Raw genomic sequence first — 72,089 nt, forward strand, 5'->3', positions numbered from 1 at the left:
GTGAAAATCAATAAGATTTCGCAGGTATAAGGATTAATTTTGTATAATAATATGGGTTCCAAAGACTCATCATCAAAATTAATTCTCTTTTTATAATCAATAAAATATTTAAGTCTCATGAGAGATTTCAAGAATCTCCATAGAGAATTAAATTAAGTGTATTATTGTATAAGATAATAAATCCTCATAAGTTTTGTGATTCTCAATTTATATGGTAAATAAATAAATAAATTTTTTAAATAAAATTATAAATTTTTTTATATAATAAAATTAATTAATGAAATTAATATATTAAATCTTTTGGTCATATGAGATTTTTGAATGTCTATAGACCTCTAGAATAATCATCTGACCGTAAAAGTTAATAAGACTTTTCAAGTATAGCAATTAAAATTTCTATGTTTAAAAATAAAAATTGTACAATTACACATTAAAATATCTTTAAAATATATATTATTTAACCCTTTATTGTGTGAGGATTTTAAATTTTCGCAGATATTTAAGATAATCGTATTACCATAAAAATTAATAAGGCTTTACAGGTATGATAATTAAGAGTCTTTTTAAAAAAAAAGGATATAGGTACATACATGCTTAAAAAATTATTATTAATACTTAAAAATATACATAAGAATATAAATAAATAAATTAAGTTGTTAAATTCTTTTATCATGTGAGATTTTGAAATCTCTGCAGATATATAAAATAATTGTATTACTGTATGAGCCATCAAAGCTCTGCAGGTATTGCGATTAAATTCCCGTCATAAAATATAAAATAAAAATAAAAAATAATTTTTAAACTCTTTTCTTTTCTTTATTCCAAAAATTTAAAAATTGAAAAAATAGTTAAAATTAAATTACTTTTTGTAATTTAAAACACACATATCAAAATTTTAAAAAATTATTTTATTTGCAAAATGGTGAATTATTTCTAATTAATTTCTCTTCAAAAAAATATTTTCACTAGTCTTTAGCCCGAACTACATGGATTTTGATCCCCATCACAGGGTACATAGGCCTCAGAGCCGGATTTTGAGTCAAGTCCTTCCTCGTAAATAAATAAATATTTCTCACTTAATTCTTATCATTTTTATATCAAACACATGAATATAAAAGGGATAATATTTTAAAACCATATTTATATAGCACAACAAACTTCAGATAACTGTTCTTACGAACGGGTGTTATGGGGTGTCTAACAACTTTCCCACACTCAATCAACTCCCGAAACTATTTTCTGTTTTCGCAAACCACCCTTATTCTCCTTTAAACGGTTTTTCAAGATTTTCCTCAAAATTTTGGTAGTGACTCCTATTTCTTCAGTCTTCTTTCCAAAGGCCGGAATCTCCGCTCTCATGCCGTCCGCATCGCATTTTCAGGTGGGACAATGCTAGTGATAGTTGGGGTGACTTTTTAAAAATTGTTTTTGTCATTTTAGGGTTGATTTAGTCATTTCACATAAAAAGTTAATTTTATCTAAGAACCAATGGATTGCAATGCAATTTTAAAATCTATTGATTTTTTAATGATATAAATTTTTTTCAACGTCCTTTGATAGATATTTTCCCCACATTATATGCATTGTTTTTTCATATCTTTCTCTCGTGCGAACTTCCAAAGTTGAGATTCCACCGGCTATAGCATTTATTACAATTATCAATTTAATTTCTTATATATGGTCTGCTATGCACTCTCTTGTATTTAAATCTAAGTCTGAATTTTAAGATGTGCCAATTTTGGGATGCATCACAAACTCAATTTTCCTTGTTTGTGTTCTTAATCCCTACTAAATACATACTCATTATTCTCTATCTTGATGCTTCTTTCCCTATGTGACCTAATCTGTTCAATCTTAGAAGATCGATTATTCCCCCTACATTAAAAAAAAAAAAAATCAGCGAAACAATTTACTTATTGAGACCTGTTTTTGTGTTGATTCAAGTGATTTCTTTGTATACTTCATGTAGGGTAGTAGAAAATTACAAAAAATCTACTAGAAAGTTTTAATCAGTATTTATAAATGAAAAATTGCTAATTACGTACGAGATACTTGAAAACTCTTTGAATGAGATATTCTTTTTCCTTTTCTTGCTAGATCATATCATCATACCAATATTACAGTTAGATTATATGTATAGAATAATCAGTATTGAGAAAACTACATGTAGAGATGATCAATTTTCAAAGTTGTTAGCTATAAATGTTGACCATAAATTGTAATTTTGTGCTTGGTTTGAACACACCGCATGAAAAAACAAAGAAGGCTTAGGTATATGCGTTGCATAATGAATTCTTCTACATTGAAGATTCAAGGCTCAAACAATTTATAACGTACATAAATAGTGGCTAAGAACAACTCACAAACCAAAGACAAACCTCCAAATCTATCAAACCAAGATAGTTAATATAATAATTTTACAATTATTGACTGTCACTCTACTTCTTGAATTATTTCTAAACCTTGCATCAGACTTCTTGTAGGCACACTAGCTCTTTTCCTTATTGAAGTACCTTCAGAATCAAAAGGATTTGGAGGTACTGGTAGTTTATCTCCTTGTCCTTCTAACATTTGAACCACTACTTGCATTGATGGTCGATCCATAGCATGCCACTGGATGCACCACAATCCCACTATTCCCAATTTTTTTGCAATTTTAGCATCCCCTTCTTCCTCAATATGAATTCTCATATCTTCCCTTTCTTCTAAAATATTATAGATCCATTCCGGATAGTAAATTTGGGTAGCGTTTTCTTTTGTATCACGAGTAATCCTTCTCCCTCCTATTACTTCAAGGAGCAACATTCCAAAACTATAGACATCTGCTTTGTGAGACACATTTCCAAAATTTCGAGAAAAGACTTCTGGCGCAATGTAACCCAAAGTTCCTCTAGCATTAGTCATTGACACTATGCTTTGATCCTTGGAGCACAATTTGGCCAACCCAAAGTCACATATTTTTGGAGTGAAGTCATTGTCAATTAAGACATTGTGAGGTTTGATATCAAAATGAAGTATGCGTTGCTCGCACCCTTGATGAAGATACTCAATGCCTTTGGCTATACCTAAAACAATTTCTTGTAGCCTTTTCCAACCAAGGAAGTTTTGGCTATTGTCAGGTGAATTTATGAAATTTTGTAATGAACCCTTCGGTAGGTATTCGTAAACAAGTGCTCTTCTAAAGCCATCTGCACAGAAGCCTACTAAGCGAATAATGTTAACATGATGGACTTTGCCCATTGTTCCGACTTCAGTTATGAACTCTTCACCATTTCCTTCAGAATTAGCAAGGATTTTTACTGCAACTTCGAATTGGGATGAAATGTTTCCTTTGAACACAGTACCAAAAGATCCTTCCCCCAACTTGTCTTCAAATTGATTGGTAATCCTCTTAATTTCAGCATAAGAATATCTAGTGGGATTGAGAGCTGTGTAATCTTTCAAAAACTTTTCAATTATTGCTTGGCTTTCTTTCTGTGATTTGTAAGAGTTGTAAATGTAATCAATTGCAAACAAAGCTACCACTAAAAGAAGTAAGCCCAAGACTGATCCTGCATATATGCATATATGAGTAACTCGAATTTAGTTTCAAAATCTATAATTAGCATTTAGAAGAAAATAACAAGGTTATCTTGAAGTTAACCTGTAATTACAAATTTGTTTGATTGACCTGCAAAGGAAATTAACATGATTGGTCAGCTTAGCATGTTCACATTAATATTTAACACAATTGAGTCATCAGATGAAGAACTCTGATGATTTGTACGAGACAATAAATGCATACGTTAATGCGATTTTGTATGCTCAATAGAAATTGTATTCATGGATGCAGCTATGGCCAGTTTAGCTGAATGATATACAAGGGATCCATATTACCTGTGTGACGAACCTCGAAACATGCAGTCTCATAACTGGTATTCATGTTCTTAAATCCACATCGATATCTGGTTCCTTTTGACTCGCAATGGCTACACTTTGGATGAGACCACATCAAATTAAGAGTGGCATCATTATGAAAAATATCATATGGGATGCTTGAAATGTTGAATGTTTTCCTGCAAAATAACAAGGGGAGGTCTGCAATCTCGTCATCAGAATCAACGGCATATACTTGATAGGTTGAGCTGCTCAGGCACATTGAAATTAGTTGTCCATCTTTTGGTATTGAGCAGTTGAAAAAGGTGTAATTATAAAGATAGTGGGTTGTGAAATGGAAAGGGGAAGAAAGTAGAGTAAGGTTACGAACATGCCTGAAAAGGCACTCAGAAGGATCATATAACTCGATGGTTTGGGATCTGTAATCAATGTTTTTTACATTGAGCTTGAGTGGCCCAGGGAGCTCAAGAACAGAGTGATTGGTTGAGGAACATTCCAAAGCAAACCCCGGATACCCACACTGTTCCGGCTGACGACCTTTTATTCGGAAAGGAAACCGAACAGGCAGGGTTCCACATGTTGTTTCAGGTCCTGGACAGCTCTTCCAGCTTCCGATAGCCTGTGAAAGCCCAAGAATTAGCAACAAGCAAACAGAGAAGGAGAAGTTTGCAGTTGAAGTTTCCATGTCCTGGCTTCCCCCAAAGGAGCAAGATGAGATGATAAGTTCCTATTATCATCTCAAATAGGAACCTCTAGGAGACTTTTCCATGCATGATGTACGTGCTTGCGTCAATGAACAAACACCTTTTGAATTGTCAACAGTGATGTCAAGCTGTCAGGTGTCAACGTCAGAACAATTTCTAGGCAACTTCTGCGTTGCAAGAAATATATGGTTTTGGGACTTTTCGAGTCATTCGGGATTTGGGATCGCTAAAATTTCTATTCGTTTTGACATCTTCATGATAAGAAACATGTGTTTCTCATCAGCACATTTACTGGTGGCGCTGCTTCTGATGGTGGCGTTCTACAAAAATTGCAAGGCGTCAGATGGATACAAGAATTGTTCTGGGTTATGCGGACATCACACCGTGAGCAGCCCTTTCCGTCTGAGAGACTTTGCAGAGCAGTGTGGTGATCATAGGTATGAGCTATCTTGTGAGCACAACCAATTGGTGCTGTACTCGCAATCTGGTAGATACAGTGTCTTGTCCATTAACTATGAGAACTATACAATCCGAGTGAGGGATGCTGAAGTTGTGGAGTTGAATTACTCTTCCCTGCCCCGAGATTCTTTAACAGACTACAACTTTAGCTATCGGGATCCATATGCCCTTACCATTGAAACAAATTATGAAGATGGATCTGGGGCTTATAATCGATTGACAAAGATTATGATATACGTGCGGTGTAAAAGCCCTGTGGATGCCTCAGTGTTTGTGGACACAGCCCCTTGCTTCAAAAATTCCAGCAGGTCAGTAGCTGCTGCGTCGTCGTATGTGTATGCGAGCGTAATTGGCAGAGAAACTGCAGGGGAATGGGGGTTAGGGGACGATTGTGGTATAGAGATAATGTATATGACATCGTGGCCTGCTCCAAAGAACCAGTCCTGGTCCTGCGAAGACATCCACAATATGCTTGTTTACGGCTTTGAGCTTTCTTGGCTGAACAGTGACTGCCTCAAAGTTGGAGGTTATGCATATCTCGATGAAAGTAAGCAACGCCATTGCGCTGGCTCAAGTAAGTTCCTCAATTCTGGCTGTCAATAACGATGATTCATCTGGAGCTTATTTGGGCATTTTTCATTCTTAATTCTGGCAAATTCTAAATCCATACAGTCATCCCTTTTATTTGGAATTGATCCAAATCTATCATGCTTTGAACATAGGAACCAATTGGTTGCATTTTTTAAAAAATTATTAAAGGATTTTTATAATTTTTGGATAAAACAAGGATTTTTATAATTGAAAATCCTGATTATTTTACATTAATTTTCTTAGGCAAGTATATGAGTTAAAGTTAATTGGTTGCCCAAGAAATAATTTCTATATAAATAGTAAAAATGAAAAATTGTGCCTAGAATGTTGGGCAAAAATTATGTATTTCCCCGTACAATTTTGTCATTGTCCCCTTCCTAATGTTTTCCCCAGATGCCATTAATATTTTGAAATTTGAGTTTTGAAGAAACTTTTAATTAAAATCATACTCATTTGTTAACTTGTTCTTAAACATTTTTGTAAAAGAAATAAGTATAACAATATATATTTAAGTTTTCTCAAATTATTTTATATTTATTTTAATCATAACTTCTACTTATTATAAAAACATTATTTGATAATGAATAAGAATAACTTTTACTTAAATTTTTTTTGTATATCTTTTTTTTTGACCAAATTTTTTTTTGTATATCTTGAAAATTAAATGTTAATAATTTTATTATAGAAAAAGATCATAGAAAATTATGTTCAATCAATAACTGAGACAAATATGATCTTAAAATGTAAAAATATTTTATCATCTCTAATATATATTTATAAGTATACCAACAAAACATTATTTATTTGATATTATTATGTTTATTTAGTTTTCTTAAAATTATACTCCCTTGTTAAAAAATATAAGATATTTTTTATAAGGTGAGATATTACAAAAGAAAAGACACCTTGGTTATTTTAAAATGTAATTAACAAGATTTTTCTAAAAATAATCTTAAATAAGGAGTGCAATTAAAAAGATTTTTTAACTGAAACAACTTATTAAATAAAGGTAAATATGGAAAGAATATAATTTTAAAGATAATTGACTAACTTGTTGAAGGTATAATCCTGTTAAAATGTCTCATAATATTGGAGAGAATAATGCATTTTTATTTTTTATTTTTAAAATTTTTATTATATTACCCTAAAGTATTTGAACTAATATTATGAATAATAATTAATAATTACATGTCTATGGAGCCCTTTTTTATTCTGACACTTGAATTGGACATTCTATTCTGTGTTTCCATGTGGTTAAATGGGGGGAGAAAGTACTGAAATGAAAATGAAGATTGTTGGTTAGGAAAATATTACTGATATGTTGCAACTTTAATTTTTTATTTAAAATTTCGTACTTTTTTTTTTCAGGATACATTTTTCATATTTTTAATAAAAAAAGGTTAAAAATTAATAAAATAAAAATTGGGACAGGAGAAGGTTAAGGAAAAAGGGAATGCTGGTGCGGATGAGGCTATCGGTTTTCTTTGTTGCGCCCTGTAGAGCTAAAGCCGAAGTTTAATTTTGTCCCCAAAAAAATTGAAATTACTTATTTTTTAGTGAAGAAATGACTGAATGGTTTTGTTTTATGTTTTTAAAAATTATTTTTTATTTTTTAAAATAAAAAATTTTAAACTTATTTGGACATATGTTTTTTATTTAACTGTTTTTAAAACTGTTTTCATTTTTTATTTTTAAAAATAAAAAAATAGAAACAACTTTAGATTGTTTTCATTTTATTTTTCTTATTTTTAAAATACTCTATGTTTAATTATTAAAAATTATAGTTCCTTTAATCAATTTTTATTATTAATTATCACTATTAAGTTCTTGTAATCAGCACTATCAATTTTTTTAATTTTAAAACTATTTTTAATCGATGTAAATAAATGAATTTTTATTTTATTTTGTTTGGAAAAATAATTTTAAAAACTGTATTATAAAATAATTCTTAAAAATAAAAAATGAGAATAGAAACTAAATGATAATAACATTATTAGGTCTTTAATCATCATTCAGGCTCAACCTTAGATATGAAAGATGATGAAAGATGATACTCTCTTTATTAAAAAATATAAGGCATTTTTAACCAAATTTTACTCTAATAAAGTAGTTATCTACTTTTAAACTAACTATATCTTTTTATATTTATCCTTATTAAACACCTAATAATAAATACAAAGTCACTATTAATAGGGGTACTTTAAAAAAAAGGAAATTAATATACTTTGAAAGACTAAAAATATTTTATATTTTTTAATATCTAACTCTTTAAAAATATTTTATATTTTTAAACGGAGGGAGTATGATTTTTAAGAGTTTGTTTTGTTTCCGCTGTTGGACCTTTGTTTATGTATGTTTTTCAGTTTTCACTAAAAAAACACTATTAACTAGAAAATATAAGTTGGCAAGAAAATTAATTAGAAAATATGAAAATATATATACTATTCTTCTCAATTTTTATATGTTATAGTATATTATATCTATATACAAATAATTGCAGTTTTCTGAACTAGTCCTGCTCGAGTTTATTGGGCTAACTGGACTAATGTACAACCCCTTCTAACATAAATAATTCATTTCTCAATTATCCATCTTGGTTTTACGTCCGTCTCAAATTATAATATATTTTTAAAGAAATTTTTTTATTTTAAAATATAAAATATTTTGAATAGATTAAAATTTTATTAAATACACTAATTTAAATATTATCATTTCTCTCTATATAATTAATTTTTATGTCTTTTTTTTAATATATTAAATGATGGGTATTTTTTAAAATTTATATTTTTTATTTTGAAAAGATAAAATTGTTAAGTGTATTTAATAAAATTTATTGGTATGTAAAATTTTATCTAAAAGTGTTTTATAATTTAAGGTAGAGGAAGTAATAAATTTACAAATTAAGAGATGACAATAATAATTCGACCTTAATTAATGTTTTAGTCATACATTTTGGTTCTATACTTTTTTAAAAAAAATTAAACATGTGTTTATAACATAAAATTATTAAATGTGTCTTGAAAGTTTGAATTTTTTTTTTAATTACAAAGTCTTTCTATGCCTCTCACTCTCACTCTCACCTCATGAATTTGAATTCAAAGACTATACCTAATATAAGTATTGAATGTTTGTACTATCTGAATCATTAGAATCAAAATCAACAGTTTAGATAAACTCACTCACTCACTCATAATTTTAAATAAAATATAAATTTATAATTATTGATCGAAATTTTAAGATTAAGATAATACAAACATGCTATATTTGTAGTAAGTACGGTCACTCACGTCACAATGTCTCTTCATCGGTTTCCTTAATTAGTACAGTCAAACTATAGGATGTGCAACTCATGATATTAATAGCTTGAACTCTTACAAAATAAAATCTTTCTGGATTTATATTGACATTGAAAACAATTACAAAGAAATGGGCTTTTCAGTTGTTTTCTCTTTTCATTTAATTTGATTTATACTCTCCAAGTTACAACATGATTTACTAATAAAAAAGTTACAATATCATTTTTTAATATTTAAAGTGTGTTTTAAATCATCATTTTTATCACATCATGGATAAAACAAATCACCTTATATATCCACCACAGTATATTAGTGAAATAGACCATGCATATTGTTATTAATGCAGTTGCTTATCTGGTGCAGGTATAAATTATATCATTTTTGAAGATATCCTGTTCTTCCTCCAATGTAAGTAATCTCAGGGCAACTTCTAAGTTTTTGGTTGTAGGACGCATAATATAAAATACGCTTGCAAAATTACTGTATGAAGAATTAAAAGAAATAGTATGTGATAAAAGAGATAGAAAGGGAGTTAGCACGCGTATTGCCCATTTAAATTAAAATTGTTTACACATCCACAAGAAATTAAAAAAAAAAAAAGTTTCACTATTCATAAATCCTCAGTTAGATGATATCTCAGGATTTATACAGTGTATGCGGGCACGTGCCATCCATGTAGGTAGATATTGTTATATATTGAGTTAATTTTGTTTAATTTGTTTAACCCACAAATTTAAAGAGGAAAACTATTTAAATCCTACTCTCCCCATCCCAAATTACAAAACAATCTTGGAAAAAAAAAATTTATTCTAAAATATAAAACAATTTAAAAAAATAAGGTTTTATTAATGATTTTTTTTAATATTATACCCCAAGTAGGAAAAGAATTGAAATAATATTATAAAGTAATAATTAAATGTGTAAGGTTATTTTTGAAAGTTTATAGTTTTTTTTCTTTAAAGTAAGTTTGTATAGTGTTATTATTGCATTTTACTGGTATGTGTAATCTTACATTAAATTGTCTTATAATTTAGAACAGTGAGAATATATTAGAAAATTGCTTTAATGTGATATTAAAAAAAATTCAAGAAAAAAAAAGTTTTGTACTTGTAACTTAGAGATTCGATTCTTACTACTTTAATTTGCTTCACAATTTTTTTTTTCTTTTCCCTAGTAAAATGCTTTCATCAATAGAAAAATTACATCTAATAATTTGTTTAAAATTTATTTTAAAAGGATTTAAAAATCATAATTATTTTCAATGATTAAATTTATTATGAAAACTTAAATAATTACTACTATCAACTTTTAAGAAAATTATATTCTTTAATTTTAGTTTAATTACTCTTGTCTGCAATATTCTTAAACTTTTATAATAATTTTCTTAATATATATTAAATCCAGTTAACTTGATAATGACTTTTATATATGAAAAAACTTGTAATCTTTATACTTTCTCCTTTTGTAAACTATATCAGTTTTCATTTTCTCTGTTTTGCAGTCTTTATTGAGAACCTCCTCCCCATTATATTAGGTAATCTCTTGACTTCAACATACTCTCCAGCTTGTTTTTAAGAGCTATGAGTGGACAGTGCAATGCCTGGCCAAGCCATAGATCATGCAATGCTACTTCGAGTTATGGAGCACGTTCTAATTATTTGTGTTGTCTCACAAATTAAGTTTCATCAACGGTTTTTCATACAGCCGGTAAATGCGTTTTCGGGGCTCCATTTGTCATTGTTCTTCTGATCTACAAATGGCGGGGAAGACATCTATCCATGTATGACAACATTGAAGATTTTTTGCAAAGCGACAACAACATCATGCCTATAAGATATTCCTACAGAGATATCAAGAAGATGACCAAAGGGTTTAAAATAAGATTAGGGAAGGGAGGCTTTGGCTCTGTCTTCAAAGGACAACTTCGAAGTGGTCGTGATGTAGCTGTCAAGATATTGGATAAAGCTAACACTGATGGTCAGGAATTCATCAATGAAGTTTCTACACTTGGTAGAATCCACCATGTTAACGTGGTGCAACTCATCGGTTATTGTGTGGAACGCTCAAAGCGTGCTCTTATATATGAGTTCATGCAAAATGGATCTCTTGAAAAATACATTTTCTCTAAACTTGATGAGAATGATCAATCCTTGAATGTTCATCAATTGTATGCCATTTCTCTAGGAGTAGCTCGTGGTATTGAATATCTTCACAAAGGATGTGCTATGCAAATCCTGCATTTTGATATAAAGCCACATAACATTCTTCTTGATGATAACTTCATCCCAAAGGTTTCTGATTTTGGGCTTGCTAAGCTCTATCCTACAAATAATAGCATTGTGTCTCTTACAGCAGCAAGGGGAACTATAGGATACATGGCTCCTGAGCTTTTCTACAGAAATGTTGGTGGGGTCTCTTATAAAGCTGATATCTATAGTTTTGGGATGCTATTAATGGAAATGACTGGTAGAAGGAAAAATTTAAATGTCTTAGTTGAGCATTCAAGTCAGTTTTACTTTCCCTTTTGGGTTTATGATCAATTAAATGAAGGAAATGAAATTAGCATAGCAGATGCAACAGGGGAAGAAATGAAATTGGCAAGGAAAATGCTAATTGTGGGGTTGTGGTGCATTCAAACAAAGCCTAACGATCGTCCTTCAATGAATAAAGTTGTTGAGATGCTTGAGGCAGAGGAGCAAGACTTAGAATTGCCTCAAAAGCCTTATCTGTATCCAAGTGACTTACCAGCAGCAAATCATGATAGTGATCATTCAACTTCAACAAGGCCATCCAAGTCAAGCAATCGGCCTTCAATGAACGAAATTGTGGAAATGCTTGAAGGAGAAGAGCAAGAGTTAGAATTGTCTCAATATTCTCAAGATTTTCAAACAATTGATGCTAGTGATCATATATGTTCAACGTCTCCATCCTCTAATCCATCAGTGAGTAAGCCAAAAGAAACAACCTCATTTTTAACTAAAGAAGATGAGAGATCAATATAGCATTGTAAATAGACTAGTGATCTTGATATATATTGATTTTATTATGAGAGACTTTTAGATATGAATAAGAAGTGGGGGATGTATCAAAATGAGAATGCGATGCTAGGCTTTCATTTTTTATGTCATGAGATATATTATTATTAAGGAAGAAGTATTATTTGTCTTTCTGGATAACTATGTTTTTCCCCCCCGGGAAAGTAGATATATACCAAAAATATTTTACCTGCTACTTGGTACTTGGACTAGAACATTCATCAGAAGAGACATGTCCATTTTGCCTGGCAAAAGTATGGAAATCATTTCTTTTTATTATGTCCTTTGGTGATGTCAAGTATGATTTGTTAATCTCGGTGACACATGTGATCCAAATACTTTAAAGCTTTTTATATAATGGATTATATTGTTGATCTTTGAGATATTTGGTAACTGTGTCTGTCAAAATCAGTATCTATTGTTTGTAAATAAGACATGCACTTCATATAAGAAGCAAAAGAATTAGAACAATAAGCTACTATTGATAGAAAGATATTAGATCTATGTAGCATGACTTTGGATGCGACTGTTCCTAATATTACATTTTTATTTTATTTTATTTTTGGGCAATTTTAGCATCGTTAAATTTTCTTCCTCAAATTTGAATCATTACATCTTCTCTAGCATTCTCCTCTTACAATGCAGCATCATGCCAAGACTATGGATGTCTTCTTATTAGTAAGATACATTAGGAATTCTTAGATTGAAGCATTTTGATGCAATGTAGCTCTTGGTCGCTTTGACACTTGTCAACTTTATTGTCTAGTCAGTCTGAGACAAATTTAATTTAATTTGGATTGACCTTAGTAACATTTTTGGAGCTCAAATGTGATATAGTTAAACATAATAACGTTTGAGGTCAAAATGATAATGCCTAGTTCATTCCCTTGATGAAAATAATATTCAATTCGTTTAGCTTTCTTCTGAAGAAGCATTTTGTGGATTTTTCAATCTGAAAATTTTTGTTTACTATGTGATGAATTCATGAAATCTTGGGTTAGCCTATTAAAGGGATTGGTGAAAGTGTCCTCTATTTCTGTATGTGCAATTACTGTCTTTGTTGAGATAATTCGCTCGCATATGATATTTAATAATTTTATTGATGTGTATAATTTTGTTAAAAAATGTCCACGACGGAAAAAGTAATATATTAGAAAAACTAACATGTAGTTGATTTTTCTTCTTTTTTAGTAGTTGATAAAAACAAATGGGCTACGCATTTTCCTCTTGTTGTTTTGGAAGCCCAAATCCCACGTGGCCGCTTGTCTCTTGCTTCATGACGAATATTAAGCCCTACAGAAAATAAACTTATCAAGGGTTAAAATGAAGCGAAATACTGCATCCTTTTTCCATCCTTTTTTGAGAAACCTATAAATCATATATTATCTATTTTGATTATGAAAATATACATAAACTCTTTTAATTAAAATATATTAAAAACAATATTTTTTATTTGTATTTAAGGCAAAAATTATAAGTTTAATTTATTTTGAATTTATAGTATAAATTGTTCCTCCTCTTTATTCCATAATCCATACCCAGTATGTTGCCAAAAAATAATACAAACCCAGTAAGCCAGTACCATGTGAAACCTGAAAGTTATAGGGAGAATTTTAGATAAGGATTAAGGATGTGACTTAGTTATTAATAGGTTCTAAAATATTTAAAATTTTAGTTTAGTCCTGGGAGATAAAAGTAAAAATAATTTTAACAATAAAAAAATTAAAATATCCTTCACTTATTATATAAATCATTGGTTATTACTTTTTTTTAATTTCATTTGTTAATTTACAAATATCACTTATAAAGTACATCAATTTGTCAAATAAGCAGTAACATTAGTTATTAATTTACTAATTTTACTTATTAATTTACATTATAAATTATAAAACCTGTCAATAATTTGCAGTTGATGCTAGTAAATTATAAGACTTATCAGTAATTCGCAGCTGGTGTTAGTAAATTAATAAGTAAAATTAGTAATTTAATAATTGATGTTACTATTTATAATTGAACAACTTATGTCAAGTCTTATATAATTATTAACATATCAATTTATGTAATTTGTAATTCATATTAATAAATTAATAAATGAAGTAAGAAAATTAACAACCAGTCATTCCACATAAAAAATAAAAGGTATTTTAGTCTTTTCACAAGTGAAAGTATTTTCATTTTATTTTCTTGAACTGAATTAAAGTTTTAGATTTTTTTTTTCTTTGGACCCACTAGTCCTTATTTAAAATTCCCCCTAAATTATATTATATAACTAATAAATAAGTTATAATAATATTGTATTTCATGTTCAATGTTGTCTTTCGAAATAATGGCGTCTAATAAGAAAACACCCCGTGTGTAATCTATTTTTTTAGTTCAAATAACGTAATTGTAACCTATTTTTAGTGACATTATTTATTTTAAATTTAATTTAACTTGATCAAAAATAGATGTGAACAGCTTGTAAAAAAATCCAGAAAGACAAAAAATGGAAGCAGCCAGGGGCGAAGAGATTTGGAGTGGTGGCGTGGAATGATGAGAATGATGGTTGGGGTCATAGCCTCCACCAAAGAATAGAAGGCCCACAATTTCCAAGCTTGAGATGTCTCTGTTTTCTTCTTCAACGCCCTTACGCCTCATTCCCTTCTTCTTCATATCTCTCTCTCGTCCCATTATATTTCTTCTTTTCCTCCGCCCAGCCTCACACGATCTTTCTTCTTCGTACCTTCTCTTTAATCTCGTTCACTGTCTCCCTGATTTCTCGCCGCGCTTCATTGGAGCACAACAAAGAGGTGATCAGCATTTAAAGCACTGAAACTTCAATTTCTTGTAAGTGATCTCAATGAATGTATGAATGAACGAATTTATCGACTTGTTAGGTGAGAAAAAGTTGAGGTTATAATCGCTTTGTGAGTTTCATTGGAATTCCTGGTCATGGAATTGCAATTGGTTGAAAAGGGTTTTGATTATGCCCGTAAAAGAAAAAAGTGGCTCTTTCTGCTTGCTGCTGTTGGATTCACTGGATACGGTGCTTTCAAAATTTATCACTTGCCTTCAGTCACTCGCAAGAGGAAGAGACTTTTAAAGCTTTTGGGAGCATTGATATCCGTTTCTGAAGCAGTCTCCGAATCTGCAGAAGCTGTCGGGCTCGTCTCCAGAGATATGAAAGAGTTTTTGCAGTCTAATTCCGATCAATTGCCTAATAGCTTGAAGCAAATTTCCAAAATAACTCGGTCTCGTGAGTTTTCAGATTCTTTGATCAACGTTACACAGTCATTAACTCTTGGTGTTTTGAAAAGTTATCAATCTTTGAATAACGCCGATCATAATCAAACCAGCGATAGTTCAAGTCTTGTGGATAGGTTGGTGGATAAACTGTTTGCCCCGGCTGGGTCAGGCTTTGTTTCTGTAGTTGTTGGAAGCTTTGCTCGGAACCTAGTCCTCGGTTTCTATTCAAATGGGAATCCAAGTGGAGAATCAAATTCAAGTTCAAGCAATACGGTTAGTGTCAGACACCTTAGCTCCTCCAATATGGAATCTGAATCTATGCCGGGATGGATGGATGCGGTTTGCTGTGATCAGTGCAGAGACCTAATCGGGAATTGCGTCCAACTATTTGTGAGTACAGCAGTTACAGTTTATCTTGACAAGACTATGCATATCAACACATATGATGATTTCTTCTCTGGCTTAACTAACCCAAAGCATGAGAGTAAAGTGAGAGACATGGTAGTGTCTGTTTGTAATAATGCCATAGAGACACTCGTCAAGACATCTCACCAGGTGCTAACAAGTTCAGACCCAAATGTCAATTCAAGTTCAACTACTTCTTTGCCGATTGAAGAAGGTTCGAGTCCAGCTAGAAATGAGAATTTGGATGAAGAATCATCATCTGATGAATTAAAAGCAGAAGTTTCAGAAGAAGAAAAAGAGAGTGGATGGATGGGCAAGGTATCATCTACATTGGCAGTTCCCAGCAATAGGAGGCTTATTCTTGATGTGACTGGGAAGGTGACATTTGAGACGGTTAGATCTTTCATGGAGTTTGTGTTAGAGATGTTCTGTGCTTGTGTCAAAAGATTTGCAGACGTTGTGCATGAAACAATAGTAGAGATTGTGAGATATGTAGCAGCCAAATCTGCAGTTATAATTACAATATGTCTGTCTTTGTGCCTGCACATAATGGGTGGCGCTTGGGCTTTGGTTCCTGCTTAAGTATTCATTCATGTGGATTCTAATGGAAATCTGGACTCTGCTGATGCATGGAAGATGCTGCAACATACATGATTTCTTTGTATGTCAAAGAAATAATTGTCAATTTTATTTCAGGGAAAGATTTCACAATGAAGATAAATGTGAAGAGTCCTGTAAATTGTATCGACAATCTTTCCTCTGCATCCGAGAGACTAGTCAACTTTTCCATAACTTCATTATCGAAAAGTTGTCATCTATTCATCCTGCAGTCTTACTTGTTTGATGGTGTAATGACTAGTACCCGTTCTTGAATCTGTAAATACATAATTCCTTATATATAATTCATTAAGTCTTACTTTTTTAAAGGTGTAATGACTTGAGCTAATTCTTAAATTGTAATCTTGCTGTAAATATATCATTCCATATGATATATTTTGATAAAGCTGAAGGTTTGGAAAAGATTTACAAACCATTTCCTAAGGCCTATAGCATAATCTATGAGAATGGAAATGGTGTAGGGAAGAGTAATTAAGTGGACAAAAGAATTATCCTTCACTGGATAAGAGAATTACCCAAAGGTTCTTATCCATAGGAGTTGGGATTTGGTGCAGCTAAGGGTAGGGGCATTGATTTTGTAATTGTTTGGGGTTTCAAATTCTTCAATTCAGTTAAGAGCTTAGCGTGGAGGAAGATCAACTTCTTCATCATTTTCTTTTTATGTTTCTGTGCATTAGCAGGTGAATTGCGTTCTAGGTGGTTGTTTTGTGATGTATATTTTGTATGATCCTTGTATCTTGTAACTGTTTTCAGTTTAGTGTATGGGTATAAGAGGAAGATGGAATTAGCTTGAATCATTATTTCCCTTGTAATCTAACTTTATTACTCAGCAATGGTATTTTCAGTCTCGTTTGAGCTGTAGAAGTCATTTCTCCGTACAAGGCATGTGCATCTTCACGTCCTGTTTGAACTGCGTTTATACTACATGGACAACTAACAGTGTGCGTCAAGACGAAGCTAGTGGACTGCTGATTGTGTGATAAAACTCTTCTTGGTGCTTAGTGGCAGCCACTCTTTTGGATCATTTCTTTCACTTCTGAAATGAAAATGAACTTTGACAATAACGCGCGGATCAATACCAATGAAGCTTGCATAGAGTAGCTAATAAATACGAATTTTACATTAAATATCTGTATATTTATTTTGATTAACTTTGCAAAGTCAAACAATTAGGGGAATACAAAGGTTACTCAAATCAGCAAAGAGAAAGAATGGAAAAAGGTAGAGGCGGGGGAAAGATTCTTGATGATTAGCAACTGGAAACTGAAGGTGTTTCTTATAACAACCATGCCCAGCCGATGCACTTGCTATTTCGAGTAGAACCAAAATAAAAATGTTGTCTATCACCTGTCAACTTTAGTCCAATAGAAATGCCAAATTATGACAAGACTTAATGTGATGGAGAGCTAAGTTGAGCTTGAGTCCTTCTCCTTTGCTGATGCTTCTTCCTGAAGCTTCTTTTTCCAATACTCATCAAGTGGAGGGCCAAATATTGCCTTCCCAGAAACCACACCGATCCTGCAACGGCCACACAAAAACAACCAAAGGACGATGAGATCTTTGAATATAAGCATATAACTTGACTTAACATTTCAGCAAATTGAAATTCTTAGAGCAGATTAGGCTCATTCGAAGTGTAATATCAAGAACAAATGAAATGAAAAAAAAAAATGAGTCAATAGAATCAAATATCCGAACAGGACATCACAAGGTAGTAGACAGGAGCCAACAGGAAAACTTTTCTTTTAATGGCAACTACAATTATCATTCACAAGAAATAAAAATACAAAGGCTCAAAATAGGAGTTCTCCAACCTGTCATCATCCACTATCTCCCTATAGCAAGTTAGTAATGGATCAAAAGTACAAAAATTACCATCAATAGTCCTAGCTACCCATGCCAGCATATCGACATCAGAGTTGTTTTCCCAACACATGAATGTAATTTGGACATCCCAATTCCTGTCAATAATCGTTCTAGTTTCCTCCCTTACATCGTAACAGGAGTGATTGCTATTAAATTCCCTAGTAGTCATGTTGATAGCTTGGGCGCAAATTGCAATTACTTTCTTCATTCCTCAGTTCCACCAAAGCTCTAGTCCTCATTTGACAATTGACATTTCAGAACTCCGTTTTCCTTCCGCTGGAGTATATGATTAAATGACCCTAAACGACTTCTCCAATATATCTTTTATATTTTGTGTAATTTAGCTATACTAAATAAACTATGAGGAATAGATTTAAATCCTCTAAAGTTGATATTCATAAATATCTGTAAAGTTTTCCTTTTTCGATATTTTCACTCATTTTATTATTTTTTATAAAATATAAAATCTTCTCTCTCTTCCTTAAAAGGTAAACTTCATGAAATTCACGGATTCTCAACTTTAAAGGATTCATTTCCATGAGGAATTGAGTATTACTAGCTTTAAGAAGTTTCTGCCGACAATGGATAGAAGGAATGGGCGAGCATCATGAGATGAGGATAATTATTGAATTGTGAAAGGGAGCCAAGCATGGGTTTGAGACCTCTAATGCCCCACCCCTCTAATGCCTCTTGTAGCACTCCACCTTCCAACTTTACTTTACTTTTCTTTTTTCTTTTGATCTTTTATATAAAATGAGAGACATTCTAATATTTTGCAGTGATGAAATAGTGTACTTTTGTATTTTTTTATGATTTTTCAAAGTAAATAAACCTAAACTACAATTTTTATGCATTTTTCTTTGAGAAAATATAATAAATATAAAACTGCACCATTTTGTAACTACAAAATACCAAAATGTCTATCATGTTATCTAGAAGGCATTGATCAAAAGAAAAAAAGCAAAAATAAACAGTTAAGAGGTTGGGACATTACAAAGGCATAGAAAAAGTGAAGCATTAGTGGCTCTAAACCCGTCCAGCATCTTGAAACCTAAAGTTCATTAGTTTGCCTATCTCATTCAGTATTGCTAGTTTTATGTTAAGCATTGCTAGCAGCATATTGACCACAAAGTTTCAACAAAGTAAATCCCAGCTTAAGTTACACTACACAACATGAAGTAACAGAGCGCTTCTTGGAAGAAGTAATTACGTTCAAATTCATCATTCTAATGCATCCACATCTAGTATTACAAATAATCATCCTTCCGTGAAGATGGATTTGATATAAAGTGCAATTCTCGTGAGAACCTTCAACGAACAGAAATTCATCAAAGGAAATATGTTTTATCATATATTTTATCATATAATATAATGTCAGTAAGTTTCTCAATGGACGATAATTAAGGTACTTTCTCAAGCAACCAGAATCAATTCAGGGAAACTCTGCACAAAGACAGATGAACATGAATGAAGAAATCAAGTGCAGAAACGTTGGACCAAGCAATGTCATGAAATATGAACGCAAGGTCCAAGACATCATTTGCGCTTACTGAATACGAATAATATGATTTTGAACTGTGCTTCCACTAGTGAATTAGTTACTTATTCAACAGACCTGGTATTAGGATAATTAATACGACGAGAGGGCCGAAGGTGGTTAAAATCCAGAAATCAAAAGTTAAGAGAGAACCAATTAGGCACAGACAACTTACACAACAGCTCCAATCACCATCGGAAAAGAAAGAAACCTACTTCGACCGAACATAATCAAAATTTACGGCGTGCTTGACTTGAAATCGTCCTCAACCTCGAAGATTCAAGGTTTCAGCTATCATCTCTCTTCGCCATCAAAAGAGAGAGCGAGGTCGACCGATGCAGAGAACAAGACTGAGGCACTGATCAAGATGGGCCAGATATCAAAAGGCCCAAAACAATATAATCTGTTAAAGGTCTAGATCCGTACTCTTAAAAACATTAATTTTTTATCCCAAGATTAAAAATTTAAGAAAACATTAATTTAGTCTTATAATTTTAATTCAGTTATAATTTAATTTTTAAATTTTAATTTATTATAATTAAGTTCTTAGAATTCTAATCCAATTATAATTAAGTCTTCAGATGTTAACTCTTATAATTTTAATTATTTAAAATATTTACTCCTAGGAATGCAATTACTAACTGAGATTTTATTATCGATAAATAGGGCCGCAGAACATATAAATAGAAAGTGAAATGAAAAAAACAAGCACTCATAACATGTATGAAGCGAAACATAATGAAGTTGAGGTATATTGATTAATAAACATAAAGCAAGATGCAAATAATTAAATATATTGATTTAGGGCCGTTTGTTTTAATTTATTTTATTAAAAAATTATTTTTTTAAAAAAATTATTCTTTGAGTTTTTATTATGTTTGTTTAAGCTTTTAGAAATAATCATAATTTGAAAATAAATATATTTCCAATTATTTTAAGAAGCTACTTTGAATAGCTTCTGAAAATAATCTAATGAGGTAAATGAGAAAGAATATTTAAAAAAGGAAGGATACGCAAAAATATCATAAAATTTTAAAATAATATAAATATATTTTTTTGTAAAACAAAAATTGAAGAAGATATTATATAATTTAAAAATAACTAACTAATAATAATTTTTTATTATTGTAATTAAATATAAAATAATGTTTGCTTCTTATAAAATCTCTACAAAATAAATCTATTTTAATAAATTTTTAAACTAATTAAAAATTATTTATTTTTATATCTTAAACAAACGGGTTCTTAATCATCTCATGAAGTAATTTCTTATGTATTATATGAAATTTACAATTACACGTTGTCATAAACATTTTAAAGATATTTCATATTTTTTGGGCCAACAAAGATAGTTCATATTTGAAATATTGAAATTAATTGATGACATAATGACGTCATTGATTATATTTATAAAGTCCCTATGCTTCAAAATGATTTTTACTTGGAACTTGGGATTTTTGCCCCAAAAGATGATAATTTCATTACGAAAAATATAAAAACCAAAACAAACCCCAGCAATAAAGGTCCTGCGATGAAAAGGCCGACAACTAATAATGGCCCAAAAAACGCCTACCAAACCCAGACAACAAGATTATGGAAAATAGCCTAAACTACTTTTATAAGTTCAATGAAAGGTTGAAAGCAAAACTATTTTTATACTATTTTTTCACTCATTAATGAAAAATAATATTCCTAAGGAGTATCAAAAATAACTAAAGATGTTTAAAAGAAAATATTTTAATCAAATACTACTATATTTTGTTGTAATATAAAACATTTAATAACTTTCATCTGTTGGTCAAATTTTAAAGTGATAATCATCTTGAAATGAAGGATTGATTTAAAACTGGAAATGTTGTCCTATCAACTAATTACATTTTATATAACCCAAAACTATCTATTCTCGATTTTTCTTAATAACATAGTTCACTATAACTAGCCCATGAAACCTAATTTAGCTTAATTTTGTTCTCCAAGTTTTAGCCTTCGGGACAAAAAGGAAAAAAAAGGCAGAGAAGAAGGAGAGATCATGACGGGGCAAGCTGAAATTATTTTTTCTTTTTCTTTTTTTCTTTTCCCTTTCTTTTGGTCATTCCAACCCATTTACAAAGAGTCCTGTACAGATCAAACCAAAAGGGTTGGGCCTTAGTTGCCGACTTTGAGTATTATACGCACGCATGGAATTCAGAAGACCACAAACCCCTTTCTGTCTATAAACCCCCTGCTGTCCATAATAGAGGGCATTATTAATTGAGTTAAAAGGTAAAAATATTTTAAAATTTTTTTGCTTGAAATTATTGATATCTTCAACTTTTGTTTGCAGCAATATCATTCCACCATTAAATATGAAAACGTTGACAATTAAAAATGATGTATGACTATGGACGTTTTACCATTTTGACCTCCCTTTCTCCTATGGTTTCATTCGCCATTGAATGGAAGAACATGATCAAACGAATGTATCAAGCCCCTGCCCCTTAGACGAAAGCATCAACTCAAGTTGGGGGAAGTGCCAACCATTTCAAAGAAGCTTCCACTTGCATAGGAAGGAACAATAAAATTAGAGTCAGACATACATTGAACTAAGTGAGAGGTGCCACTCAATCCCTAATTTTCCAACACGAGCAGGTAAGATGAAATGCCAAACTCCCTTTGAGAAACAATGGAAGAGCCTCCAAAAATTTGAACCTAATTCAAGAAAACAAGAAGATCTTAAGTAAAAGAAGACAACCCAAAAAAAGGATTAGTCAAAGCAAGAGGCTTGACTATAGACATGGAGCGAATTGCGATTTCATAAACATTTGTGCTTGAGCCCAATGACATGCAATCTAGGATTGTCTCTTGCTCATGTCAAACCCCATGGCATTTTGATGGCCACCCATCTCTTGGATTGAGCGGCTAAACTCCTATGAACTCACTAACTACTAACCTATATAATAATAGCTGAATCCTAACTCAATGGGCAGCAGATAGAAATAACAGTGAATAAGTAAAAAAAAAAAAAATCATGATTAAAGTGAAAGCGAATTTTCACTAAGTGAGGAGGAGATATCTTGCAAGACTCAACAAGGAAGAAAGCATGGATAGCAGCTTGGAGAGGTAGAAATTGCAGGTAGGAGAAAGATAAAGATTTGGAGGTTCTAGTTCATCCTAGACTTGCCCCCTCCTTAGCGGCGAGAACGTCATCATCAAATTCTTCTGCCACCATGCCAAGTTCATCTCCACTTGATTCATCACCGAAGGAAAAGTCAAAAGTCAAAAAATTTCTATCTCTAATCTAATGTTAGACACACCAAGAAGTCGGAATGCCAGGTTCATTGGATCCTAGATTTCTCTCTCGAACGAGAGCAGGTTGCGAAAACTATATCCCCATCCTCTCGCTTCTAATCACATTTAGATATCTGAGCACCTCTTCATTTGTCCATTCATGGAAGCCTAATAATGCTAGATTTGAAAACGAAGGCCCAAGTAGAGAGCATCCCTAATAGGACTTACTAGACAAAGAAGATTCACAGGCTCTGCTCCAAGAATCATAACGTTGATGATATGCTTTGCCTTCTCCACCATCTCACCATCTGGGGGTATCGCCCCAGCTCCCTCAATCTTCATAGCATCATCCAAGCGATATGCGATTCCCATCGCTTTGTCAAAGAAGAAGAAGGAGAAAAAGGAAGAGAGAAGGAAGAAAAGGAAGGCGAAGGAGGTCAAACAATGGAAAAGAAAAGATTGGTAAAAAATGCCCTTAATCAAAACTCATTTTTAACAGGTAACGTTTTTATATTTAGTAGTAGGGTCGTATCGCACCTTGTTGAAAGTTTCATGATGACATTGTTTTAATTAAAAATTTAGGATATTAGGCTCCCTTGTCAAAATAATTCTCAGATATTTTTGCGCTTTAACTATTATTAATTACTCTTTCTGTTTTTATTTATAAATTATTTTAAATATATTTTATTAAAATTAAATTTGTGTAAAAGTTTAAGGAAAAGTATAACTTTGGGTCCCTACACTTTGCTTGTATTTTACTATAGGTTCTTACATTTTTTTCAATGTTCTTGATTCCTATTTTTTTAATTCTCGGTGTTTTAGATTTCTCAAAAGTCCCTACACTTTATTCATGAAATGACTTAAAACACTGAAAAATAAAAATATAGAGACTTAGAACATAAAAAAAAACGCAAAAACTTATAGCAAAATGTAAGTAAAGTGCATAGACTCAAAGTTATATTTTTTTAGTTTAATAAATTTTTAACTTTATCCATATTAAATATGTTTATTTTAAAAATATAATATTATAACATTTTCATTATAACATTTGATAACATTTCTAACATTTAAAATAGATAAAAGGATAAAGATAAATACAAAAATTATAGAACTACCTTATAAATAGGTTCAAAATAAATATTTTATTTACCTTATAAATAGAATCAAATGAGTACTTTATAGTTTTTAAAAAAAAAGCTGTTTGAAAGTTAAAAATTTAATTTCTTAAATAATTGAATGCTTTCTTAATTTTACTTTCATTAAATAATCTATACAATTTTAATGGATTATTTTTTAAAAAAATAATAAATAAAGTAATAATATAGTTAAAAAAATTGTAAAAATTATTCAATATTTTGTAATTCTGACCAAGCAAAACTTTTTAAAAATATCCAACATTATGAATCGCATAGAGTAATTCATTAAAGTTGACCTCTTACCTACGCTTAGGGCGGCTTAGCAGTACCCATAGGATTGGGCATTAGAAAGCAGCCCCCATCCTATGGGTACTGCTTTCTAATGCCCAATCATCTCTCCACTTGTCTTCATATTTACGATCTCAAAGATCATTGACTCCATTGCCCTCTCAAACTCCCATTTTTTCTCCACTTTCGACACATGGCTTCTACTTATACAGGGTGCGACTCGGAATCTTCATGAATGGATTCATTCTCTTTCAATGGAATTATTTTCTCTCAGCACATAGATGGAGGGGTTCTCTATTTGCCACTCCATTCTTATCAGATTAAAGTTATTCCACACTCGATGAGATGCTGTACTTGCTGTTTCCTCTTGATTTCAAAGTTGGTGCACTTCGCCGACGCTAAAATTGAAAATAGCTCAAGCAGTACAATTATTGAGGAATCATATGATGCGTGCTTGAAGTTCTGCAACAGCCAAAAGCATATGTACATGTGCTGTGATTTATTTATCTGTCCTAGGCTTCTCCATCAAGGTTTATAAGCCATGGTCTTCTCTATCTCACTGGTCTTTATTATCACTTGCTCTCTCTGTTTTTATATATATAAAAAAATTATATCATATAATTTAAAAAAAATTAATTGATTATAATAATTATGTCTGAAAATAAAAATCATTAGACTAAAATATCTTATATTAATCGATATAAGTATACATTAGTTATTTTTCGTTAACGTAAATTATAAGAGGTAATTTAAAAAATATGTGGTAAATACTCATTGAAATAAATGATTTTGCTTATATAAAAATACAAGTAAAAAATGATAGTTTTTTCTACAAATAAAAATAGAGGCAGTATATTGTATTTGTCAGTAATTGAATAATTTACAGTAGCATTAAATCCACAGTTATGGACTTCAATACACCCCATTATTTTATTTTCTAATCTAAGGTACAGATTTTGAAACATCACAACCCAGAAGATGGAACAGCCTACATATATGAACTAATTCATAGTCGCTTGAAAAGCTCACATATCGCCAAGATTATTTAACATGTCCGCTCGTGGGATTGAGACCTATGATAAACTATAAAATAGGAAGAAGAAACACAAAAACCCTTACAAACATCACAAGCACATAGGTAATGACTACTTACTCTGTAAATTAGTTACACGATATTATCATAAACAGTTCCTCTCTTTTTTTCCCCATAATATCGAAGGAGTAGTACTCTTGCAGTATATAAATGTAGTTACTGCCTAAGGATACTTCAAGGTTTATTCTTCTGAGTATAAATATAATCAACGTGAGCCGCGAGCGTTCTTCTGGTCAAGCATTCTTCGTCTCCAATTCCTTCACATCTCTCGTCGACCGTCACCTCATGCTCTGTTTCACTTTCAACACCCTACTCACGATCACAAATAAACAGACCCCATATTAGGATGTATGAAGTATGAATCAAAGTCGTGAAATGGAAGTTATGAAATCCATTAAGCCAGAAACAGAGCATCTTGGGGGGGGGGGGGAAGCAAAAAACATTGAATTGAACGAACCAGGTGTGGCGTCTCAGGGGAGGAATCCTTGAGAACAGATGGTTGAGGGCGAGAGGCTTGTGTCAGAATATAGCAGAGGAAGATGGAAGTGAAGAACAAAACTGAGAGCTTTCCCATGTTTGCTTATTTTATGTGAAGAAATTAAATCCAGTGAGTTCTGATATGGAGGCTTGAAGTAACCTATTTATAGAGGACCAGAAACGGGCAGTATTGGTATGAACAGGTTTACATATTGTCACAGTTGGACATTCTATGATGTCGACATTTTTACAGTTTTTATTTATCTTTTTTTAAAAAGGTTATCGTATTCTAGAGCTCTCACCCTTCACTCAAAACCTATGTCTCTTGGAGTTCAGATTTTTAACTGCTTTTTAAAAGAAAAAGTGAAAAGAAGGTGTGGGGGTTAAGGAAATGCGCAGAGAGATCTAACTTTGTAAATAGATGGATGAAAGGAATCAGGTAGTAATGTAATGCCATGGAAAATCAGATTCCCAATGCTAGCTTTGCGTTACTGCACCACTAAAGTGCCCTGAGAATATATTCCTTGTTGGTGAAAAAATTGATAATTTATTTGCATAAAGCACAGGTAACTTATACTCCCTCCGTTCAAATTATAGGGCATTGTTGAATGTGTTTTTTCGTTTCAAAATATAAGATACTTTAAATAGATTAATGTTTCATTAAATGTACAAATTTTAATATTACCTTTTCTTTCTCTATAATGGATTTCTGCCTCTTCTCTTTTCAATATATTAAATGATGAGTATTTTGAAAAGTTTATATTTTTATTTTAAAAAGATAAAGTTGTTAGGTATATTTAATGAGATTTATTGGTACACGAGATTTTTTTTAAAAGTGTCTTATAATTTGAGATAAAGGGAACACTATTAATAACATGTTGGGTTTAATATCTCAATTCATATATATAATTAGATATGATAAATAAAGTAATTTTGTGCGTACCTGATAAATTCATGAGCACTTGAGAAAACTCAATTACCTCGAGTGTAGACAGATGCACAACTCACAAGTCTCCAAAGTCTTCAGAGAGTTCAGAGATAATTAGGTGGAAGAATGAGTCGTGTGTGTGCGGTTATCGACTAATCGTCTTATATAGATCAGATCGGTAACCGCCTTATTAAATAATAAATAATTATATATTTTATTATTATCTCTGACTCAATCAGTTAAGAAATAGAGAATAACTGACAGCTATTGGGTTGTGGATTGAGCATCTGCCCCTTGAGCTCACTTGTGTAGTCCTCTTATCACGGTCCACATAAAATCATAACGACCAACCTGTTTGGGCTTATTAATTAATATTAATCCATAAATAAATAAATATTTCAACATAACATTCTATCATTTGGGTGACTGCTGCTTAATACTTTTCCGTACAACTGGTGATATATTGTTGATTGTTCTGTTTCAATTCCTGAAATAATTTTAGGTGTAAGAATCTTGAAAGCACTCACACACGACACAACCTAGATAGAACGAAGCGAATCTGAATCAGCTATTTTGGAATGTATGCCAATTTTTTTCTGATTTGAGCAAATTTAAGTGAGAAGAGAGATTCACGTTTACATCCTGAAATGCAGTGAGTAAGCTAGCGTTGAAACGAAGTTGAGAATCTGGATAAGGCCAACTCAATGTTAGGTGCCAACAAACTGATAACCACTCTTTTTGAGGACTAGTCTTCAACGTATGGTATTGAGCATCTCGACTGAGGCATTTATTAATGAGTTATTATTGACTTTCTACGCTTTTCCCTTGGCTCTATTGAACAAAAATGCTTTCTTTTAATTCTTGGATTATGAGCAATAAGCACCCAACTTCCAACAGTACCTAGTGGTTTTGAGACAGAGATCATGTGATGACGTTTCTTATATGAATCGGTGTTATCCATATATGCACCCTTCAAGGAGAGTGCGTACGTAGCTGTGTAGTGCTCTGTACATCATAATATTACGAATCTGGTCAACCGAGAAATAGTAAATTATTAAAACAGTTTCTTAACTAGTTTAAATATATGTTTTAATTTATTCATGACTGGTCTAACTACAATTTAATTACTGTTTTAGTCGTTAATCTTTAAACTAACTTAGGTAAAAAAAAATTAAAAAAAAATGCTTCAACCAATATTGTGACTTTTGACGCGATTCAATTACAAGATTCTAATGCCACATTCTCTCGTGGGGATTTTATTTTTAAATTTTTATAGATTATTATAAATTTATATATATATATATATATATATTTGTTGTTGTTCCCAATACAGATAAAACAAACTACTCCCAAAAAAAAAATGCCCACTCTTCTTGAGTCTTGCCGGAGATTACGAAAACAATCTAACAGTAAAATATTATTTCAAATGTTATATATAATAGTAATATCCGCACTGCAAATGTTTTCCCGAGCTTGATGCCATGATCTTTTTATTAGAATTAAGCGTGAACAAAGCATGAGGGCAAAAAAAGAATTTTCTTTTTTTTAAACAAGATTAGATCCTGTTCCTGAGCTTTTAGCGTCACGGAGAGTTGCAGCATTCCATAGGGGAGCTTTGATATATTAAAGTAGCTAGCCAAACACATGGTAAAAAAAAAGATAAATGAATAAATTATCTCCTAAATTTTAGATTTTGTAGTTCCATAAATCTTAAATTTGTTTATTATATAAATTTTTTTATCAAATTTTAAAAATGATACAATTTATCCTCTGTTATTAATAAAAGTTAACTTTAATTATAGTTGATCAGAGAATAATATAGAAAAACTTCAAAATTTATAAAAAAATGAACAAAAGTTTTTTTGGATCATTTTATGTAACTTTTTTAGTCCTTATCTATAATTTTTGGATCATTTATTGTAATTTTTAGTTCTTTTATATAATTTTTTTATTCTTTTCTGGTCAACCAATTATCAAAGTCAATTTTTATTAACATTAAGAATCAAATTACACTGTTTTTAAAAGTTAAGAAAATAATTTGTATAATAAACAAATTTAAAGTTTATGGTAGTATTAAAATTAAAATTTATGGAGTAATTTATTCATTTGTCCTAGAAAAAAAATTGTTTAGTAATAATGGACAAGAAAAAATGGTATAAAAAGAATTTTTAAAATAAAGTAACATATATGTTCATGACCATATAATCTAATTCTAATAGGTAAGATTCCTAAATTAAATGTTTAATGGAACTAAGCCCTTTGATGAGATGTCAAAGGCCACAGCTTTCGGCGAAGACTAAATTAAAGTTGTAACGTAGAATCAAACTCCGACACACAGTCACGCCGTAGAACTTCCTTGTCGTAACGTTTGTTTTTAAAACAAGTGTAAGCTACAAGATGCATTGAATATATTATAGTACTAGTATACATATTCCATGTTCATATTATTAAACCTTAATTATCTCTCTCATTTCTGTGACACGACCTCGTGACAAATCCCATTTCAATATTCCATTGAAAATTAAAAAAATTAAACAATTACTAACAATAAAATATTTGGTAACAAATTTGAACGTCTTACATGTATTGAAAAGCAAGAACTGATATTATGTTATGATCGATATGTTGACTTGGAACTGCAGAAGGGAAGGTTGGTGGTTGAATAAAATATATGAAAAGGAATGTAAGAAAAGTACTAATGATACAAAAAAAGAGGAATTGTTTGAATATTAACGTGGGAAATTCGGTGGAATCAGAGACTAATTATTTGCGTCTTAGGCTTATTTTTTTTTTTTGGCCCAATATAATTATAGGTTGATGAATGAGTCAAAGAAGAATTTTTGTGGTCCATATATAAACACTAGGTAAAGTCGAGGTAAGAAAAACATGTCATAAAAAAATCGCTTTATTAATATTCTTTCAGGATATAAATATGATTTTGTCTATCTTAATTACTTGGTAGGAATATCTTTGCACACATCTGATATAGTAGAAAGAAACGCGTTTTGTGTATATGAACGGAGAGAAAAAAACCCAAATGTCAGATGGTCATAAATTTAAATTATTTTTTAAGTAAAAAATAAATTTAAATTATTCTTTATCAAATTACAAAAATTGATTTTTTCCCAAAATGCATTGTTTATCTTATGACCAACTTTTATTGTTCATATTATTAACTTAATTATTAAATTTAGCTGTCACATATTCTGATTTAATTTGATTGAAAAAAATATGTTTAATATATAAATTTAATTATTTAAATTTAGGACAATCACATTTAGGTCCAAAAGATCAATTTAACATTAATTAGATCCTCAAAAAGATTTTTAAAAATTAAGTTATAAATATCAATCTAAATAATTGCAAATTCATGAATTTTAATTATAGATAATACATTTAAATCTCAATGAAGAGTTTTAATTCTTAATTTATAATTAATAATATTTTCATATATTTATAACTGTTTGATTTAATATTTATAACTTATTTTTTTAAAAAATCCTAACTGCCTTTAGGTAGTGTTTAGGATTTTTTGATGTAATATAATAAAATGAGATGAGATGGTTAAAAATTTTATACCTTTCAAGCTACCTTAAACTTATTTTTTCTTGTCCCCCCAATTCCAGAGTTTGATAATGGAATAGTTATAAAAATTAAATAACATTGTCTTAAAATTACTCTCATCCTTCTCACCTCTCACTTTTTCACTCCCTCTCACTCTAAAATTGAAAAAAAAAATTATATATAATTCAAATATGTTAATTTTATAATAATTATTAACTAATGATAAAATAAAATCATTCATTCTTCTAATAAAACTCCTAAATAATGGTTTGATGCATTTCGTTCTATGCCGTCTCACTTGCTTTATCTCATTTCCTTCCATCAATCGCTGTTCCTTTTTATTTTATCATATAATCTCAAACATATCTTATTAAATCCACCTTGACGTTTAAATATTATTCTTCTTTTAAATTTTGGTAAAAATAAAAAGAAGGAAATGTGTGTTTTTTTTGCGTTTGATTTGATGGTAAGGAATATAACAACATTCCAACGGAGGACGCGCGTGTCCTAGAGACTGCATTCAATGGAGAAACAAGAATGGGACTGTATAACTGCAGATGGAGTATGGAATTATGTGGGACGAAGTCAACATTGCCCACTTCTGAAAGCTCGTAATTGTTTTGAGAGGTATTTCAGTGTTTGGCATTTTATTTTATTATTTTTCCAATTTATATATCCTACCAAACATTATTTGAAAAATATTTTCTCTCTACATTAGAGAAGGCCTATACTACACCCCATCTTATCTCATCACTATATCCTTATCTGAACTGAGCTAACAAGTATTATGTGGTTAACATCTCTTGTCTATTTCATAATACATTTCAGAAATCATTTTTCGGGCCTTATTTCATTCCAGTTTTTTTTTTTTTATCTCTTCCCTTTACATTCCTATAATTTTTCCACTAAACCAAACTCACAAATTAAGTATTATAAGAGTTTTACATTAATCACGAACTAAAACTTGTCTTTAGTTATAACTAATTCTTTAGTTACTCGATATGGGAGTGTCATATATCTAAGAGAAAAATCATACAGAGGTCCCATGTAGAGATTTTAATTTCTAAAAAGTCCCATGAAATGTACAAATAATTCTAAAATCCCATGCAGCTTTAATTGCAATTAATTTCTTGTATATATTTACTTAAAAAAAAAAGATCATCCTCATTACTTGCCCGTCCTTCCATTTTGCATTAAAATGGAGTTAATGCAGGTGTCTGAGCTTATTCTATTGCTTGTTCTGCAACCAAAAAAAAAAAAGAAAGAAAGAAAGAAAATAACAGTCAGACTTACACACTGCACACATTTTTTTTCTGAGTAGATAGGGCCAGAATATCAGTGAAGAAATGCCCTGTCAATGTCACTTGGAATTCAACGCTGCAGAAACTTCTACCATACAAGCAGAGACGACAATGACTCATTATGGGACCATAGAGCCAATAGTTTCCGTGATCAATTTTGATTTTGAAACCCTTTCATATTAATTCTTATTAGAATCTTCACAAATCTGGAACTATCTCCACCTTTTCTTTAATGCTCTATTTTCACAGAACAATTACACGATCCTAACTCGGAAAACAACAAGAGGTTGTCCCCATATTTCTGCATGATTTTCATACCTGTGGGCTCCATACACAAGAAAATGCAGACGCATATGCATCCTGATATATAAATGTAAGTGAGAAATTCTGACTCTTTGTGTTGATTATAGAAATTCATTTGTCTCTGTAGTTTATGTATTCAAGCCACGTTCTTATGAATATGCTACAAATGAATTATATCCTCTTAATAACAATTTGACTAAAATTAGAGAGACCACCATGAGAGAGTAGTGATGGATGGCCATGTTTAATCACATTTTTAGAGAAACCAATGCTTCAGGTGCCTGATTTGCCTAATAAATGCATGAATTTGTTGTTGGCTTATGGGTATGATTTGATGCCATAACCGTAGTTGCATTAAAATAAAAGTGAATCACATAGCTTATAGCCGTCTATAAATTAATCAATGCAGCTTACTGTTAATATTATATGTGTGTAAATATTACATGCAATCAATCTATGACTGCGTGAGATCTGAGTTCTACCATCATCGTCCAATCTTTGATTTGATGTCTGCTTTTGTAGTGCAATATGGTCATTCAAGTGTCTCCTTCAAATCTTAAAGGTTTCGTTGTCGGCGTGGAATTAAACATGGAGAGCTTATAGTCTTTTGCTTCAAGAGCAATTTTTATGATGCTATATATGCAAGTAAATTAGTGTTCAACCAACTGGACCCAGAATGAAAAAGACTCATTGATTTCTAAATAATAATAAACACGCCATATCCTAGCTAGAGAGCTAGGCAACGACGACGTAGGGAAGTCCATCACAATGCCGTAATCATTTTGGACGTTCGGTTGACTCATTAGGGCTTTGATTGGTGGTGATTGAGTCCCTTTGCAAACATGACCATATATATGGTTGGTGATTTCTTTATAGTAGTGCTGTGAACATTTTAGCTCATGAAAAACATGGTGCTACCTAGTTGTTGAGCTTAATATTGGGCACTCCTTCCATCTCTATATATAAAATATTTTAATTAAATCACACAAATAAATAAAAGTTAGTTATTTAATTAAAAGCATAATAACAATTTAATTTTATCCTTAATTATTGTAAACAAAAAATAATTTTTTAAAATAAATTAATGAGAGTACTTTTTCTAATTTAATGAGGGTATAATGATCCATTTATTAAAAAAATACTAACAATTCTTTATATTTAGGGACACAAGGAGTATCTCCTCGTAACTTTTATTAAGTGCAGAGCATTGTCACAGTAATCTGGATTTTTTTTCTTATTTTGTGAGAAATATATTATTATTTATACCACATAACTTGCTTGTTTGCTAAGGTATTATCATAAGTCGATCCATTTAAATTAATATATCATCGGATTTCCTTGATGCAGCATTTTTTTTTAAAAAAAAGATTGTCAAAAGTTTAACTATTCTTGCTAATTACTTACTTTTTTAATCAAACGTACAAATTTATCAATTTAAATGAATTGATTTGATGATATTAAACAACATATAATTGACATATAATTGACATAAAGCAACCGTAAACAAGAGTTTTTATTGATAATTTTGTAACCAATTTTCTGTCTCCAACGTGGTGATAATTTTGTGTTACAATCCTAAACTACGTTTAACTTGAGGACTATATATGAAATTAACTATCAATGTGTTAGGGGTTTGTTAAGTTGATGATTATTGATCAATCTACACCATCTAGATTAAATTTTGATGGTTCAAGTCTAATTGAATTTTTTATATTTTAAATATTTTTTATTTGAAAAGATGTAAAATCTAAAATAAAGGTAATTTTATAATTTTCACTTTTTAAAAATATCATCTAAAAATTTATAATATGAATTATTCAAACTGAATTTGGACTATTGTACATTTTGGTAAAACTGTAAAGAGCATCTGATGAGGATGGATGAACTATTAATTGCCTTTTTGGAACACTAATGTGGACTCAGATTACATTGTTCAGTTCGTGTGTTTTGTTTTCGTTTGGGCTTCAATTTGCTATATAGTTCACGAGATCCATTCACCACTTTGTGGCAACAATAGTTGGACCTGGGCTGGTAATAGTAATGACATTATCTTCTTTGAACAAGAAAACCAATACGCAAATTAAACGCGAGAGAATTCTCGCTGTAGTTAATTTGAAGATAAACTTTAGCTATAAACAGTGGATTCATACTTCCTGAGTAGCATAAGTCTACTGAGTGTCTCAGATATAGTAATTGAATTTTACCAATATTTGAAAATTTGTCAAAATATATTTTCTTCTAAAAATTCAAAACAATCCTCATGATAAATATTCATACATTCAAGCATGATGGCAAGACTATTCTTTTACACTCTACCAAACTAGAAAAAAGAGGCAAGAGTTCTCATAACTCTAAGGATTCAAACCAAAATGTCATAACCTCCACTTATTAATAGAAAAGTAATTTGTGCAAAAAGGCAAAGGGGCTAGCATTATTATTGCGGTTGTCTCAAAAGTCATTGTCCAACTCACACCAACTCCTATACCTATCAAAGTATCCTAGTTGTTGGACTAGTTTAAAGATGTGACACCCGAGGAATTACCTTCAGAATTGCCACCCATGAGGGATATCCAACATGTGATAGACTTAGTTTTTGGATCGCTACTTCCTAATTTACCACACTATAGGATGAACCCAAAAGATAAAGATGAGCTAAATTGACAAGTTAACATATTACTCAAGAAAGGTTAGATCTAATATAGTCTTAGTCTTTATGCTTCACCTGCCCTTCTTAACCCCAAAGAAAGACTATTCTTAGAGGATGTGTGTGGATAGTCGAGCCATTAACAAGATAACCATTAAGTATCAATTTCCAATCCCTAAGCTCAACAACATGTTAAACTTAGTTTCTAAGTCTACTTGGTTTTTCAAAATTAATCTTTGAAGTGGGTATCATCAAATTCAAATTAGGCCTTAGGATAAGTGGAAAACAACATTTAAGACCTAAGATGAATTGTATGAGTAGTTAGTTATGCCTTTTGGCTCAACAAAAGCCCCTACCCTTTTTCGAGAGTCATGACCCACATATTTCACACTTGCTTGGTAAAATTCTTAGCTGTGTACTTTGATGACATACTAATATTTAGTAAATCTAGGGATGACTACTTGGTCCACCTCTGATAAGTCCTCCTTATTCTTCGTGAGGAATAATATTATATTAACCTTCTTAAATGTTCCTTCCTATAGGACTAAGTCACTTTTTTTAAATTCGTTGTTTCCAAACATGGCCTATCCACTTATCCAAATAAGGTCAAGGACATTTGAGAATGGTCTGAACGAAGGACCCTCCATGAAATACAAAGCTTTCATGGCCTAATATCCTTCTATAGACGCTTTATATGAGACTTTCATACCATCATCACACCTCTAACTAATTGCCTAAAGAAAAAACTAAAAAAACATTTAGTTGGACTCTCACAGCATCTAAGGCATTCCAAACCATCAAAGAAAAGTTGTTAGGTGCCTTCATTCTCGCACTACCTAATTTTTACAAGTGCTTCAAGGTTACATGTGATGCCTCAGGTGTAGGAATTGGAGGTGTCCTTAGCAAGTAAAAACACCCAGTGGCATTCTTTAGTGAAAAACTCAATAAAGCAAGGTAAGGGTATTCAACATACAATAAAGAATTCTATGCCATTATCTATTCACTTGAACTCTAGGAGTACTATCTCATACCTCAACAATAATTTTTTCTATATTCAGACCATTAAGGACTTAAATTCTTAAGCTCTCGAAGGCACTTGAATGCCAAACATGCTAAGTGGGTTGAATTTATGCAACAATTCACTTTTGTTATAAAGTGTAACATCTTGATTTTTTAATCGGGTGATTAGCTAGTAATCAAGGGTAAAGTGATCATTAGTAAAGGAATTAGAGATTTAAATAATTAGTTGTTAATTTGTATCATTGGGATGTTGCGTGAGTAGATATAGGTGAAAGAATCACGTTCCAAAGCAAAGCATATACGCATGGTAAGAATTTTGCTTGTTATGCCATGTGCAGCATCTAATGTTGCTTGCGCCGCAGTGCATGAGCCAGAAAGTGACTTTTTAAATTGTGAATTAGGGTGATTTCAGAAAGGAGAAACAATGAAAACATGAAAGGGAGTGGAAAAGAGAGAAGGATCAACTAGGGAAAGTATTTCTAGGATATTAAAAGGCATTTTCGATCAGTAACTTATCAGGTAAGTTTTGTACAACTCTTAACTTCCGTTCCACCAAAATTTCTCTTGGTATGAATTATAAAGAAATTGAATCGAGAAAATTTTAAGGGTTTGTTTCTTACCTAATAATAATAAAAAGGTTCTTGAGAGTTAAATTAGAGCTTTGCAACTGGTTTAGAATTAAATGATGAAACTTTAAACTTGTAAGCTCAATTTGGCCCTAATTAAATGAAAATTAGGGGTGTAAATGGTGTAAAATCAAAATGGGATAGTTTGAGTTGGTGTAGAGTGCTAATTAAATGATAGTAAACCTAGATTGGTTAAATGAGAATGAATGAATGGTTAAATGTAGCTTTGAGTAGTAAATAAGTGTTTTTGATCAATTGAATCAATTGATTAATTGTGTCAATTACGTATAGATTGACATATTTCATCAGTGGAGTGAAAAAAGAGGCAAGTAAAGATGAGTAGCGATTGAGAAAGTATCATGGGTAACCTTTCTTGTGACCAAAGGGTTGAGGTAACTGAAAAGGTTTCTCTATTTGACTATTTATTGTAACTATGTATAAGTATACTATATAATGCATGACAATGGTTTTAAACTAAGCATGATTTATGGAATTTTGTGAATATTGCATGAGAATGACTTTTGATCAAATAGATAGGTTAAACATGAGATTTTTTATTTTATATATGTATATATGTGTACGGTGGTGATTGAGAACCTATGGTTGGTTCCAAAAGCATGATCATAGGGGTGGGAGTTCACCTGTGTGCAGTGTAGAAAAAGACTATATGGAATTATTCTCCTCAATGTCCAATGGGGTGTAGTATTGAAGAATTTGTATCTTCTTAATGCCTTTTGAGGTGTGGTATTGGAAATTATCTCCTTAATACCTATTAAGACATGGTGTTGGAGATTTAGATTCCTTAGTATCAATGTGATGCAGTATTAGAATCAATGACACTCCATTATGTGTATTAAGAGAGACCATAGTCTGGAAGTATGATAGAACGCCTTTAACTGGATGATTTTATCATTAAAGGTGAGCTCAGGGCCAACGAATGTACTTATTAGTCTAAGGAGAGCCTATGGTTTCAAGTCAGGATAATTTAGAGGTTTGATTAATAGTGATCATGCTGTGTGTTAGTAAAGTGGTGAAAAGCAGTGAAATGTGATGATTATAGTTTAAAAGTGGTGAAATGTTATATTTAAGTGATTTGAAGTAAAACATGTGATATATGCTATGTTTAATAGTATATTATGCTATACTTTCATATAGTTTTATGTAATAGTCGATAGTAGACAGTTATTCTATTACTGAGATTATTATATCACCCCCATGGTTACATTTTTATAAGTCATAGTAGTGAGTCAGGAAAGGAAAAAGAGTCTGGACCAACTTAGTAGTCCTGAGGCAGTGAAATCTTTCAGTTTGTGTAATGAATTAAGATTTAGTATGAATATTGTGTATGTAAATTGCTATAGGGTTTGCATGCATATTTTGATTAATGAATTAGTGGACTTATAGAGATTTGTGGGATATTATAAATCTTAACCCATATAAGTAGATATGTGATGAAATAATTAATAAGGGCTAAGATTTAGTTGTAACTATGTTGTGAATCTGTAAAGAGGTGATTTATGGTGATGATGTATAGGAAATGGCCAAATAGGTCAAATTATGTTAAATTGTAAAAAGTTGTGTTTTATGAAAATGGGCTGTTGAGTGGTCAAATTTTGATATATGTATATATGTGCCTTATAACTTGATCAATCATATGTATTAGGTCCTTTTAGACTTGGTTCAATGCCTAAAATGGTCTAATGAGGTTAAGGAATCGATTTGAACGCTTGGGTGCGATAATTTCTTTGAAAAAGTAACCTTTTTCACCTAAGTGTTTAAATTTTGATTGAACCATTAGATTATATCCAAACCTATCTCATTAATTAGCTTATGAGTTAAGCTTTATGTGGGCACTTGAATCACTCCGGTTGGACATCGTATGTGAAAACGATGCATGTTGGAAGTTTATCATTTTTATTGTCAAATAATAGCAACAAAAATGGGTTTGTGTGTTGTGGCACATGACACAAAGAAGGTTTGGGTGTGTGGCTTTGTACCACATGCCGTGGCGCATGGGTTGCCTACCACAGTGCATGACCTATAGCTAAATTTGATTTTGTAGTTTCTAATGCATGCAGTGATTGTTATGAATGCATATGACTTATTTCTACTGTATAATACTCTAATATAATATGATTTTGCAAAATAAGTCTTGTGCTTAAACTTTTTAAATAAAGTATTTGCTTATTGTTTGGTGTTTTTAGTGTGGTGATTAAATTAACCCTTCTTAATATCAAGTAAATATTGAGAAAGATTACATAAAGCATCAAGCTGCAGTTGAGAACAAGGTAGCTAATGCCCTGAGCAGGAGAATCCACCTTTTAAACACATTAACTGTTAGTGATATAGGATTCTAGATACTAGAGAATGATTACACCTTCTCTCTTGACTTTGGACTTATATATCAAGAAGTTAACGACAGTGATCATTGTGAACATGCAGACTTCTAATTAGTCCTCGATGGGTACTTATTTGAGGCTCTAGACTATGTATCCCTCACACTCTGATATGTGATTTTCTCATCTAGGAATTACATGCTAGTAGGTTAGCTGGACATTTTAGTATTCAAAAAATGATAACCTTAGTAGAGGATAGGTTTTATTAGCCCTCCCTCAAGCAAGACATTGCTAGGATCTTAACTCAATGTTGCACATGCTATACTATTAAGGTGAAAAAAAAGAAATACAAGGTGGTATGTGTCTTTACCAATTTATGAGGCACCCTAGAAGGATATTAGTGTGGACTTTGTATTAGGTTTGCCTAAGACAGCTCAGGGGCGTGATTTGGTTCTAGTTATCGTCACAAAATCACCAATGCCTCCCATCTTACTAAGTTGTTTTTCTAAGAGATTGTCCATCTTCACAGGTTACCCACTTCTATTATTTTAGATAGGGTGTCAATTTTGTTAGTTATTTTTGGAAGACTCTTTGGAATCTCTGTGGTATCCAATTAAAGTTTCCTTCTGCCTTTCATCCTCAGATTGATGGCAAAACTAAAGTCACTAATTATAGTTTAGGTGACCTACTTAGGAGTATAGTCAATGATAAACTGAGAAATTGGGATTTAATATTGCCAGTTGTAGAGTTTTTTTATAATAATTCAGTCAATTGGTCTACTAGTAAGAGTCCATTTCAAGTTGTTCAACGATACAACCCAAAACCACCTATTGACCTCTTACCTATCCCTCTTACAACTCGTAAATTTAAATGAGCTGAAGTTTTTGCCTATTGCCTTCACAACCTTCATGTTGAGATTAGGTGTAAGTTAGCAATGAGTAATTACGTGTATAAATTAACTGCCAATACATACCACCGTTCCCAAGAATTTGATGTTGGAGACTATATTATGGCTTGCATACGTCCAGAGATCTTCCCCTGAAATTTTCTCAAGAAGTTACATGCTCATGCTTCTAACCCTTTTTTGTATTGCAAAAAAACTAAGGCCTAATGCTTATTTCACTATTAGAAGAATAATTTCTAACGTCGCTAATTTACATCAGTTTTACCAAAAATTGAAGTTAAAAAAAGGCGGTGGCAATTTGTTAGATTTACCTCTAAATATTTCTATCTGTCTAGTATTTAATGTTAAGGATCTTGTTCCTTACCGGGGTACTTTTGAGCTACCTCCTTTGCTCTCTGATAACTCTACAGGTACACAGTCTCACCATGCTCCAATTCTATCATTGCTTGTTGTTACGCCACCTATTGACACCATTGATGGTATTATCGATGAATAGACGATTGTCACTCAAGTAGGTCCTATCCAAGAATGTCTTGTCCACAAGAAGGGTCATTCAGATTTAGACTCCATATGGATCATTGCAAAGGAGTTTCACACCATTAACTCTACTTTATTCAACAACTACTAACCATTTACCTCTTCGGTAGAGAGTTTCTTTAAACTAGGGGGAAATGATAGAAATTATATTTGATTTGATTTAGAAATTATTAAGATTTGATTTAGTATCTAAGGATTATTATTATTTATTTATTATCTTAGATTTATGTTATCTCTAAGTATTATCTCAAATAGAATAATATATTTAAACTAGCTGGATATTTTATCATCATCTTTTAAATTGTGATTTAATTTAGATTTAGATTTAGATTTGTTATTTATTTTTACTACTTCTAAGGCTCTATAAATAGCCTTAAGGTTCTTCAACTAAATTCAGTTTGGCATTTGAATAAAAGTTATACAGTTTTCTCTTATTTTTCCCTTCTCTTTTCTCTCTCTTCCCCTCTCCTCTTTCCTATTTCACATCAACACTATTCACATGTTATTTCTTCCAAAATTTTAAGATTTAGTATTTTTGAGTATTACATGACAAAATCTTTTATAGCTACTAGATTAAGTTAAACAGTTATTATCATGTCACGTGAAATACTCATTTCAGTGAGTGGACTTAGACTAGTTACAGGATCCAAATCCATAAATTAAACAATGATCTAAACTATGTTATAGATTTGAACAAAGAACTTTTTTTTGCTTGTGTAATTTGGCCTTGAATATTCTTGAAGTGCTTTCCAAGCAATAAGGGTTTCAGATATAAAAGTACTTTCTTTTTAATAAAATAATTAAATGAAAGGACGAGAAAAGATTCTATAGTTATTTCCTCAAGCAACTCTCAGTTAATTCCAGCGCCTTCCGTTATTCTCTTCCCACGATCTTGGTCAATTAATTAGCACTGCACAATATAATTTGATGAACCTTGCTCGCTACTATGTTTGTTTATAAAGATGAGATATTATAGTTATGCCGTATAATACTAATTTTTCCGTATATTCTTGAAACAGATTCTGATGGATTGAACGAGGACACAAGAGAAATCATATATGTTGGATATATTCTCAAGAAATACATAAAATAAACTAATTAAATACTTGATCAAATTGGTACTTTAATTTATAGTTTATACGTAGTATGCAATTTCGTATGCTGGAATATACATGGAACGTTTCTTGTAGCCAAAGATGATACAAAATAATCAGGAATTAATTTAGTTATAATCCAAAACCAGTCAGAAAGTGAAGAATTGTTCATATTCCAACCCTTTCTTGGAGTTCTGGCGTCTCATAACTACAAATTAATCAGCTAAATTTTATATCTCCGTCTTCCATTGAGGGTAAAATATTTGAATGGAGGTGGATTTTCAAGCGACATAGATCGAGGTTTTAATCATGAGTTGCAACAACCCTAATTACTTATCATGCAAAAATAAGCTTGATGATATAGCAACATGGCTCTTCAATGGCATCGCCTCAGCCTTCTTCGCATCATTAGACTGGTTTTCTTGCATGTATGTGGACACAAAAGACGACCCTGAGGACGATTCCAATGCTTTGCCTCTTGTTCTCGAACCAGAAATGGACGAATCTCAGTCCAATATCGAAGTTCTCTTCATCAAGGACAATTGAACTGCAATAATATCGGCGCAAGTGGTAAATAAATTGATGTCTCTCTGCATCTCAGTGTACACACACATACACATATTCTTCCTTATTGTTATTGTATGCATTTGGTAAATTCATTGCCCTGTACCCTTATTTGAAATGAACCTATTCATATATCATAATCTCAGATAAGAGGGCAACAAGTATATGGATTGAGCAAAGATCTCTCAATTAAAATACAAGCAATATATATCAATTCTGTGTGCCTATATGGAGAGTTTCTATAACAGATGTGTTTTAAGGAAATGAAAAAGATGGAATAGGAAGGCACGTGGATGAAGGGACGTGTATGTGAGATTTGATGAGAATATGCAGAAAATCAACGTACGAAACACATTAATTATATTATATTATTCTTGACTCCAAAGTGGGAGCAACAAAAGGAAGGATTGGAATAAGCCAAGCAAGCAGTTGGGATATAAGTTGATCATAGGAATAAGTGAAGGATTATTCTGCCTTTAATTTGCTGGTCAATGATTATTGATGATGAACCGACAAAGCCATGAAGGTGTGAGCATGTGGTTAAAGATGCAGCACAGAGAAGTACTGCAATATTATTAGATGCTTTTGGTAAAGCCCTTTTAAGATTTGGTTTCTGCAAGGCAGACACTTTGCTTATCTCTTCTGGTCACAAAGTAAAGGATCTGCCCACTTATATTGCTTTATTGATCAGTTTGGATACATTTGCATGTGGTGGGGTTGAAGTAAAGGAGCTTATTGATTGATCAATCCTCTCTATTTTCGGGCTATATGAAGAGAATGAAGGATTTTTGGAGTCTCTGAGATATTGCTGTTCAGGAGTACTTTATTTATACAAAACTTTCTCTTTCTTTTTTCTCAGTTTTATTTTGTTAAAATGAGTGGTTGGCTTTCTCGTTGCTTAACTCTTCACTACATGCAGCAAAGTGGAGAACACTTGGTCCCCAGAAAATAGAGAGGATTAAATGGACTTTGGGGTCTTGGGTCAAGATATACTACTTTTATTATATCATATTTCTCTTTCGCTTTTTTATTTTTATTATTATTATATTTATAGTGAGTGACTTTCTTGTTGCATGCGACAGATCATGTGTTTGAAAATCAATTCGTGAATTTAAAAAAAAAAAAGAAAAGAAAAGAAAGAAAGCAGTTCTAACTTCTAATGTTTATATATTTTTAATCTTTTTTCCATGTTCTATCCTAAATTTGAAAAAAAAAAGTTCAATTGTCCAATTAAATATTCTCTATTGTAAGAAATTGAGAGTTTTTTAAATTTTGTAATAAATCATTTTATATCTTAACTCATTTAAATGTGAGTCATACAAAAAAGTTATCCATCTCATACGAGACGAATATAATATGCAGGCTCATTCTCTCATTAGTATTATAAGAATGATTAGAAGTTTGCTTATGTGTGTTTGGCAGGTCTCTATAGCGTAATGCACTGTTTGATAGCATGGAATTGAGATTTAAGAAGTGTAAGCGAAATTGAAAAAATAATTTGTTTGGTACCATGAATTTCACTTTTTCAAAGAATATAATTTTATCAAAATTGATGGAACTTATGACTAGAGTTGGTAATTCGAGCGAGTCGAGCTTATTATTAGGCTATACTTAATTCAGACCGAGCTTATTTGAATTGAATTTAATGTATCATACTCTTTTGAAAAAGCTTGACTCCAACTTTTTTCAGCTAGAATTCAAGCTTGGCTAAAATTATTGATTCTATATACATATAGAGTCTATAATTCTAGCAATTATGCTTATTCAAATTGTGTTTAAAGTATCATATTCTTTTAGAATAATAAATATAGTCAAATTCAACTCTAACTTTTTTCATGTAGTTTTGGACTAGTCCATTAGGCACGGTCTAAATTACCAACTCTATTCATGACTTCCACCTTCATATGCATGGAATCCACTTTCTCCTTGATCACTTCCCTTATAAAAAATGACTCAATTCTATTTGTTTTAAAACCTCATTTAATTTTCACCTCACTTCCGCTTCCTCTTTCATTTCTCTTCCACTTCCACTTCTATTAAAAAAATCTTCCATGTGAGTAAACTGGCATAAGTTTTTATATAAGTGAATCGATGTGCTAACTGACTTGTAAATCAAGCCGTGCATGATAACTTCAATGTTGGGTTTTCAATTTTCCTCTGTCAAGATGTAGAAAATTTTACGCATGAATTTCTCGCGACCAATTTGTAATTGTACGGTTTTAACCATGACCTTGTCTATTCCAAAAAAAAAAAAATGCAAGTCATATCATGAAGGTCCATTTGAGGAAAACCTCGCAAAAACGTAATGTATTCCATTAACAAGGCACAAATCAAAATACAATGACTTGGGATCTTTAAAGGAGCATTGAATCTCTTACTACTTTATCTTATCAGTGGTAGTCGAAAGGATCTAATTTGGCGCAGAATACATGGTTTGCATATGCAAATTAGGTATTGAGGGGGCGGCTACAGCAAAAAGAGAAAGCAAAAAGCCCTACAAATCTACGAATGCTATAGACCTGTCTTTGTTTTTCCCTTTGTCTGTCTTTTCCTTTATTTTTTATTTTTTGTGTATATTTTTCCTCTTTGATGAGTATTTCCCGTCTTTACTTTTAGTGATGCTCCTTTATCAATCACATGCATATTGCTTGCCACATTCCACCTTCTTTCCGTAATATCTTAGCCTATTAACAGAGACACCCACGTGGGTCAATCTTAGGCCAACAATCTCCAAAACTCGCTGCTTTCATAATGCTTATATACATAATTGTTAATAAGTACATGCCCACCTACATGCTCTATCTTTACTCGTTCGTCAAAACCTCGCTGACTCAATTATTTTATCTGTTAATTTAATTAGCTGCAATTAAAGGTGACATTTCTTGTAGAATCAGGACTCCAGCATGAAATGAATCAATTCAACTTGCTGTTGACGAGTGTGAGCGTTTGGTATTGGTTTTGTTTGTGGATTACTCTTTGAACACAGAAGAAAAAGGCGCATAGCCATGAGACAGAAACACCATCATGCGCCTTTTACGTTCGTGTTAGAGCAGCAAACATGTTTTAAGGTTAGGCATTTGTGAAAGGAGAAATTCTTGCATGTAGCCAGCGTACTTGGTCATTCATACTTTATCCGATAAAAATATGCCATGTGTTGTAAATATAAATTGATTTTGTCATTAATAATAGTAAAGAGAGAAAAAATGAGAGGTTAAAAAGGCACCCTATTAAATTCCAAAAGGAACGTCATAAAAATGACACATGAATTTTTATTTGATTGATCTGGTATAATTTTATTGCATAGAACATGGATGACATATAGTGCATCGGGTTTATGCAAAAAAATTTCTTAATTTGTCACGTGCAGTCTTCCATATTTGAAGCTGAGCCTCCAAAATTAGTGAAAAGTATATTGATATTTTTTTATATAAGACAAAATATTGTAATTTTTTCAGTTCAACTTCATCAATTTCAGATATTCTGAACTTTAAAAGGATTGAATTCTTTTCTTTTACCTTCTGTGTAATAAAGAATGATAAGCTGTTTCCTATCAGTAGCTGCATTTCTAAAATTCATGTGACAAGCTACATGTGTAGATCTTTGTTCATTTCTTATATAGTCATAATTAATAAGTTACGTCGTTGTTTATCTCTATCATAAAATATGGATGACTTGGTGTATGATTGGTTTTTTAATTTACAATCCTCCAAAAGTTCAATCTGGAGAAGAAACCATTTGTTGGATTTGATAAAAATACATCCCAAAATGTAGTTTAAATGTATTTTTTTTAATTAATTCTCTACATATGATGATTTGGTTTCTTTAAAATGAAAAATAAAATAAAATTTAAATTTGATCTAAATGAAAGGAAAACATCATTATTAATATCTTTATGTGTACATTTTTATTCATTTTATATTGAGAGGATTTGAACCTTTGACTCCTACCTAAACTGCCATGGCAAGAACCCCACCTTCATGTGGCTAACATATCTTTCTTAGTTTTGGATGAAAGAGTTAAGCCACAGCGCATGTGCTATTTTTTGCATTAATTTTTTTTATGATCTTATGCTTCCGCATATAAAATGAGTTTTGATATTTTTTGCAAAGTTCTTTGGGTATGTTTTCAATATTGAAATTTTAAAATCTCATTTGTAAATTGTTAAATTTGTTTATTCCTTTTGTGCAGTTCGTGAAAACTTGGTAATCCTTTTTTGTTAGACCCTTGATTTAATTTCTATTGTTTATGGAGTTAATGATGATTAGAGTTGGGAGATTACATCCTTCACTTTTGCTTAATTGAAATTGTAGTTAGAAACAACACAAGATCCATTTTGTATTACCGTTATGTGTTTCTTTGTTTTTTAATCCCCTTTTTTGGTACACAGGAGAGCTATAAAAGCCTTGGAGGGAAAGAAAAATCAAATATCAGGTTCGCATGTTAACCATAATACATTCTATGACCCGCAAGTTATTCTAAGATTTCGGAATAACCAACACATAACGGTGACCAAAATGGTTAACATGTTACGTCTATTCCGAAATCTTATAATACGTTTTAAAATTGTAGTATACGATGGCAAGCAGTTCATTAATTTGTTATTTGTTATATCATATCATATCATATCATATTATATTATATATGTTACATGTAGCCTAAACACTAATGTAATTGATTTATTAGGCTTTATGTCATATGTGATTCCATTAACCTATAGATTCTCTCAGGCTCTCACAATTTTGATAGCTAGCCTTTATTCTCATATGTATGTCTATTCCCCATATCCAAGATACTCTGTATGTTGCAAAGAGATCTCTATATATTAATACTTCACTTATAAAACTATATATCCATCTCATCACCTTCAACATACATATTTTTTTTTTTCCCCTAAAGCACATGCAGGACATCTTTCCCTCATGAGGTCATCATCTACAATGTATATAATTTCCACACATTGGCTCGAAATCGCACGAAAAAGATAGAAGACAAAATGATAATATATAATATTTATTATATATGATGTTCCTTAATTCAATATATTCTCGAAATTCATATATCTATATACGTATGTATTATCATCATCATAATATATATATATATATATATATGGAGTACAGTATAATCATAAATCATTTGGACAATTTGCTGAAAACCGGAGTCTATTTTGAAAACCTGAAACTCTCATACCGTAACCAACAATTTTTTATATCCTCTCGCTGAGATTAAATCGTCATTAATTACGTACTCTTCCGAAACGATCAACTTCATAGCACCACTTGTCATTAAGATAAATTATAATTAAGACTTATGATTGGAAGAAAATAAATATAGTTAATAATGAGACGTCACTAGGATATAGAGTTAATTACTGGATTCATTAACCTCAGCTTTCAGCATATTAATCCTTTAATATTTCTTCTTGTGGCCCACAAGCTTTCGCTATTTTTTTCCTTTTGAATGCACCGGTGCAACATGCAGCAACACAGTATCGCACTGCTCCTCCACGTCATCAATCATGGGACGCCTCAACCAATAACACACTCTCCACGTGTGCAGCGCGATGCCAGTTGCTACTTTTCCTTCCCGTGGAAGCTTATGTCGCTATCTTTTTCGGGACCCACTTGCTAACGTCACCTCAACGCACCATTTAGTGCCGACTGACTCAAAAGGAAAATGCCATCCTATGACCAAAATACCCCAAGAAAAATCTTGTAATTGCTTGTGCATGCCCCGATTTCTTGCTATAAAAGCAAAGCCCCTACAATGCGTCTCTTCCCTTTCTCCCTCCTTCCTTCCACCCCCCTCTGGTAAGAACAAAATCTCTGCGCGTGTCAGCCATGGTTTCCACTCTTCCAGCTTCTGATCCTTTCCTCAATAACCCCTTCTGGGCCTTGGAAGGCTCTTTTCCTGCTCCCTGGGAGGACCTGGGCTCCGTCCCCGGGTTGTGCCCGGACATCCTAATAACCTCCCCCGTCAAGCCTGCCGGAAAGTTCCAGCCCCATGCGCTCTCCGACGACGAGAAACGGGTGGTGCCTTCCATTCTGGAAGAGCGCAAAAGGCGGAGAATGATATCGAACCGAGAGTCGGCGAGGCGGTCGCGCATGCGTAAACAGAAGCATCTGGAGAACTTAAGGTTGCAGGTGAACAGGTTCAGAATCCAGAACCGGGAACTCAACAGCAGGTTGCAGTTTCTTCTGCATCACTATAACCGAGTGAGCACGGAAAACGAGTGGCTCCGGTCCGAGCAAACCCGGCTCAGACAAAAACTCCACAGCATAACTCAAATTTTGGCTCTCCAGCCCTTCGCTTCGTCTGCATGGCCATGCAATAGTACGACTATTTTCACGACAGAATAAGCCTATCCATATATCAGGAGATCGGAGCAATGATCATGATTAATTAACCAATTAAATAAATCATAGAATACAGCATCAAATATTAGAGTTAATTCTGAGGCAAAGAACTTGTCTTCAAGTTGGGTCTATGTAAATTAAAAGCAGCTAGACATATCGGCCCCCCTTTTTTCCTTCTTTTTTGGGAAAATAGAGAGAGAGAGAGAGATGGTTTTGAAAAATATTGGGCTACGTATTTTCAAAACCAGAGAAAGTTTGTCATTAGTCATTATATATAAGTGTTATAGCTGGCTAGTCTAGTGAGTGTGTTAACTATTCAAGTATATATATGATTTTATATATTTATTAGGTTGAGTTAATATTGATGTTGCCTTGATCCAAATTTATAAAGCCCTCTTTTTTAAGCTTGATTTTCTTCGGATATAAAATTATCACGCTCTCTTTTGTGGTGCACATTCCAAAACTCTAGATGGACAGGACGACCCATAAATGATAAATCAGAACACTACGCAACACAATCTAAAATCAATCATTATAAATGCATACATAGGAAGAAACCTAACCAAGTTAAAAAAAAGCGCAAAAAGAAAAGCTTGCAGTCTTAAAATAAAGTAGACGAGTGAAATGACGGAGATGCTCCGGCCAGATCATTATCAATTATGATGGGGCCAATAATGTAAATTGAGATGATTAATGGCATGATTATGATTAGGTGTCGTTATTAGAAGGCAAATGGTAGATGCCAAAATCATTGGTCAAGCAATGGTCTATTGAGGAGGTTTTCTTGTTGTCCAAGTGCACTCTCCTTTTTTTAACTTTTTTGCAGGAACTTGTCTCAACTTTTATACAATTTGAAGCCACATACTATTAATAAAATATGGGCTTTATAAATCTTTCAAATCCTCTCATTTAGTGGGTGTTCACAATGTAGTGGTAAGATTTCATCTACGCTTGAAAATTTACACCTAACTAAAAATAAATGAAATGGTGAGTTAAATGGAAGCTTTGTGGGAATGCATTTCAACTATTTTCCTACAACCATATGAATAGTTGGATTGTGATATATGATACAGAAAAAGATAGAATTGTGATTTGATTTTTTTTTTTCTATGTCTTGTACTAATATTTTTGAAAATCATTTGATTGAATCAACGATCTCTCTAATGTCATGTGAGGCATTTATTATTGGGTGAGAGAATTAGGACACTCAATGAATCGGAATCTGAATCCATATTTATTAGTTTAATTAGATTAAGAATTAGACTAAACAACATGTTTATAAAAACCATGAAACTTGTCCCTATTAAGTACTATTCATGGACCAACAATGCGTCACTTTCTTTAATAAAACAAAGTACAAATTAACTAATGCCTTTATTTTTCTTTAACCGGTTGATTGGGTTTTGGATCAAGTTAAATTAAGATGAGGACTTCAACCCTCAATAATGGAGTGACGAATAATGGGGGGAAATAAGTAAATAAATAAATAAAAGAGACGAACGGCTTTAATGCTCAAAATGTTTGGTAAATTGAGGGGCCACAGGTTATAATCAAAGACGTAAATCACTCACTAGTTAACAAAGAAATTGCACTCGTCATTGTTAAAGCTGTATATTTAATTTACTCAAAGCTTAAAGTCTCTATCCTTATATCATGTACTTAAATTGTTTATTTTTACTTTTTAATTTTCTAATAATTGAGTGGACATTCAATTAAGACATACAGTGAGTTGCAATGGATATTCGAAGCATATTACTTGTTAATTACTTTTGCTTCCTTATATTTCTCTATATAAAGTATGAACATCTGAACGACATGTATTTATGGTAACTCAAGGTTATTTATGGAACTCAAGGTTAATTATTTTAGCAAGATTTAATCTACTTACGTAAAATTCTTGCAATTGCCAAATCATAACCAATTTTCATCAATCGTATGTAAATAAGTTGATGGGGGAAATGACACTTAGATTTTCAAAAGATTAATTTGACGACATGAAATTATTATTAGTAGGTACCAAGAAAATAAAAATTTCGAAAGTCTCGATTGTCAAGTATTTAAATCTCATAGGTTACTCCCAGTGTTTTGCAATTGAGAATCTCACATTTAAATCGATATATAACTACAACGCATCATTTTTAAGAAAAAATGTAAGCATTAACTGTAATTAAATTGCATTTTCGAGAATTAACAGTCATTACTGATCCTTAAATTGATCTTGTTTACGTGTCTGGCCTTCACTTGAAATGAAAAAAAAAATGAGGGTTATCTTTTTGTTTGCTTATAAGAAGGAAACTACTTTTTAGAGGTAGCTAGGGGATCACTTAGTTGTAATGGTCCAAAGAAAGTGGAAATAAACTTGGAGGCCATAAGCTATTGCCTAAAATCTATGGCTACTTTTAATTTTGGAGCCCTAATAGATCTCCCACAATATTTTAAATGTCTTTTGTCCTTTGTTCTTTCTAGTTGAATTTTGCACGCTCGAATCGATTATAGGCATCTCGGAGCAAAGTCTTTAATTGTTAGTAGCCTAGCTTCCTGTAGTTCTCATCGCAGTTCCAAAGATAAAGTGATTGTTTTTACGCACATGAAGTTTCCCGAGGCAAATTATTTCGATGCATGATTGACCTACTCAATGATATTTTTTCTCTCATCAGGATTAATGACAAATAAACCACGACTCCAGCAGATCACAGTGATAAGCATAGGTTATTATCGTGCACCAATATGAATTAAGGACCATTAAAAGAATTTAATATGAGACGGGGCGGTCCTAGATGTGTATGAACTGGGTTTTAATCTTCCCCCGCTGTACTGATTTGTTAATTTTGAACTCACTGATCCAAAAAAAAAAAAAATGGATCAAGGGAAGAGGAAGAAAGAGGGGAGGAAAGATGACAATCACCTTAATTAGTCCAGCTGAGATGTAGGAGTATAAAGTTTGTCAAAGAGAATACGAATTATAGTTGTATCTAGAACTTTAAATTTAAGATATTTCGAGGAGTTAATGATGAGATCATTAAAATTTTTAACAATGGGTAATTGGAGAGGGTTGAGATTTTAAAATAATTTAAGTATTTTGAGTGATTATTTTTTGTGGAGATTTTTATATCGAACCGTTTAATTATTATATTTTTAGTTGAACCACTTATTTTATTTGTTAATTTTTTTTATATTTTTAATAAAATCGTTTATATAGATTTAAATATTTTTTATCTTTATACATGCAATTTGTTGTTTAATTTTTTTAGTAAATCAAGTTGATATACATGGTATAGAAGTCTCATTATTATTTAAACATGCAGTAGTTGAATTTCAAATCTAAACTCTTGCGCGTGTTAAAAACTTAGTCCATATAGTTCCATTTACTTATTAAATATGAGGGGAAAATTAAATTTTGCTATCGATGGATTCTATATCGATCATTTGTCTCATCAAAAAAACAGGAAAAAAAAAATTCTACCACCCTGAGTGGCTAACTCCAAGTCCTAGATCAGCCATTGATATTAAATAAGCTAAAGATTTGAACAGATCAGATACTTAATAAAACTTAAACTTTACGTATTAATTATTAATTTGTAATAATGTTTATTTGTTAGAGAAGTTCTTATTAGATATTAAATTCTTTCAAAAAATTTTAATCATAACCTCATGAAGTAATTTTCCTATGTATTATATGAATTTATTGGCAAAAAAAAACTAATCTCCCAATCTTGTTGAGTAAAGCATTTGTTGTAAAATTGGAAAAAAATTGTATAATGTTATGTTTGAATTAGCAAGGATTTGGACCCCGACCAAATATATTATTTGGATACATAAAATTTTATGAATTTTGAATTAATTTAAATCCAAGCAAATTTTTTATTTTCATTCCTTTAGAATTTCAAATGTACAATTTATTATGATTATTTCAAATTCCAACCATCCTCTTTTAATACTATTATAATATGTGAACAAGTCACATAAGTAGGAGAGGACCACTCACATACTATTCGTTTAAAATTGCATGTTTATTTATTAAATTTAAAACACGTTGAAAAGTAATGTTATCTTTCAAATCATCTCTTACACTCCATAAAGTGCTGACATCATATAATTCATTAATAATACTAGAAAGTAAGAAATAAATTGTTCTATTTAAGACATATTCTCTCTGATCTTATTTATAAGTTACTTTTAATATATTTTATTAAAATTTATAAAAATTTTAAATTTTATTAACTTTGCCTTAAAAAATTAACAAGTTTTCACCTTTACTTTTAATAAATATTTTTAAATTTTATTAATAATATTTTTATTTAAAATATTTAATAAAAGTAAAAATATAAATAGGAACGTAACATTTGAAATTGACAAATGCCCTATAACTAAAATAAAAATTGTTTTTCTCTTTTTACCCTATAAATAGGACTAGAAGAGACTTGTACCAAACGTACCTTTGGCCCAAAAATTATAAAATGTATTTCCTTTAATTTTATATATAAGTTATCTTCTAAAAATAAAACATAAAGTTACATATACATGCGCACATGAGAGGTAAAGTGTTTTTATTAAAGATGAGCTATCTAATATTGGTGAATGGAGAGATTTCTTTTCTTTGGAGAACATCGATAATTTAGCCACCACTCATTGACACCGATGAGCGATTAGAAGTAACTTATATCACATCCAATAATTCACAATATAGATTAACATTATTAATTACTTCATGATTTTAAAATAAAACTTAGTTGAAATTTTAATTTTTTTAAAAAAAATGTTCACATTTCTAATTACACTTTCATTAAATGCCCTAAATAAATAATTTAATAATAATTGAAATTTCAATTGACCATTTTTTCAAAAGAAAAAATAAATGAAGGTTATAATTAAAAAATTATAAAATCTGTCTCATACTCTATATATTTTGAACTAAACAGGACTTTTAGAAAATGTCACATGTTATAAATCATGAGAACACATAGAACATAAGAAAATACTCTCTCCATCCCAGTTTATAAAATATTTTTAGAGATAATTTAATATTTCAAAATATAAAATATTTTGATAAAAATAAGTTTTTACTAATTATACAATTTCAATATAATCCTTCCCTCCATATCATATTTTATCTCTCTATTTAATTTTTCACAAATAAAGTAATATTAAGAAGAGTATCTTTGGAAATTTATATTAGTGTTTTTTAAAAATAAAATTGTAAAGCATATTTAATGAATTTTGTCGATATGTAATTTTGCTAAAAGATGTCTTATAGACTGGGATAGAGAAAATACTTATATTTGGTAATATAAAAATTCAATTCATTTTAGAAAATGCCCTGTATAGTGCAAGAATTTCTTCACACTCGTATCCTATCTCACGGTTGTAGATATGGTGTGGTGAGGGTAGTTTAATTTCTACATCGAGATCAATAAAGTCACACATCCTTTATAAAATTCTTGGTTTTTTTCTTCAATTAACTGCCTTTGATCTTGTTCATTTAATTTCGATCAACAACTCTGAAATTCTTACATGATAGAAAGAGGATAGCCGCAAAATATATAATTGTTCAAAACCCCAAGTATCCCTCAATCTCGTCATCAAACAACACAATTAATAAAGAGGAGCTTAAATAGTACCAATATAGAGAAGACTAGGAGGATCCACTAAAAAAATATTAGAGAGAATTACACAAAAATTTTATAATTAATTACTTGTAGATCTATTCACAACTGAATTTAGAAGAAATGATAACATATTTAGTTGTCAATGAATCTAGGAGTAATTGATTATATTGAGTGAGATCTTAAAATAATTCTTTCAAACTATTATGATTTTTTATATAGGCTAAAGTATATTGTTATTATTTTAAATTTACACAATGTTTCCTTTTAATCCTTTAATTTTATAAGATGTTATTTTAATCTTTTAACCCTAATACAATTAGTTTTATCACCAAAAATATGATATTAAACTTTTAAATATTAATAAAATATTTTTAAATATTAACAAATTAAGTTTAATTTTTTAATATTTTGTATAAAAAATAATCGTTTAAAACTAACAGTATTAGGGTTATGGAACTAAAAGGCACTTTATAAAAAATTATATTAAAACCTTATATAAAGTTAAAAGACTAAAAATATACTTTACCTTTTTAAGTATGCACAAATTCAAAAATAAGAAATATTAATAAATCTCAACCGGAAAAAAAAATATTAGTGAATATTTTATAGTTGATTTTTGTTATGACCAAAAAGTTTTTTAGAGATGAAATGAAACCAAACGACGCGAAATTAAGAGAACTAAAAGAGAAGTTCTAATGAAAATTATTACTTTGACTAATGTTTTTAAAATTAAATCGATCATTTGACTTAAAAAGATATTTTCAGTTTACATTTCAATCATATTAAATTTGTGATTGATCAGAGGTCGCCAGATTATATCAAATATTGAGAATTCTAATTTTTACACATTCATATTTAAAAGATCAATTCGAAATTAAAATATTAAGAAATAATAGAATAAGAGAATTGCTAATTATATAAGTAAAATCATGCAATATATCTTTTGCAAGTTGCAAATTAAACAACGTTCCTACTCTAACAGTTAAATACCTACCAATGGTTCGGCTATTGTGCATCATTTTTATAACCAACTGAAGTATCTATATATAGCTATACTATTATTTAAATATGTTTCACCAATACATTTATACACTGAGGTAATCACCTTTTATGGCCGAAAAGATGGAAAAAAAAAAAAGTTTGATGAGTAACATTACCTTATTGCTGTCATGATTTTAGAATTGGAAGGGTCAAAGTGGGGTTAGGTAATTGGCTTACGCTCTAGTTTTAAAGTTTAAAAGTACCATACTTATTCATTAATCCAAACATTAATATTCTAATTAAGTGTGAGTGCAGTCCTTTAATTTGTGTTTGGTTTGATTTCGTGTTCCCTTCGCTTCCAAGTTAATTATGGCCCCTAAGCCTTTTAAAAAAAAAAAAAAACGCGAACGACCCCTGAGGCTTTTGTTTCGTGGCTAATGAGAGGAAAGCTTTGTGGCTAACAATTTAATAAAATCTTCTTTTGACGCTATCTTGTGTTTACACAGTTTCACACTAAAGTGACATTCTTAGTAGTTTTCTAGCTAAGATCAAGGAAGGTTCAGTAACATACTTTTAAAAATTGGGTCAATATAGCTGGTTGAACAAATAAACTGTTAAATACTTTGGTTATAACCGAGTTAATTATGGTTTAATTACAGTTTAGATCATTGACTTTTGAATCAATTGCTTATAAAACAAGTCCAATTTTCAGTACCTTAAGTCAGTATAGTTAAATTGAAATTATTTTGTTCAACTTGTGCATATATTGTTTATTCTAGAAAATTTAAAATAACCAACCTTTTGGGTGAACAACGCAGCCAAATTTTTATTAGCTTCAACTTTTGATATAACTAAACGTAAATTAAGACAACAAACGTTTTAATTTTATTTGCAGGATTTATAATATATTAACAGGGATTAAGGATTTTTATTATATTCTTGTGAACTACGTACAAAGATTAAAATAAAAATTATACGTTAATTTAATCGCTTATACCAATGCGACTTAGGAACAAGGATCCCGAAACCAGTGTTAATTAGTACCAAAAAAAAGAGAGAGATAGAAGAAATAGAAATAGGCAAGGACTGTAAAGCACTCAATTTGAAAGCATATATATAATATGTGACTCAGAAGAGAGTAGTGTGTGTGTGTGTGTGTGTGTGTATATATATATAGTGTTTCAATGCATGCAGTTTCATGTTTTTCCGAACCTGTTAATTATATGGAAGCAACCTCCTGGATTTGAGGAAGGTGCTTAGTTGCTTTAATGATTCTGAGTGGTATATATCTTATCCTCAGACGATGCAATGAGGTTCATGAAACACAGACACACACACACGTATTATAAAAAGCATGCAGGTATATCAGATAGAGATGAAGTGAAAAGCAATGCGTAAGAAGGAGTATGAATGGAATGAAAAACTCATCCTCCTTTTTTTTTTTAATGTGTTAAAAGTAGATGCACTATCTACGCCTACTTGTCCACAGTAAACAAATTAAGCCCACAGTCTCATGCTTTTATCTATGTGCTAATTATTCCCTAAGCCAAGAGAATGATGCATGATCAATGCTTGTTTAGTTTAGTATAATGTAATTCTTCATGTGAGGCGTACATCTTTTTTTTTTTTCTTTTTTTGTGGGGAGGGGGGAAAGAAAAGATTCTCTGGCGGAGTATATTAGAAGAAGATTTTAATTTCATAAATGGGTTGGGTCGTGTTTAAATTAATTAAAGGGGGAAACTAAAGACATCACATGCTGCTAAATCTAGAGATTAAGGGAATGTTTGATTTCTACTTTTTAAAATTGTTTTTTGTTTTTTAAAAATAAAAAAATCATTTAGTTAATTGTTTTGGATTTAAATATTTTTGAAATTGTTCTCATTTTTTATTTTTTTAAAAAATAAAAACGTTTTAGAACTATTATAAATTACTCACTATCATAGGCTATTATCGTTCATTTTTCGTAGGAATATTATATTGACTCACTCTCAATGTCTCAATCTGTGTTTGGAATAGAATAGAAGTAAACAATATGGTGCTTCGGGGGACTTAAAAGGGCAAGTTTTATTCTGATTCGTACCTTTGAAAATTGACAAGAAGCTCAAACACAAATTCGTCAATTAATCTGTCTTATAATCGACAAGAAACCACTTGATGCTTCCATGCATTGATCTCAAACTTCTACATAAACGTCACGTCCATTGGTTGCCCAATCCAGTGGGTTTAGATGTCTTCCATTTTTACTATATTATTATTATTATTATTAATTGTTAATTAATGTCAACATCATGATTATTATGAAAGATTCACGTACGTTTCCAATTAGCAGTGCAAATTTTCTGTCTTGATCCCTTGGCCTTTGGCTAAGTAACAGTCCATAACTTGCTTGAATGCAATTCAGTTTCTCCTTTTGATAGGAACATTAGTTTTAAATATTTATACAGGGATTGATGTATATTGACATCTCAACTAATAATTTTAAATGAAAAAATTACAAAAAAAATGAGATATTAATTATTTAATTAACAGCGTCCTAGCTAATTAATAACATTTTGGAGGAGACAAATTACATATCTTTAATGCAATTTATTTAGATAACATTTTGGAGGAGACTAATTGCATACAATAAAAGCAGTTGCACTTTGTTTTTACTCACCATAGTCAAGACATGTATATAAGCTCATACAATGCTTACAGATATACTTACATATTATACAGATTGTCCATTAATAAAATCCTCGCATTGCTAGTAAGATTTAATTATATGATATTGTGATTCATGAGTCAAATCTTTACTAATTGAATCAACATTTGTTAATCATGTGCTTTGTTAATAATAATACACTTTCTCTGATATGATATTGATTAAAGGCCTTAATTTCAGGACTACGTAATACACGAAGAAAACTTTTTAAGATGATATTAAGTTATTAAACAATATATGCATTGTTTTTTTTTTTTTAACAGAACAATATATGTAATTGTTAAAGTTTTTTTCCAAAAGGTCGGTGAAGCCTTTGGGCTTGCTTGGCAAGTCTGGTCTTATGAGCTAGCCCAATGTTCAGCAAGCCTGGCCTTATGAGCTAGCCCAATGTACAATCCAATAAACCGTTTTTTGGTTGTTTTTGGTTTATTCAATTCACCATTAAACTTGGCCCAATCCAAGATACTTTTAATCGTTAAATGTGTTGCTCACGATTCCCAAAAACATTTATATAAAATTCGTTTTTTTTTTTTTTGAAAATACATGTTTTATGTTTCTTTTGATATGATTTTTTTTATTTAAGGGGCGGCGGCTGGGCTGCCTTTTCAGTCAATCTCCGGCCGCCCCGGACCTAATAAGGCGGAAGGAACGGTTGCTTTTTTATACAGGGAAAATAATAATTAGATATTACATAAAAATATTAATAACAATTACATATTTTAAATTATTAAAATTTTAATAATAAATCATGATCTTACTAGTAATTAAAAAATATGAATAGATAGTTGAAAAATTAATAATAAAATACACTTAAAATTTTTTATAATGTCAGTTAAAATTTATGATAGGAAGTTGTAAATTTTAATTTTTTACTATCAACATATAAATAAATCATTTAAAAAATTAAAAAAATTGAGATTATTTTTAATATTAGTTGAAAATTTGTGAGACTCAATTTTGAATCATAAGTCAATCATTTGTATCTTTTTATTATCAATAATATATAGATAAATTACTTAAAAAATCAACAAAATTTACTTGAAATTATTTGTAACATCAATTAAAAATTTACTAGAGTCCATTATAAATTACAAGCCAATCACTTGTGAAATCAAGAAAAGATACTTATAAATTTTTTTAATATTAATTGGAAATTTACAAAAATCTGTTGAGAATTTTAAACCAATTAACAAAAAATACTCCCTTTATCCTAAATTCGAAGACACTTTTAAACAAAATCTCACATATCAATAAATTTTATTAAATATTGTAAACACTGTATTTTATCCAAACATTTTTAATTTAATAAAATTAGTAATAAATAACCAAAATATATATAAAAATAGAAAATAAAATTTAATCCTTTTTAGGATTATATTTTAAAAAAATAATTAATAGGGTTTAATTTTATTTTAGACTAGATAATCTTTTTTTGTTAGGATTTTATTTCTTTTAGTTCATTAAAATAATTAAAAAAATATAAAAATAAAAAAATGAAATTTAATCATTTTTAGGATTAAATTTTAACAAAATAAAAAAAATCTTGTTTAAATCGTTTAAAATCTCTCTCTAAATTATCCTAATCATTCAAAAATATTAGAGAGTCAACTTTTGAGATTTAATTTTTTTTATCTTTTTTCTTTAAATCTTGTTGTTTTTCAAAAAAAAAAAAGAGAAAGAAATATTCTAGTTTAACTCAAAAAAAAAGAAGAAGAGCAGAATGTGCATGTTGCATAAGCTGGTGAGAGGAAATGAGAAAAGAAGAAGACTGCCAGAGACACATAAAGAAAAAGGAGCAGAAACAGCACACACAAAACAAGCAGAAAAGATAGCCAAAAAATGCAGAAAAAGGCAGAAAAGAGAACTAGAAACACACACACAGCAGAAGGCAAGAAAGGAGAATGCAGAGAAGGCCCTGAAAGTAAGCTGTGATCACAGAGGAGAAGGTAGATAGAAACGAAGACAGACATGCAAGCAAAAGAGCAAAAAAGAGACACACGCGTACGCATGCATGGGGCTTCCCCTTAAAAAATGCAAGCACAGACGAGAAAGAGGGACGAATTTGAAAGACCAAGCAAAAACAGAGCACAAATAAAAGGAAGAAGAGAAACAGAGCGAGCAGAGGAGAGAGAACAGAAAAGGAAGAGGAGTCTGCTTCCATTCCTCTTCTTGGTCCTTTCTCTGAGGAGGAAGACGTGATAGAGATGAACCTGAAAATATAGCACAAAAGAGAGAAAAAAAGATGAGAAGGAGACGCAGAAAAAGAACGAGAAGGAAACCGAGAGTGAGAGAGCACACATACGAAAAAGAAAAGAGAGCAGTGGCAGCTGAACAAGGAAACTCAGAGGAGAATGAGAAGGAGACGGGGAGTGAGAGATGAAGAGGAAAAACTGGAAGGAGGAGAGTTGAGAAGGATAGAGGAAGACGAGAAAAAAATGAGGAAGCCATAATGCCGAGCATGAATTCGACGCCAACTGAGCATGATGGGAGAGAGGAAAGAGAGAAGGGCGATGCCAACACTACTATTTTTACTTTCAAATTCTTTCTCTGACATGGCGAGTCTATTTATGATGCCTAGTTCAGTTGCGCTTCGAATCAGGTTACTCAAGTTCTATTAACGCTGCCATATTCTTTCTCTCAGCTGGGAATGCTTTCGGGCATCATATTTCAAATATTCTATGGTTTCCTTGAAAGGTAGACTGCTTATTTGATTAGCATTCTATACATCAAGTACCAAAGCCGAAAAGAGAAAGAAAACGTCAACTTCAAGAACCACGTCATTCAGTGGTTTAAAGTGTTGGATGGCTTATTGGGTCCATATTAGAAAGCTATCGGACTGGCTTTCAACTATACTTTTCTCCTCTTTGGCTCTGTTATCTAGCTTATTGCTGGTGCAAGTAATATATACTACATAAATGACAACCTGGACAAGAGGACATGGTCTTATTTTTTTGGAGCATGTTATGCCACCACCGTTTTCATACCATCCTTCCACAATTACAGGATTTGGTCTTTCCTTGGCCTTGGTATAACGATTACACAGCTTGGTACTTGACCATCGCATCTGCCATACATGGCCAAGTTGAAAACATGACTCACTCAGGCCCAACCAATCTGGTTCCATATTTCATTGGCTCCACCAATATCCTGTGCACTTTTGGTGGGCACGCAATCACAGTGGAAATCATGCATGCAATGTGGAAGCCTCAGAAGTTCAAATACATCAACCAGACGAAAGAAAAAAGATAAAAATCAAGGACGAAGAATTTTGTGAAACTATCTCCTTAATTCTGCCTCTCCTCTTCTTGATAAGCATCTGATAACATATTTTCTATCTTCACTTATGATTCTAGAATTATTCTGAATGTTCTATTTTATTTTATACCCTGTCAAGCTATGTAGGTTATGATTAATTTTCATAAATTGCAAAATGGAGACATTAAAGTGATTAGTTGCCTTATGTATGATCCACCTTACTTCCCTTTTTAAGTTTATGTGATTGTTGTTTTAAAGGAATAAATATCTTTGAAACATCAAGCCATATATCTAAGATTATATGGGCAAAAAAGAAGAAGAAAGAAATGGTCCTCTCCCAATCTGTTGCTCTCACAAATTTTTATATTTAAATGAATTATTCTTGAGTATGTACATCTTTTAGTGCCTGTATGGTAAACATGACTATCATTTTTAAATTTTGCCATGTGAGATTTTAAGAATCCCTATAGGCATTAAGAATGATCTCATATCATGTAAATCAATAAGATTTCATAGGTATAAAGATCTGACTTGTATATTAAAGATAGGTTCTAATAGCTCACCATTGAAATTAACTCTCTTTTTATAATTTAAATTAATAAAATATTTAATGGTATCATGTGAGATTTAAAGAATCTTCACAGATGCTGAAATTAATTGCCTTATCGTGTAGGATGATAAAACCTTGTAGATATCGTGATTCACAATTTGTATGGTAAATACATAAACAAATTTTTGTACATAAAATAACAAACATTTTTTATAATATTAATTAATTGAATTAATAAATTTAAATTATAATTATATTATCTAATTAGATCTTTTGGGTCATGTGAGATTTTTGAAACCCTATAGACCTTTAGGATATTCGTACTACCTGAGAGTCAATAAGGCTTCGCAGGTATAGCGATTAAGATTTTTATATTTGAAAATATACGTTGTATAACTACACATTAAAATATATATATTATTTAATCCTTTATTGTGTGAGAATTCTGAATCTCTGTAGATATTTAGGATGATCATACTATCATAGAAGTCAATAACAGTTTGCAAGTATGATGATTAAGAGTCTTTAAAAAAAAGAGATATATGTACATACATGTTTAAAAAATTATTATTATTAATACTTAAAAATATATATAAGAATATAAATAAAAAAATTAAGTTGCTAAACTCTTTTATCGTGTGAGATTTCGGAATCTCTACAGATATTTAGAGCAATTGTATTACCACATGAGCCAATAAGACTCTACAGGTATTGCGATTGAATTCCTATCATAAAATATAAAAAATAAAAATAAAAATAATTTTTAAACCCTTTTATTTTCTTTATTCCAAAAATTTAAAAAATTGAGAAAATAGTTAAAATTAAATCACTTTTTGCAATTTAAAACACACACATCAAAATTTTAAAAAAAAAAATTATTTGCAAAATGATGAATTATTTCTAATTAATTTCTCTTAAAAATATACATAAGAATATAAATAAATAAATTAAATTGCTAAACTCTTTTATCGTGTGAGATTTTGAAATACTCCTCAGATATTTAAAGTAATTGTATTACCGTATGAGCTAATAAGACTCTGCAAGTATTGCGATAAAATTCCTATCATAAAATATAAAAAATAGAAATGAAAATAATTTTTAAAATCTTTTCTTTTCTTTATTTAAAAAATTTAAAAAATTAAAAAAAGTTAAAATTAAATTACTTTTTACAATTTAAAACACACACATCAAAATTTCAGAAATTATTTTATTTACAAAATCATAAATTATTTTTAATTAATTTCTTTTTAAAAAATTTTTATCAAAAACTTTCAAGCCCGAACTACGTGGACTTTGATCCCCATCACAGGGTACATAGGCCCCAGAGTCAGATTCTGAGTCAAGTCCTCACTCATAAATAAATAAATATTTCTCACTTAATTCTTATCATTTTTTATATTAAACACATGAATATAAAAAGGATAATTAAAATAATTTTAAAACTATATTTACATAGCACAACAAACTTTAAGTAACCGTTCTCATGAACGAGTGTTGTGGGGTACCTAACACATTTTTCACACTCAACCGACTCCCGAATCTATTTTCTATTTTCGTAGATCATCTTTATCCTCCTTTAATCGACCTTTCGAGATTTTTCTTAAAATATTGATGGCTACTCTCATTTTTTCGGTCTTCTTTCCAAAGGTCGGAACCTCCACTCGTGGACTGTCCACGTCGCATTTTCGAGTGCAACAAATATACTTAACAACTTTTTCTATTCAAAACAAAAATATAAACTTCTAAAAATATTCATCATTTAATATATTAAAAAGAAAAGGGGTGAAAATTAATTATAGAGAGAGAAAGAGTAATATTGAAAATAGTACATTTAATGAAACATTAATATACTCAAAGTATCTTATATTTTAGGTCATAAAAACTCTTTCAAAAATACCTTATAATTTAAGACAAGGGGGTAATTTATTACAAATAATAATCATATTCTTTTATTAGAATTTTAATAATTCAGGATCAATAATTGTTATTAATATTCTTGTGGAATCCTTAATTATATTTTTCCTATATTTAATAATTTGTAGATCAAATATATTGTATCGTGGACTTGTGATCGGATCCGAATATATTTTCGAGAGTGAGACATTATTTTGTCAGTCCAATCCCACTGAAGGCACGCTGGCGGAAAATAAATGCACTATGGTCTATGGACCACCATGTCTCTCCATTGTGCAATGCTTAATTTTGAAACTTCACTCCTGACCAAACATTTTCTTATATTTAAAAAAAAAAAGACTAATCCTGCATTTGTTAATCTTTTTCCTTTTCATATTTTCTCACTTTACATTTTATAATTATAATATTGGACCATTCAAATGCAATTTAAATCGTTTGTATTTACTTAATTATTTTTTAAATATTTAGCATCCTAATAATATTATCATAAAATATTAAATTTGAGCTATTTAAATCTACTTTATAAAAGAGATAATTACATCAAAATTCCAGCAACACAGTTAAATATTACAAGGTTTATTAATAATTGAACATAATTATTAATAGACCCTATGATATTTAACTGTATAGCAAGAGGCCTAAATATTCATTGAGGGATAATAAAATTTTTAGTCTCACAAGTTTATTTCAATTATTAATTTGATCTCTTGAATTTAATTTTTATCAATTTAATCTCTTATATTTTATTAAATTATTATGTGAGTCTTTTAAATTTTAAAACACAAATTAATTCTCAAAATAATCTAACTTAAAAAGTATATTGATAAATTGATATGTATGTGTAGCTAAATCAAAACAAATTAACTTTCAGATGAGTTTAAGTTATATCAATATAATCCTTTACAATGTCTTTTGTTCTCTTATATTTGTAAATTTTCAAAGTATATTTTTTTACATGAATAATTATACTCATTTTTGTTAATTTGCATAATTATCATCAATATTATGTTCTCCAATTCAGCAAATTTTAATAGTATAACTTCTTTTTAAAAAAAATAAGAACTAAATCAATAATTAAAATAAATTTAAGAGACAAAATTGATAGAAATTAAACTTGAGGTACTAAATTAATAATTGAAACAAATTTAAAAGAATAAAATTTTTGGTATTTGTTTTATACAAAATTCAAAGGAATGAGAGGACCGGGAGAGCTGCAGAGAAGCAATATTTGTTCAAGTTCTTTTGTTATTAAATGCAGAAAAACAGAACAAAGAAAGCACAAATGGACAAAATTTAATGTGAAACGAGCATATAATTTATTAACACTATGATCAAAGAAATTGGAATAATCAAACCATTTTCTTGATCAAACAAGAGAAATTATTCGTCAAATCTCTGCTTTGGCCTAGTGACAACAGGCTTCGAGGTGCTTCAAAGTTCAGATACATCCTCTCAGCAAAAACAAAGAAGAGATGAAACAAAAATAAAAATAGGTAGTTGATAATTATTTATGTTGTTAATACATAAGCTGGTTCAGATACACAAGACATATGTCGGCAAAGGAGGGAAAAATATGTTTAAAAAAAAAAAGATACTTAAGCCATCTAAATCAAACTCAGAAAACCTAGACCCATGTTTCATAATTGAAGTCTGGTTGCAGTTCTTGTCCAAGTTTGAACGAACGAGCTCTGTCTCTTGGAAGACGGGGAAGCTCAGACAGTTTCAGAAAATTACCATGCCTCACATCCCCAGAAGAACTCTTGCATGAAAATATGCACTTGCTTTTCCTCACACTCGAACTAAATCCGCCACTTTTCTTCTTCTTGTTCTCGATCGCTGAGTTGCCAGAAATTTTCTCACTCTTGTTAATCTGAATCTCCTTGTATGCCACGAGAAAAGGATCTTCTTTCCATCTGAATCCCTTCCCTGAATCAGTCCTTCTTGGAGGCAGAGCCGATCCACATGGAGGCAGAGGAATCTTCATCATGTCTTTAAGACTCGGAGTTGCAGGTTGTGCCTGAAACATCGACGAAGAAGATGATGATTTGAACTGGTTTATGCCTTGAGGGGTCTTACAAATCCCAGGTTCGTCTTCCCAGGAAAAGGGTATGCTTCCGTGAGAATGAACCTTTCTGTGACTCATTATCATAACCAGAGTAGCAGAAACAGAGCTCTGATCCAAGATTATTGAAGCAGAGAGAAACTGAGTATACATGGGTTTATAAAGCTATTTTCATTATCTAACGGCTGACATATCTAAAAGGGCAAGGGAAACAAAACGTAAAGAAGAAGGTAGTAATAAAATTCTTAATTATCAGCATTTACACACGTATTTATTATTGTTTGTCACGACCATTGAATTGCGGATACGTGGGTAGGTGAAGCAGGTGATATATATTGAAGGATAAGATCAAAGAATAAAGCTTTATAACAGATACAACGGACCATGTTAGATTGTATTGATTAGTTAAGTAATGTACTATTGAGCTCATAATCAGTTAATCATTTACGTAGACAAATTTGAAGGTATTGTCATGGTTTCTGGTAGGAAGGCTGGAAAAATCATGCAAGTTTGAAACTGACAATAATTCTGGTCCTAAAAGCTCATTTGCGGTTGGGTTTAGTGAACGAGCAGGCGATAAAGTATAAAGAATGAAAAGGATTGTTCTGTGAGTTCTAAGCATCGTTGAATATTACTTAGCACCAAACACGCATGATGAAATTATTGACAAGAGACGTTGCTGTTTTGGAGTCGTGTGTAAGAAAAGGAATTAATATGAAGAGATGGAAAGATCGATATGTTCCTAGTCAAAGAGTCTTCGAGTGTGCATCTTTTTTGGGAAAGTCCTGTGGGTGAATTTTCAAACACAAAGTAATACATAAATGGAAAAATTATTTTAACTAGCTGAAAATTAATTCCTGAACTCTAATTCTGATTTAATTTTTATAATTTTAATTCAGTTGTAATTTGATTTCTAAACTTTGACTTTACAACTCATTCCATGTAGTCTTAACCGTTTAAAATATAAATCTCTATATTTTAAAAAATAAAATTATAAAGATTAAAATTATTTAAAAATTTTAATCTTTATAAAGATTAAAAGGGTTTAATAACTTAAAATATTAATCTTTGACATAATATTAATATTTATAATTCTAATTTTTTTACAATATAAGGACATGTATTTTAATTAGTTAAAATTATAAGAACAAAGTTGTAAGAATAAAAATTCAGTAATTGAGTTATAATCAAATCGAAACTCTAAAGACTAAATGACAATGAATTAAAATTCAGTGATTGAGTTACAGTTGAGTCAAAATTAGAAGGATTGTATTAATTTTTCTTAAATAAATAAACTAACTTTGTTTCCCATTGTCAATGTTAAATGATACGATTTGATCACAACGCTCCAGGCCTGATAAATTTTTTAAATAAATTATTATTTCAGTACATGATTTAAAACAAAGATAATTTTATAACTGTTAGCTGGCAAAATATTTTTTTTTAAATTACAAGTTAAAAATTTTATATCTAAACCATTAAAATCAGTTTTGAATCCTCAAATCTTATGATAGGGATTTGCACTCAAGCCAAACCCTTGTAAGAAGAATTTAGAAGGGAAAATAGCGGTGAAGGACCTCCAAACAAAATTTATATCAATCAATGAATAGTTATTATCAAAATTTAAATTAAAAAAATTTTGAGTGAAATGTTGTTAATTTAAACTAAACTATTATTAAAACATGAATGAATATTTATTGATAAAAAACTAACCTTAATCGATAAATATTCATTTAAATTTTTATAATAAATAATTTTTAACTGATATAAATTTTTTTCGACGATCCTTAATATTTTCTCAATTTAAAAAAATACAAGTACAAGCAACGAACGTTCGTATGGAGAGTATGCCTTTTATTTTGTGTTCTGGCTGAATTATGGCCAAAAACAAAAACTTAAATTTCAAGCCATGGACAAATGGGGAATTTACTTAAATTGTGAAATTAGTTGGGCTTAACCCGGTACAAATTAGACCTAATATGAGTGTATGATGTTTTGTTTTGTTTTTATCAATATTATGTTATTGATCTTATATTTTCTTAAATATTTTTTAACGCAAATAATCTCCTTTTGTTCTTCCAGCATCTGCACCTGTGCCCAATCAAGTCATGTGCAAATAAACCCTTCTTCAAAATAAGCTATGTATCCAAAAATGTCCATTATTACTAGAATTTTGAACCATGTGCACACCATTGGTTAAAAAAAAGAAAGAAAGAAAGAAAATAGAACCATGTGTACATAACTAAATATGTATAAACTTTTAAATTTATGCAAAATCTATAGACATAAAGAATATCATTCCTGGGCCCAAAAAGTTGAAACAACTAAGCCAGGGATTTTGACTAGTCCTTCCAGCTTTCATGTATTGCTCATATGAGGGCTTGCAGATCTTTTTTTCACCCCCCACAAAATCACAAATTACCTCACAGGCTTCTCTTACCGTTGTTGTGAAATTAATTGGGCCTAGCCCACTACAAACTTAGCCCAGGCATTAGCATACCATACTGTTGACTACCATATACTCCCTTAAACTAATTTGTGTAAAAAGACTCCTCAAGATTTGAGTTATATGCAAATAATAATAATAAATAAATAAATAAATAAATCCCAAACTTTGAGTTGTGTGTGGATCCTTTGTCGTATCATATTCTTTCAGTAAAACAAGCAACAAAACAAAATTCTTCTTATCCTAAGTGTAGGAGCTAGCTAACTAATATATATAGATCAATGAAATCAGGTTATAGTTTGTTATTTATAAGAAAAATGTGCTGATTTTTCTATAATACTCCTCATTTTAATTATTTGCATTAGGTATTATCTACATAGCTAAAACATCATACAAGAATCTAACTATAGCGATAATTTGCAAAACAACAATAAACAAAGAGAATTGAAATCTCACATTGATAAGCAAAACAAACCCCAGCTAAATCCTAAATTTAGAATCCGAGGGAGGACTTGCATAAATATAAATTTTATAAGGAGATTATTTGCGTATAACCCAAAGTTCAAAAAACTTACCTATTATTAAGCCTGAACTTTTTTATGAGTTTTTAAAAACCGAATGTAAAACAAAAAAAGCTCTTTCACCTCGTAAATAAAGATAATATATTTACTACTTTTTAAAACTATACAGTAGGACCTATGCATTGTATAAAATTTCATGTTATATAACACCTTGTTCCGTTTTCACAAGTTGAAAGAATAAAATTTATTTAAAAAATTTACTAAATACCCACACACATATAAAATTTTCTCCCTCTAGTATAAAATATATGTAAATTTTTAATTTGCATACAGAAAAAATTATCATTCTCATAAAAATGTACTCCCTCCATTTAAAAATATAAGACATTTTTAGTCTTTCGAGTTGTAATTATTGCTTTTTTTTAAAAAATTGATATTGATGGATGACTTTATATTTATTATAAATTATTTAATAGAGGTAGATATGAAAAAAAATAAAGTTAATTTGAAAGTAAGTAATTACTTTATTAAGAGATGATATTCAGTTAAAAATGTCTTATATTTTTTAACAGAAGGAATATATTGTTCTATCTTATTATCTTTAATCCAAATTACAAATGATCAGCATACCTTTAATAGATAATTCACTTTTTACGCTTAGATGAGATTTACATGAAATATAAATTTTAGTAACACACAAGGATATAACTTTTCTTGAGATACTAAAAATAAAAGATAGACCCTTTTTAACTAGATTATCAATTAAACTAGAGTGAAATAATAGTTTTATATTATACTATTAATAAATTATGAATACTGTACTCAGATTTATGTAACACATAGGCCCACGTGCACTAGAAGAAGTTAAATTTAAAAAGGAGTTGTAGATATTAAGGAACAGAAGCCAGCATGGGGAAACAAAGTTGTCAAGAATGAAAGAGAAAGGAAAGAGGGATTTGTGGAGGATAATGGTGACAAGGTCGCAATGGAGAATCAAGAATGCTGAATTGCACCATTTTGATTCTCTCAGTCTCAAGCTTTGTCTTACAAAACATGCGAACGTGACCATCCTAATCAGACAGACCTACGTGGGAGACTCCATTGGGGCTGCCCTGTACTTCACCAACGCCATCTCTTGGGCCCAATTGTTTGTAGTTCTCTTTGGGCCCACTAAGGTCACCTTTCACAGCTTTGAACCACCCAATTTGTACCCAGCATGAGCCCAGTTTTTGAGTTGTCAGACTTATTCTCTTCATTTTTTCCCCTCCCAACTCAAATATGCAAATAGATTTGGATTTCTCATTTTCACGCAATAGGATATTGTTTTGTGCTGTTGCCATTCTCATTCAATTTGGAAAATTCGAAATCACGCCACAAATGTAGGGGCATTCTTTTTTTATAATAAAATTAAGATTAAGCCACGGCATTATAATAATTGTGTTTTTTCCCTACACTTACAAAATATTCAAAATTTAAAATGTTGAAGGGAAAATTTGAATGAAAGATGCAACCCCGTGGAACAAATTGAATGAGAAATGAAAATATTATAGACAAACAATGCAATTAAATTTCCAAAAAATGAAAAGAAAAAGTACTAAAGTCAAGCCAGTTGGTCAACACAGTGGTTCAAAAGTTAGTGAATCCAATCATAATTAAATCAAGATGAACCCAAACATAATTAAAATAATATAATTTAATTAAAATGTATAAAAATTCCCATAAAAAATATGTAAAAATATTATAAATCACATGCTCCCTATATCTAATTCAAAATATAAACAGTTATTTAAAAAAAATTTGCAAACCATTAAAATTCTCTTTCTCATAAAAATATAAATTGTTTTTTCTTTATACCCATTGTTCCAATTATCAATATATTTCATGATAAGTGAGAGAAGTTAATAAATAAAATGAGTAAAATGGGTTTGGTTTTAATACCATGGTAATTAATTATATAATCCTGATGTACATCCAATGTTTATAGACACCATTTCATCACGAAGGGCGCAAGGAGGAAAATAATGAAAGCTGGTGGCAGCATATTATATTGGGTTTTTAATAACATTAATGTTATTATCATGTCACGAGTGTAATGGGAAGGGCTAGCTTTTCGTAGGCCATGTGGATGATGGTGGTAAGTGGCAAGTCTCATGGTCGGAGTAAGAGACGCGCTTAAATAAATATGAAGTATATATGCTTCATAGATATCCATGAGCAAAACCTGTAAGTGGAAGAGATGAGGGACGAGGCACAAAGTGAATGAATAGATTAAATTTAAAGGATGGAAGAAATACGCGTAGTGATCCAAAAGGTCACGTGAGTGGAGTGTTTCTCAAGTTAGCCCAGATATGCTGCACCCAGGCAAAGCCGTGATGTGATACGTGAAATGAAACAGTGAATGAAATGATTGATGATTTAGAGCCGTGGATTCATGTTGAGGAACGTTTTAGCTTGTGTTTGGATACGAATTTTAATCGATATTTTGAGTTAAAAATGATTTTCCAATGACATTATGGTCCGTTTGAATTTCAGTTGGATATAATAGATTATAAAAATAATTAATTAAATGATAAATTTTAATCATAATTGATTATATTATAACGCAATCTGTTTGGATACTATTTTTTTTAAAATTAATTTTAACAGAATTGAAGATGTTTGGATAATTTAATCAGAATTAATTTTTAATTATATAGATTAATATATAATTTAATTTTTAAATACCAAATATTAATTTTTTGAATATATAAATTTTAAATTTTATTAAAAAAAAGGAAAAAAAAGAGAGTTTAATTTTATTTTTATTAAATTATGTGCTTTCTTTGTAATTTTTTTTGGGCCTTTTTTTGTAATTTTTTTCAATATTTTTTTGATAAACTTTCTACAAACGCTGATGGAGAGAGCTTCAGAAAAAGCACGCGTTTACGGCCATAATCGATTTTTGCTTTTTTCTGACTGTTTGGATAATTTGGCTCAAAAAATTGATTTTGAACTAAAAATCGATTGTCACGCCTATCCAAACACACACTATCCAAAACCCCTATTTTTTTTAAAGAATCAATTTTTGAGCCAAAAATTAATTATTTTTGAAAGTTGAGAACCGGCACTTCTACAAAAAAAATTTGTCAAAAATGTTAAAAAAAATTACAAAGACAGGCTTAAAAAAATTATAAAAAATACATAATTTAATAAAAATTAAATTAAATTTTTTTAATAAAATTTAAATTTTATATCTTCAAAAAATTGATATTTAATATTTAAAAATTAAATTATATAATAATTTATATAGTTAAAAGTTAATTCTAATTAAATTATTTAAACATCTTCAATTTTATTAAAATTAATTTTAAAAAAATAATATTTAAATACATTGTGTTATAACATAATCAATTATAATTAAAATTTATTATTTAATTAATTATTTTTATAATTTATTATATTCAACTAAAATTTAAAAGAACACTTAATCACAAGACTCATTAGAAACGGATGATCGCACTTATAATAGCAGCTGACACTGAATCGCAGTCCAGTGTACCGTGTGCGTCCCCAAGCCCCTCTCACATTAACCCTCGCGCTATTCCGCCTCACGGATTTGACATGCCACCTTCCCCACTTTTTATTATTTTTAATTCATAAATTAATCATTTGTTTTAATCTAATTCAAGCTCAATCCTTGAATTCTGAATGGGTACGAGTCAATTATTATATTTTTAATTATTAATTTTTTTTATATTTTAAAAAATAAAATTATAAAAATTAAAATTATTTTAAAATTTATATACTATCATTTTGAATTATTAAAAATTTGAAGATTATAAAGATTAAAACTTTAAACTAATTTTAAGTTTTATAATTTTATTTTTTAAAATCGAGGGATTGATAATTTAAATTACTGAAATTATAGAAATTCAGTTAAATTGGGTCAAAGTTAAAAAATTAAATTATAATTAAGTTAAAATTATAAAAATTAAAAGATCAAGTTATCATTTATGAGTTA

The 72,089-nt window shown here is 30.5% G+C and overlaps 5 protein-coding genes, 1 long non-coding RNA gene and 1 pseudogene across 7 annotated transcripts; 4 read left to right on the forward strand and 3 right to left on the reverse strand.

Moving 5' to 3' along the window:
- Positions 1-2,317: 2,317 nt before the first annotated feature.
- On the reverse strand, positions 2,318-4,569 carry LOC129310317 (rust resistance kinase Lr10-like). Of its 2 annotated transcripts, XM_054952138.1 has the most exons (4): positions 4,251-4,569; positions 3,877-4,055; positions 3,644-3,670; positions 2,318-3,551 (listed from the first exon to the last, which is right to left on the reverse strand). In XM_054952138.1, the coding sequence occupies exons 1-4, from the start codon at positions 4,559-4,561 to the stop codon at positions 2,434-2,436; spliced, it is 1,635 nt and encodes a 544-aa protein (XP_054808113.1). In that variant the 5' UTR covers positions 4,562-4,569; the 3' UTR covers positions 2,318-2,433. The 2 variants fall into 2 exon arrangements, with proteins under 2 accessions (XP_054808113.1, XP_054808112.1); XM_054952137.1 differs by having other exon boundaries at positions 3,877-4,569.
- Positions 4,570-4,801: 232 nt separating this feature from the next.
- On the forward strand, positions 4,802-12,240 carry LOC129310316 (LEAF RUST 10 DISEASE-RESISTANCE LOCUS RECEPTOR-LIKE PROTEIN KINASE-like 2.2). Its single transcript, XM_054952136.1, has 4 exons — positions 4,802-5,613; positions 9,290-9,334; positions 10,428-10,460; positions 10,631-12,240. Exons 1-4 carry the CDS (start codon positions 4,836-4,838, stop codon positions 11,926-11,928), a joined length of 2,154 nt encoding a protein of 717 aa, XP_054808111.1. The 5' UTR covers positions 4,802-4,835; the 3' UTR covers positions 11,929-12,240.
- Positions 12,241-14,544: 2,304 nt separating this feature from the next.
- LOC129311329 (protein PHLOEM PROTEIN 2-LIKE A10-like) lies at positions 14,545-16,517 on the forward strand. Its single transcript, XM_054953560.1, has one exon. It carries the CDS (start codon positions 14,893-14,895, stop codon positions 16,171-16,173), a length of 1,281 nt encoding a protein of 426 aa, XP_054809535.1. The 5' UTR covers positions 14,545-14,892; the 3' UTR covers positions 16,174-16,517.
- A 766-nt stretch (positions 16,518-17,283) lies between these two features.
- LOC129311330 (uncharacterized) lies at positions 17,284-19,989 on the reverse strand. The gene is made up of 2 exons (XR_008593277.1): positions 19,788-19,989; positions 17,284-17,727 (listed from the first exon to the last, which is right to left on the reverse strand). It is a non-coding gene; the product is annotated as an uncharacterized LOC129311330 (long non-coding RNA).
- Positions 19,990-25,277: 5,288 nt separating this feature from the next.
- Positions 25,278-26,013, reverse strand: LOC129312175 (phytosulfokines 3-like). Its single transcript, XM_054954798.1, has 2 exons — positions 25,854-26,013; positions 25,278-25,705 (listed from the first exon to the last, which is right to left on the reverse strand). The coding sequence occupies exons 1-2, from the start codon at positions 25,968-25,970 to the stop codon at positions 25,571-25,573; spliced, it is 252 nt and encodes an 83-aa protein (XP_054810773.1). The 5' UTR covers positions 25,971-26,013; the 3' UTR covers positions 25,278-25,570.
- Positions 26,014-47,464: 21,451 nt separating this feature from the next.
- On the forward strand, positions 47,465-48,454 carry LOC129312080 (bZIP transcription factor 53-like). Its single transcript, XM_054954646.1, has one exon. It carries the CDS (start codon positions 47,535-47,537, stop codon positions 48,051-48,053), a length of 519 nt encoding a protein of 172 aa, XP_054810621.1. The 5' UTR covers positions 47,465-47,534; the 3' UTR covers positions 48,054-48,454.
- A 10,726-nt stretch (positions 48,455-59,180) lies between these two features.
- On the forward strand, positions 59,181-60,590 carry LOC129311480 (auxin transporter-like protein 2; annotated as a pseudogene).
- The last annotated feature ends 11,499 nt before the right edge of the window (positions 60,591-72,089 follow it).

This window comes from Prosopis cineraria, unplaced genomic scaffold (genome assembly GCF_029017545.1).
Source record: "Prosopis cineraria cultivar Desert tree isolate PC_DT_omini unplaced genomic scaffold, ASM2901754v1 PC5, whole genome shotgun sequence".
Taxonomy (NCBI): domain Eukaryota; kingdom Viridiplantae; phylum Streptophyta; class Magnoliopsida; order Fabales; family Fabaceae; genus Prosopis; species Prosopis cineraria.

Coding starts and splice junctions, on each gene's coding strand:
- LOC129310316 (XM_054952136.1), top strand. CDS start 4,836: ATGATAAGAAACATGTGTTTCTCATCAGCACATTTACTGGTGGCGCTG. Junction 5,614..9,289: donor ACGCCATTGCGCTGGCTCAA/GTAAGTTCCTCA, acceptor TATCTGGTGCAG/GTATAAATTATATCATTTTT. Junction 10,461..10,630: donor CCTCCTCCCCATTATATTAG/GTAATCTCTTGA, acceptor TTTTTCATACAG/CCGGTAAATGCGTTTTCGGG.
- LOC129310317 (XM_054952137.1), bottom strand. CDS start 4,561: ATGGAAACTTCAACTGCAAACTTCTCCTTCTCTGTTTGCTTGTTGCTA. Junction 3,671..3,876: donor TTTCGAGGTTCGTCACACAG/GTAATATGGATC, acceptor TTTCCTTTGCAG/GTCAATCAAACAAATTTGTA. Junction 3,552..3,643: donor AAACAAATTTGTAATTACAG/GTTAACTTCAAG, acceptor GCATATATGCAG/GATCAGTCTTGGGCTTACTT.
- LOC129311329 (XM_054953560.1), top strand. CDS start 14,893: ATGGAATTGCAATTGGTTGAAAAGGGTTTTGATTATGCCCGTAAAAGA.
- LOC129312175 (XM_054954798.1), bottom strand. CDS start 25,970: ATGGGAAAGCTCTCAGTTTTGTTCTTCACTTCCATCTTCCTCTGCTAT. Junction 25,706..25,853: donor CCCCTGAGACGCCACACCTG/GTTCGTTCAATT, acceptor GATCGTGAGTAG/GGTGTTGAAAGTGAAACAGA.
- LOC129312080 (XM_054954646.1), top strand. CDS start 47,535: ATGGTTTCCACTCTTCCAGCTTCTGATCCTTTCCTCAATAACCCCTTC.